This window comes from Monodelphis domestica, chromosome 3 (assembly GCF_027887165.1).
Source record: "Monodelphis domestica isolate mMonDom1 chromosome 3, mMonDom1.pri, whole genome shotgun sequence".
NCBI classification, from domain to species: Eukaryota; Metazoa; Chordata; class Mammalia; order Didelphimorphia; family Didelphidae; genus Monodelphis; species Monodelphis domestica.
In genome coordinates this window covers 476,938,846-477,008,816 of record NC_077229.1, presented here as the reverse complement: position 1 = coordinate 477,008,816, position 69,971 = coordinate 476,938,846, and the positions used below count along the sequence as shown (strand labels likewise).

The following is a 69,971-nucleotide window of genomic DNA, read 5'->3' as shown; positions in this document are numbered from 1 at the left end:
GAGGTGATGGCCCCCTTTTCATCTTTGATGCTGTTAATTTGCTTTTCTTATTTCCTTTTTTAATTAGATTGACCCCATTTTGTTTGTTTTTTCAAAGTACCAGCTTCTAGTCTTATTTATTAGTTTAATAGTTCTATCACTTTTGATTTTATTATTTTTTCCCTTAATTTTTAGGATCTCTAGTTTGGTTTTATTCTGGAGGGTTTTAATTTGTTTGCTTTCAAGTTTTTTGATTTGCATTTCCAATTCATTGATCTCTGCCCTCCCAAGTTTGTTAATATATGCACTCAAGGATATGAGTTTTCTTCTGATTACTGCTTTGACTGCATCCCATAAGGTTTGAAAGGATGTCTCACCATTGCCATTTTCCTCGATGAAATTGTTAATTGTTTCTATGATTTGTTCTCTAACTAACCAATTTTGGAGTATCATATTATTTAATTTCCAATAATTTTTTATTTGGTTCTCCATGTACCCTTACTGATCATTATTTTTATTGTCTTATGATCTGAAATGGCTGCATTTATTATTTCTGTTTTTCTGCATTTGTATGCCATGTTTCTGTGATCTAGTGTATGGTCAATCTTTGTGAATGTGCCATGTGGTGCTGAGAAGAAGGTGTATTCCTTTTTTGTCCCTATTTATTTTTCTCCATATGTCTATTAACTCTAATTTTTCTAAGATTTCATTCACTTCTTTTACCTCTTTCTTATTTATTTTTTGATTTGATTTATCTAAATTTGATAGTGGTTGGTTCAAATCTCCCACTAATATGGTTTTACTGTCTATTTCCTCCTTCAATTCTCCTAGTTTCTCTATTAGAAATTTGGGTGCTATACTATTTGGTGCATACATGTTGATTAGTGATATTTCCTCATTATCTATAAACAAAATATATTTACCTTCCCTATCCCTTTTAATCAGGTCTATTTTTGCTTTGGCTTTGTCAGATATTATGATTGTAACTCCTGCCTTCTTTCTATCAGTTGAGGCCCAGAAGGTCTTACTCCATCCTTTAATTCTGACCTTGTGAGTGTCTACCTGCCTCATGTGTGTTTCTTGAAGACAAAATATGGTAGAGTTTTGGATTCTAATCCATTCTGCTATTCGTCTACTCTTTAGGTGTGAGTTCATCCCATTCATGTTCAATGTTATGATTGTCACTTGTGGACTCCCTGGCATTTTGATATCCTCCCCTAATTCTGACCTTTCTTCTTTAGCTATAACCTTTTAAGCCAGTGATTTACTTTAAACCAATCCCTCTAGTCCCCTCCCTTGATATGTTTTCCTTTCTAGCCCCTCCCTTTTTGTTCCCTTCCCCTCCCCCCTCTCCTTCCCTCTCTTTTTGTGTTCCCTTTACCTACCCCCCTTGGTTTTCCCTTCTCCCTTACCCTGATGGATAAGATAAAATTCAAGATCCTAATGGATCTGGATGCTCTTCCCTCTCAGAGTTGATTTCACTGAGAGTAAGGTTTAAGTAAAAACTCTCTTCCTTTCCTTCTTATAGGAGAATTCTTTCCCCTCCCATTCCCATGTGTATCTTTGGGTGAGAAAGATTATTCTATGTAGTTTTTTTTCCTATTTCTTGGAGTATATCTTACTACCATCAATGATTCCCCCCTCCCTTTTTCTTTCTCTCCCCACCTTTCTCTATATCATCTTGATGCCCCAAACTTTCCTTATGTGTGATTCTTCTTACTACTTTAATGATGCATACAATTTTTGAGAGTTACACATTACATTTTCCCCACATATTAATATATATAATTTTATATAAATATAGTCCTTATAGAAGAGAGTCTCAATAAAAGAAAAAGATAACATTTTCCCCCTTTTCCCTTTCCTTCATATTTACCTTTTCATGCTTCTCTTGGTCTTTGTGTTTGGATATCAAACTTTCCATAGAGCTCTGGTCTTTTCTTTACAAACACTTGGAAATCTTGTATTTTGTTGAATGCCCATACTTTCCCCTGGAAGTATATAGTCGGTTTTGATGGATAGCTGGTTCTTGGTTGAAGACCCAACTCTCTTGCTTTTCTGAATATCATGTTCCATGCCTTACGGTCATTCAGAGTGGAAATTGCTAGGTCCTGTGTGATCCTGATTGGTGTTCCTTTACATCTAAATTGTCTTTTTCTGGCTTCTTGTAAGATTTTTTTCTTTTCTTAGAAGCTTTGGAATTTGGCAATTACATTCCTGGGAGTTGTCTTTTGGGGATTTAGTGTAGAGGGTGTTCTGTGGACTCTTTCAATGCATATTTTGTCCCATTGTTCTAGAATCTCTGGGCAGTTTTCTTTGATGATATCATGTATTATGATATCAAGATTACTGTTTATTTCTGGCTTTTCTGGTAGACCAATGATTCTCAGATTGTCTCTCCTTCCTCTGTTTTCCAGGTCTGTCACATTGTCAGTGAGATATTTTATGTTATCTTCTAATTCTTTAGTCCTCTGACTTTACTTTATTAATTCTTGCTCTTTTGTAAGATCATTGTCTTCCAGTTGCCTGATTCTGACCTTTAAAGACTCGTTTTCCTTTTCAGTTTGGTCTGACCTTTTTTTTGAGGCTTTGAGTTGTTTCTGCATTTGCATATTTTGGTCTCTCAGATTGCTGAATTCCTTTTGCATTGTTTCTCATTTTTCCTGCCAGAAGGCTTCCATCTTTTTGATAATTTCTGACTTGAATTCTTCAAGAGTTTGTGGAGAATTTCCATTTCCTTTGGAAGGCTTTGGAGCATTTGTTTGTGTTTCCTCTTCTATCTCCTCTGTATTTTGAATTTTTGCTCCATAAAATGTGTCTAAAGTCACCCCCTTTTTCTTGCTTTTCTTGGTGTTTGGAGGCTTTTGCACTTCTGTACCATTTGCCATCTCTATGGTTTTTCCTCCCCTTTCCAGTCAGAAATCTGAGTGAAGGGGACTGGCTCTTAGTGTATCTGTCTGATGGTCCGAGGCTTTAGCCCCAGGCAAATTGTCTGTTCTCCTCAGCTGCGCTGTCTTCCCAGGGAAGCCCAGGGTCTGCCCTCCCCTGCCTGCTGGCGTTTTGGGTGTTACTGCTCTCAGTTCCCTCCAGTTGCTTCTCCACTGCCTTACTTCCATGCTCTGAGCCTGGCACAGCACTGTCCACAAGGTTCCTCAATGGCTTTGCTGGCCCTGAGGTTCCTGTCCTTTCAGAGGGCCCTGCACTGTAAGGGGGGAGGGGTCTTGGCCTCCCTGAGCTCTGAGGACTCCTCATGGGATTCGGTTCAGCTGGGTTGGTCTGGATGTACCCCGAGGCATACTCCGGTGAGACTCTGATGGAAGGACCCAGCCAGGGGGCTACAGGCTCCCTCCCCCCCCCCCCCGTCTCTCTCAGGATGCCATCTGTATTGGATGCCCTGAGACTGACCCAGGTTGCTTTCAAGATAAGCCCTTCAAAACAATACCTTTGCAGGCCCTGAAGTTCCCACTACTGCTGTGGGCTCAGTGCTCTGGGTTGGGTGGGAGGGGTCCTGGGACCTTCCTTCTGCCTTCCCTTTACACTCGAGTGTTCTAGGATTCTGGCTTTTGTGGGGGCATACCTTTTGATTTGAGTCCAGAAGGAGGGTTCCCCAGCTCTGTCCTGTTGTTAAGTTTGAATTTTTCAGTCCCCTAGAAGCATTCAGTTTGTGTTCGGTAAGGAAGGGTTTTCAGAGGTCTGAACTTTTGCTGCTTCTAATCTGCCATCTTGACAGGAAGTCAATGTTTGTTTGTTTTTTAATAAATATTTATTTAAATTTAAATATTTACTTAAATATTTAAACTTAAATAAATATTTAGATAAAATAAGTATTAGACCAAAAAATATATTATCTTCTCTACCCCTCCAATCCATATCTCTTCCAAACTTCCCTAGTACTATCTATAGCACCACCATTTTTTCCAGGTTCACAAATCTGATACCAACTTTGTTGCCATCTTCTTCTCCCCACTCCCCTTCACCCTGTGTATATAGTAAGTATAATAATAATAATAATAATAAACATATTATATAATATGATAAAAATGTTTTTTTTTCTGTCTCCACAACATCTTTCCTATTCATCTCTATCTCACTATTCACATAGCCACCATGCTAATTCAAGCTCTCATCACCTTGGCTACTGCATCAATCTTCTAATTAGTTTCCTTTGATTCTTTCCCTCCTTACTTCCTTTTCTCTATGGTAGAAATGATACATGCACAGAGTACATCAATATGCGTGGCAGATATAAATTCTCCATGTGATAGAGGCTGAGGAACCTGCTTTGGTAAGGCTATTGAAAACTATAATGGGAATGTCCTAGAGAAACAGCATGACATACATAGACATTCAGGTTATAGTTAGCCAACCAAGTTGTGAATAGGAAGATCTTTGATTGGCTTCAAAGTCATTTGAGAAAGGTCCGAGTAAGGCTCACTAATTCTCTTTGGCTGCTTTACTCTTGGTTTAATTCCTTCCCTGACAGCATAAAAGACAACTTTATAAAGGAAAAGTTCTGTGTCCCCTCCATTGAGGCTGACCTATGACCCATCAATATAGACTTGATTCTTTGCCTCCATTTTAGATCAAACGATGAGACATCACAACATTGTAAGTTTCTTAAGGTCATGAGGCATCTGATGCTCCAGAGTTCAGATTTTACAGCCAAATCAGCATCCATGCCCTGAGAATCAAAGAGCAAACTTTGGAATTGATTTTCAGGATCCAACCCAGTGGTAACTAAGACAAAGACGCATCTGGCAGTCATGATACATTGGGATGGGAACTAGATGAAACCAAGGCTATGGAGAAGTTGAGCTAAGTCTGAGTTCATTCTCTCCACAGAGGTGGAATGAAGTGTGACTCCAAGGTTTGGGGGGGGGGAATATTCATACCTTTGTTACTGATATATACCGATATATCTTCACAGTGAATATACCTTTGGAAAAGGCTTATTGATTTTAAGCAATTAAATGGAACTGAGGTATGACTTAATGACATACAGTAAGAATATAACCAGTGGGGACTTGAGTCAATATCTTCAAAGAAGAGGTAAAATCTTCTAGAGTAGAGGTATGAGGAAGATACTCCATGGGCCACATGTTGCCAACAATACTCCTGAGTGCACTCCAAACTGGAATAAAATGTAGTTCCTCTCTTATACATATTAATGTATTAATAAAAGAACTACATAAACCTATGGTCTTCTAAGTCAATACATGGCAAGCAGGGGTATTTAAGTATGATATAGTGACTCCCTCTGCCCCCAGTTCTATTCAAGCTTGACATTGTTCCTCTAGAATATTCCTCAAAGGAAAAATAGGTCCTTGGCTCTTGAATGAGAGCCAGATCCCACTTGAGATACTTTTCTTTTTTTTCCCTTTTCTCCTTGCATTGGCAAATTCTAATAGATAAGAGAAGTAACTATCTTTTGCCTTGATGAAAACTTCCTTCTTTTGAAACAAACTGAGGACTGACACATTATAAAGAATGTGTTTTTTGCTAGTGATTTTCCTAAAAGAAAACCCGAGTTCATCTAAATTAAAATTAGCATCACTACTGCCCAAAGGGATACTCAGTCAGTCCCAAAGGTAACAGGGTCTCTATTGCCACCAAGACTATCTTTAGCAGACAATAGGCAAGGAAGAGAAATAGAGTATGTACAGAAGTTCTCCATTACAGATAATGTCAGGACTCTCTATGCAGCTTTCTGCCTCAAAAGGGAAGCAGGACAGCCATAGAAGGCTGACCACATCCAGTCAAGCATCAAACAAGCATCAAACATTCTGGCAAAAGGCTTCTCTCTGGGAAAGTTATAGATGGAGCCCTGCTTAGGTCTCCCTATCAACTTCCCTTCCTGCTTATCACTTACATCCTTCAGAAAATTCAATGCTAATGTTTAAAAATTAGCTGTAAAGACTAATGAAATTTCTCTGAAAGCAAGAACCACATCACTTTCTGTCTGGTGCATGGGGCTCTGCACACAGTAGGCATTTAACAAGCTCTACTTATTAAAATGTCAACACTTGCCTATATGTCATTCGTAAATATCTGTCAGGCTGAGGACCTGCAGAGCTTACATATCTGTTTTCCTCAGAGATAGAAATAGGGACTAAATTAATCTTTGCTAAGACAAAGAAAGCTTTATAGGTGGTTAAGTGGGATGGTGAATGAAATGCTTGGCCTAGAGTCAGAAAGACTGGAGTTCAAATCTAGCCTCTGAAACTTACTAGTATGCATGACCCTGAGCATGTCATTGAACCTCTGTTTGCTTCACTTTCTTCATCTATAAAATAGGAAGAATAATAATACCTACTTCCCAGGGTTCTTGTAAGGATCAAATGAGATAATATTTGCAAAGTGCTTAGAATAATACCTGGCACATTAATAGAAACATTATTACCATTATTGGCACAGTCATTGTGACAAAGGCACCAAGACATTACTACAGCTGTTTTAACCAAGGCATGATGGTGACCTTTCTACTAATTTTGAGGAAAGGCCCATCTATTCCTATACTTTCTAGTGTTTTCAATAGGAATGAGTGTTGTATTTTGTCAAAGGCTTTTTCTGCGTCTATTGAGATAATCATGTGATTTTTGTCAGTTTGCTTGTTAATATGGTCAATGATATGGATGGTTTTCCTAATATTGAACCATCCTTGCATTCCTGGTATGAATCCTACCTGGTTATAGTGGATAACTCTCCTGATCACTTGCTGGAGTCTTTTTGCTAGTATTCTATTTAAGATTTTTGCATCTACATTCATTAGGGAGACTGGTCTGTAGTTTTCTTTCTCTGTTTTTGACCTGCCTGGCTTTAGGATCAGTACCATGTTTTTGTCATAAAAGGAATTTGGAAGAACTCCCTCTTTGCTTATTATGTCAAATAGTTTGTGTAGTATTGGGATTAGCTGTTCTTTGAATGTTTGATAGAATTCACTTGTGAATCCATCAAGCCCAGGGGATTTTTTTCTTAGGGATTTCTTTGGTGGCCTGTTGGATTTCATTTTCTGATATGGGATTATTTAAGAATTCTATTTCCTCTTTTGCTAAGCAATTGATATTTTTGTAAATATTCATCCATTTCACCTAGATTATCATATTTTTGTTATATAATTAGGTGAAATAGTTCCTAATGATAATAATCTTTCTAAAGGGCAAAACTCATTTGGAAACATATAATAATAGTAATACCCAGCATTTATAGAGCACTCTAAAGGTTTGCAAAGTTCTTTACAAATATTATCTCATTATGTCCTCTCAACAGACGTGGTGCTATCATTATCTCAGTTTTATAGATGTGGACACACAGGCAAACAGAAGTTAAGTGACTTGTCTAGGATGACACAGTCTGAGACAGAATTTGAACTTGGGTCTTCTTGACTCTAGATCCAATGCTCAATCCACTATGACACCTAGCTGATTTCTAATGTCTGGCATGTATATATGTGTGTGTTCATATTTATTTTTATTATTTAATTTATTGGTGATATGTCTTATATTTATTTATTATATTTATGATAATATTTATATTTATACAGGCTACATTGATATAACTATATATATGTCTGATGGATCAGAATCCATGTTCTAATGATAGGTAATATTTGTAGATAGCAGTTTAAGGTTCGATAAGTTCAATTTTTATCTTCACAGTAGAGGCAGAGCAAAGTGAAGTGACTTGCCCAGGATCTCCTCACCAGTAAGAATCTTAAGTCAGAGCTGAACTTGTCTTCCTAATTCCAGATCCAGCATGGGCTCTGTCCAACTGCCCTGCTGATAATAGGGAGAAGCTAGGTGGTGCCATAGTTCATAGAGTGTCAGATCTGAAGTCAGGAAGATTCATTGCCCATGACTACAAATCTAGCCTCTCATAGTAGCTGTATGATCCTGGACCAGACATTTAACTTTATTTGGCTCAGTTTTCTCATCTGTAAAATGAACTAGAGAAGGAAATATAGTATATTTGCCAAGAAAACCCCAAATGGAATCACAAGACACAGATACATCTTAAAAGTGACTCAATGACAATATTGACAAAATAGAACTAAAAGGGGACAAAAAGATCATCTAATTTAATGCTTTTATTTTTCAGGTGGCTCAGAAAGCTCACAGGATCCTATCTTATTAAAAAATAAAACAAAAAATCCTCTAACTTCCTAGGTGTTAAAAAAAAGTCTACCTACTTTGCTTTCCTTGGCAATGTACTCAGCTAGCATGGCATGACTTCAATGGCTCTTGGAAACAGGGTGGGTGAGGTGGCATGATAAAGGCAACTCCCAAACTTGTCTTCAGTCAAAACAACCAGTTGATGGAAAGGGGGGCATCCCATGGGACCAAGGAAACAGCTTTCCTTAGTAAACAGGCTAGGTCTTCCTTATGTCCTGAACTGACCTGCCCCTTAAATAGGGGATTTCCCTATCAAATTAAAATGACAAAAACTACAGTTTTGATGGAAACCATTAGAGGGAGCTAGAGGATAAACTATAAGAATGCTAGCACTTCTAGTGCATAGAGTCAGATAAAGCTGTCCAACTTTATCTCTTTTTCTATGTCTTGGTTTCTGACTGTCTCTCTTGAAACTTCTTGGCTTCATGTCAAGGCACATTCAGCCAGGACTAAGAAAGGTATTGACTTGTAATCTAATTCCACCCTCTATACAAGAATTCTGGTGTGTTTGTCTTTAGGATTGCCAGTAAGAATGATATCCTCAGGTTAAAAGAGCAAAAGAATATGGGGAAATGGGACAGAGTGGATGTGAAAATGTCAGCCAGGAGTCTACTATAATAGCTTTGGGAAGAGAATATAAAAACATGAGTTGGTAGGCTAAAAGAAGGAACATAAAGGAGAAATTTTGTAATTCAAAATATGGTGCTAATGTTATTTATTCTCGGAAATTTGAACTAAAAATCTGTTCCAATACCTCATATTGATACTGGGAAGAAAGTGCTTCATAAATGAACAAGAGGTATACTATTTAAAATGTACAGAACAATATGAAAAAAAAATTTTTTAAGGAAATATCCTAAAAAAATTATATCTTTGACTTTTAGAAGTGATTTTTTTATGGGCTTGCTTATCTGTACTAGTTAGAAATTTCCCCGAAAATCTAGACATATACAGTAAGTCCTTAGGAAACATTTCCTTTTTTCTTAAAAAAAAAGATATTTCTTACACAGAAGAAAAACAACTGCTTGATCACATGGGTTGATGAGGATATGATTGGGGATGTAGACTCTAAATGATCACCCTAGTACAAATATCAACAATATAGAAATAGGTCTTGATCAATGACATGTGTAAAACCCGATGAAACTGCGTGTAGGCTATAGGGGTTGGGGGGGGGGGGAGAGAGGAAAAGAACATGAATCTTGTAACCATGGAAAAATATTCTAAATTAATTAAATAAAAATTTCCAAAACTTAAAAAAAATTCTTGCCTCAGTTTCCCTGTCTGTGACATGATGAGTGTGGATTAGATGCTCCTCTAAAACTAAAGATCCTTTCAAATAGCAAGATTTACTGAAAAAGGAGTTTGAAATGGAAATAGGACATTGTTTCAACTCTTGTCCAGATCCCTTGCTACTTATGTGGCCTTGGATGAGCCTCCTAGCCTTTCTGAGCTTCAGGCTCCTCAATGTAAAATACAGAGGCTGGAGCTCTATGTTCTTTTCCTGTTCTGAACCTATACATCTCTTTTATATGACAAGATCCAAGTTTCTTCTTAATTTTTTAAAAATTATACTATAAAAAAGCAATTTCTCTTAATAGCATGGAATATCATTTACTTAGCCATTTTCCAAAGATCCCAAAACATGTTGCCTGGAAAGGGAAATCCACTAGACACCAAAATCTTTCCTGGTACCATGTTCCTAACAAGGATCAGAAATGGAACCCTTATTGTTTCATCCCTGTCTCTTTTATCTTGAATATTTACTGTAAAATGTGTCCCCTCTCCTAAATGGTTCTCCATCTCTGTGGAGTGGGATCCCAGAATACCCATTCTATCTGATTCCTCAGCTCACCTCCCAACTTCCCACAGGTAGTAGGCAGGACCCCTCTCTACATGCTTGCAGAGAGGACATGGCTGCTCACATAACTTGGATCATCAATCTGGGAGTTACCAACTATAATTCTTCTGATAAAGTGGAGGATCACAATGCTTGGTCATCTGTTCTGTCTCTGCATCCTGGGGTATATCTAGACTGACACTATGCAGTCTAGGTCTCCAGGAACTGTCATGGCATCTGCCAATGAATCCTAAAAATATCTGACCCCTACCAGCTACCCTGATAATGTACACATAGGCCTTCCAGGTCTTTATAGGCATCCTGTAGCTCAACTCTCTTATATGTGTTTTCTCCCCCAGTTAGAGCTCTTTAAAAACGGTCAATCAGGCAACTAGGATTTATTAAGCCCTGCTATGTGCCAGGCATTGTCCTAGGCACTGAGGCTAGAGAGAATCTCCTCTCCCCCTTCCCAAACAAAAACTTTTCTCAAGGTGCTCACCGTCTAATAGGGCAAGGTCTTCTCACCTTATCCACTCTTTCACCCTTCCCAACCCGGCACAATGCTCGATGCATAGTATGAAAACTAATGGTTCCCAGATAACACTGAAACACTAAAATACTTTTGAGCTTTTTTTAAGACATCAGGAAAAAAGAATTATATTATGTTCAATACATTTTATGGTAACATGTTTTGGTAAACTCATAATTCTCATAACTTTATATTTATAGTCTAACGAAACATTTTTGGGGGTCACTCTAGAATCTAGAGTGTCCCTCTAGACCATTGGAGGTCCAGACTATAAAAACTAACCCTAACCCTAACTGGACAGCAGTACACACAGTATGAAATCCCTTCCCCCAGATCCCTGCTCACCATGCTGACGTCTTCCATTGTGCAGCCACATAATCCTTTGTGTGGTGCCCCTTTCTAAGGCACCAAGCAAAGGATTATGTCACCGGAAGTAGTACTGTATGTGAGTGCTTTGCAGTGCTGCCACATACAGTGCTCCTCTCACTGACCACCAATGAAAGACGTGTCCCTTCTGCAAGTGAGGTGGGGGCTGGATACATGGCCTCAGGGGGGCTGCATGTGGCCCAAGGGCTGTAGTTTGGGGACCCCTGCTCTAGATAAATGAGAGCTCATCAGGTAGCAGCAATGGATAGAATGCTAGACCTGGAGTCAGGAAGGCCTGAATTCAAAGCCTTTTCAGACATTATGTGACTCTAGACAAGTTGCTTAACTTCTTTTGTCTCTGTTTCCTCATCTGTAAAATGGAGATAATAATACCACTTACCTACCAATGTTTTGTGAGGATCATATGAACTAATATTTGTAAAGTGCTTAGCACAATGCTTGGCATATAGTAGGTACGATGTAAATGCTAACTATTACAATCCTTTTATTATTATTATCATTACTTCAGCCTCAACAACCTCCAAAAAACAGGCATGTGCTGTGTCTTTTGCCACTGTGTTGTTTTGACATAGTACAGCCACAAAGCTGAAGTACAGTATCTGTGGAATTGCGCCATGTAGAAGTGGCAATGGACCTTGGCAATTACCTACCTCCACCCACTTATTTTACACATGAGCTTTACCTGAGGTTTTGGAAGATTTATTGTGAAAGATAGATATCCAAAGTTTTCCAGTCTTGCTTAATTGAGTTAAGAAGGCTTCTTTGTCATTTATGGGTTAACATTAGGTCCTCCATGGCTGGGGAGAAAGGTTGCTTCCTCAGAGCCAGCTAGTTGGGAACCATATCCCCATCCCTCTTAACCCATCAGATCCCTAACAGCTGGGCTAGTACATGGGACCAAATGTGGGCATGGTGCCCCATCTCCCTTGTGCCCACATGGAAAAAAAATGGTCCCATTTTATGCCCTCTAACCTCACTGCTACTTTACTTACCATTTAATTTTGAACCCTTTGAAAGGAGAGAAGTGAAAAGAAAATCTATAAATTTATATTTTAAAATATTTTTTAAAAGGCAGAATGGTATAGGGTAGGGGTGGGGGGAACATAGGTCCTGCATTAGGAGGGGTGAGTCTTCAGCTGCAAAATGAGGATTTAGACTATGATTTTCTAATCCCAGGACAGCACCTCAGATACTTACTAGCTGTGTGACTTTGGGCACGTCGTTTTTTTCACTGTTGACCTCAGTTTCATCATCTGTAAAATGGTATGATAATAACATTTAATGTTGCAGGATTGTTGTGAAGATTGAATCAGATAATATTTGTAAAGTGCTTAGCACAGTATCTGGTATATAGTATGTTCTCAACAGATGCTTGTTTCCGCCCTCTCTTCCTGTCGTCATTGTTCTGATATTACATGTGTAACCATGGGCAAGTCACTTAACCTCCAAAAGCTTCAGTTTATTCATCTATAAAAATGGAGATAATATTTATCTCCCTCACAAAATTGTTATAATGAAGGTGCTTCGTAAACATTAAAACATTATATAAATGTGAGTTGTTATTATAATGATAGTCTAATGTTGAGATTCCTATAAAGCAATTGCATCCCATAATGCCTCCTAGAGTCGATTTCACTACATTTAGTCCCCTTGTCAAACGTTATTAGAAACATAAACAGAGTAATTAGTCTCTCCCCCTTTTCAAGGTCTCCTCTGCTCTATTCCACCTACCCTTTTTATTTTTTATTTTTTAAAAAACTCTTCCCTTCCATCTTAGAATCAATACTGTGTATTAGTTCTAAGGCAGAAGAGTAGGAATGGCTAGGCAATGGGGGTTAAGTGACTTGCCCAGGGTCACACAGTTAGGAAGTGTTTGAGTCCAGATTTGACCACCTATTCCTTTTAATGAGGACATCTACCATGTACACACTTAGATATCCTGAATTCCTCTTGTATTCTTGTTCTCCATAAGGACATATGTTCTGTAGTCAACCCTATTCTAATGAGAATGAGAAGTATATGTCTTTGCTTACTTTACATCCTAGGAGTTCCTACTTAGGTTCCCTAAATAGAACCTTTCCCAGCCCTATGCTGTCAATGTTGCCTCAAATTGAGAGGCATCCCCTAACTCCGTTCCTTTTTCCTCGCTCTCCTTCCTTACCTCTGCCTTCTGGCTTCCTAGTCTTTCCTCACTTACATCTCCTTCTATTCATTCATGTGGCCACCCACCTAGATCAGACCTTCACTGGAACCTGGAGAGATTTCTCAGTAGTCTCCTGTTTGGTCTCCCTGCCTTCAGTCTTCTCTCTTCTCTTATCCATTGTCCATTCAGCTACCAAAGGGATATTCGTCTGTGGGAGTAGAAATCCCAAAGAAAACATATGATTTATCACTTGTTTATATGCATATGCATGTGTGATTTGGGGTTTGGGTTTTTAAATTTTTTACAAAAATGAATAATATGGAAATGGGTTCAAGCCATAATAAGGTATAACCCAGTGGAATTGGGGAGGGTTAAGGGGAGGAGGAAAATATGAATCATTTAACTATGGAAAATTTTTTTTAAAATAAATAAATATTTTCATTTAAAAAGTGATATTCCTAAAGCAAAGGTGTCAAACAATTAACAAGCATATGAAATAATGTTTCAGAGCAGCAATGCTGAGGGAAATACAAATGAAAACAGTTCTGAGGTTTCACTGCATGTCTGTCATGCTGACAAAGTTGGGAAAAGGTTAGAATAGTCTCTTTTGGAGGGACTGTGGCAAGTCAGGCATATCAAAGCATCTTTGGTAGATTTGTAAGTTGGTCTAACCATTGTAGAAAACAATTTGAAGTTATGAAAAGAAAGTGACAAAAACATTCATAATCTTTGACCTCTGCCAGATATATATCCCACAACAGTATATTTGTAGTAGCCCTTCTTGAACTGGAAATAATCAATTAAGGAATGTCTACACAAATTTTAGCACATGAACATAATGGAATATTACTATGTTATAATCAATTACAAATATGAATTCAAAGAAGCATGGAAAGATGTATTTGAACTGAGTCAAGGAGTAGTAAGCAGAACCAGGAAAACGACATATAGATAACGTGAAAAAGCAGACCGAAAAAAGAATGTCAAGTCATCCATCCACATTAACCTTTTGTAAGTGCATTCAGGTCCATGCCACCTTTTCCTCAGTCATTGAGTTTTTCTGTCTCTGTAGCTAATGATAAGGCTTTTCCTCAACATATAATTCTAACCTTGAGTCAAAATGACTTTCCAAGTTCCACATGTTGGACTGGGACATATCTGTACATACTCTTCATAACTCACTCCATAATTTCATAACTCACCAGCAAAGACAATCCAAGTATTTTCCAAGGGCCTGGATCTCATTAGCCAGTCATTCTATTACATTTCCCATGACTTCCTCCTCACCTCACTCCTAACAAAAAATTGTTTTCTGCAAAATGAGAAAGGAACATTTTGAATTCATTGTTCATATCCTCAATTCAGAAAAAAAGTTCTCTGAGATCCAGAGGAGGCTCAAGTATTGTCTTTAAAAAAAAAAAAAACCTTCTGAATGCATACCCTTTGATCAGTAATACCACTAGTAGATCTATATCCTAAAGAGATTTTTTTTTTTAATGGGAAAGGACCTGCTTCTACAGAAATATTTATAGCTTCTTTCTTTATGGTAGCAAAGAATTGGAAACTAAAGGGATGTTCCTCAATTGGAGAATGGCTGAACAAATTGTGATATATGACCATAGTGGAATACTATTGTGCTATAAGGAATGATGTATAGGATGATTTCAGAAAGAGCCTGAAAGACATACATGAACTGATGCAGAATGAATAGCAGAACCAGAAAAACACTGTATACAGTAGCATCAATATTGTAGAGTGATTAATTATGATAGACTTTGCTACTGATAGCAGTAAAATGATCCAGGACAATTCTGAAGGACTCATGAAAAAGAATGCTATACTCAGCTAGAGAAAGAACTATGAGAGTAGAAATGCAGATGAAAGCATATGATTTATCACTTGTTTATTTGAGTATACATTTTAGGGTTTTGGCTTTATAAGATTATTCACCTAAAATGACTAATATGGAAACATGTTTTATGTGAAAATACATGTATAATCCAGTTTGAATTGGGAACTGTCTGGGAAATGACTGAGTCCAGATTTGAACCTAATTTCTCCCCTTTCTAGACCTGGCTCTTAATCCACTGAGTTACCCAGCTGCCCCACTTTCCATGCCATTTAAAAATAAACCTCCTTTGCTTAATTGCTGGTGTCTCAATCCTGACTCTGTAACCACTGGGTTGGTCTAGTAAGTCGATAGTTTGAAGACACTCCTTCTCCCTGCCTTTTCTGTCCTGGACATCTATCCTTCTCCAGTGCTATGGAACCATTTTTCTCTTTCACAATCTTTCATAGATAAATAGCATTTGAATATTAAGTAATCACATTCACCAGTTCCTTTAGATGTATTTATCTGGGTCTGATGAACTAAAATCATCAAGAACAACTAAGCACTTTTATTACCACCTCATGATATTCCCTCTGAACTAGTCCTTCCTAATATGAAGCTCCTTGGCAAGGGAGTAATTAATAAAAAAGTAATAAAACAATTCTCTTTATGGTCTCTGGCTGGGGAGATACCATAAACATGTTCCTCCCTCTCCTCTCTCTTTCTCTTTGGAATAGATCTGAACTACTCTAGGCAAATATTTATTTACCTACCCTTGGAGAGCTCAACATTCCTTTATTTCAAATGAGTTCAAGCATCTTGAGATTAGATTAAGAAGTCCAAATTCCATTCTTCTCTCCTCCATCAATTTAACTGGCTGGCTACTTCTAGAACCTGATTTTCCTCTCTTCTAAAGTCCTTGCTTTTTCTTGGCAACATTGATGAAAATGTCACCTTTTCCCCCAAGTCTTCCATTTCTTGCTCAGAATTTCATAATCCTTAGCAATGTCTTTCTGGATGCCTTCTGGTAATTTTCCCCCTATGTGAATCACCATAAGTATTTAGTAGCCATTAAGTATAATAAGTCTTTGGAGGTTTTCTACCACCTGCCAGACACCTGCAGAAAGAAGGAAAACAGATCTTGTTATTGCTTACTTAATAACCTTCTTGAGGGAGTCAGCTGAGTATAGAATAATGACATCAAACTCAAATAGAAATAGGGGCCACTAACATACATAACCATACATGAGGATCATGTAGGCCATATATTGGCTTGGAAAACCACATATTGATGACATCTACATTATATTCTAGGGACAGCTAGGTGGCACAGATATTCTGGAATCAGGAAGACCTGAGTTCAAATGTGATCACAGTCACTTACTAGCTGTGTGACCCTGGGCAAGTCACTTAACTCTGTTCACTTCAGTGTCCTCATCTGTAAAATGAGCTGAAAAAGGAAATGGCAAACCATTCCAGAATCTATGCCAAGAAAATTCCAAATGGAATCACAAAGAGTCAGACACAACTGACACATTTATTTTGTTAAATTTTTCTAATTACATTTCAGTCTGATTCTGGCCATACTGGAGAATGTTACTGACCTCAAGCCACCAAAATTCAATATTTGACTCCTCTTTATGTGTGTAAAAAAATGAATCTGCTTATCATTTCTTGTGATTCAGTATATTCCATAAAAACCATATACTACGATTTGTTTAATCATTCCCCAATTGATGGACATCATCTCAATTTCCAATTACTTTCCACCACAAAGAGAACTGCTATACATATTTTGGAACAAATAAGTTATTTTCCTTTTTCCCTGAGCACCTTAAGAAAAAGATCTAGTAATGATCCAGCAATAGCTGGGTCTAAGGATATACACAATTTTTTAGCTCTCTATGTGTAATTCCTAATTATTTTCCCAAGTGGTTGGATAAGTTCATAGTTCCACCAACAATGTTTTAGTGTCCCCATTTTCCCACATCATCATCATCATCTCTTAAAGGGCAAGCAAATGCTTTCACCTCAGAGGGTTTAATTCTATCTTCTAGAACAAGAGTCTTATCTTTACTATTTGGCTCCTCATATTAGTGGCCCTTCCCCCCCTCCACCCACACCAACTCCTGTATCATATTCTTCTACTCTTCAACTTTCTGTCATGGGTCAGGATTATCTTCTATCTTAACATATCCTTTTTCTTTTTGTTTTTCCCTGAGTGCTGGGCCTGAAGTTAGGAAGATTTTAATTCAAATCCAACCTCAGACACTAACTAGCTATGTAACTCTGGGCAAATTGCTTAACCTTTCAATGCTCTGGTTTCTTCACCTATGAAGTGAAGACAATAATAGCACCCATCTCAGGCTTATTGTGAGGATTAAATGAGATAAAGTTTATAAATTACTTAGCACAGTGCCTGGCACATAGTATTTTAAAATGAATATTTTCTTCCTTCTAGTAAATTTAAAAAAAATTTTTTAACTCTTACTTTTTGTCTTGGAACTGATACCGAGTATCAGTTTCAATACAGAAAAGTGGTAAGGGTGAAGCAATTGGGGTTGAGTGACCTGTCCACAGTCACACAACTAGAAAGTATTTAACACAAAATTTGACAAAAGACCTCCCATCTCCAACCCTGACTCTCTATCCACAGAACCACCTACCTGCCCCTTCCTAGGAAGTTTCCTTTTAAGGAAACACTTTCTTTACTCTGACAGACTAGAGTTTCAAGAATTATTTCTCTATTCCCTTTATTTTCCTTTTTAGGAGGGAGACCGATGGTATAATAGACAGAGCACTAGATTTGTAGTCAGGAAAGCCAAAGTTCCAAGCATCTCAGACACTTCCTATTTAAGTGTCAGTGGGCAAATCAATCAACTTCTCTAAGCTTCAGTTTCTTCATGTGTAAAATGAGATGGTTAGACTTAATGGGCCATAAGGTCTCTTCCAGCTCTAAATCTATAATCCTACTTTGATTATATGACAGCAGTTACTTGATCAGTTAAGCAATCAATCAAAAAGCATTTATTAAGTGTGCACTATATGCCAAGCATTATGATAAATTCTAGGGATACAAAGAAAAGCAAATAAATGACTCCTGAACTTGATCAATGCAAAATGGCCAGCATGATATATTCTGTTTTCTCTTCTTGCCAGGAGTACATTTGGAGTCCTCTATTGTTCTTCCAATTGTAGCTCTTATGGCCAGTTCCCATGGTAAAATGCTATGGTGAACCAAAGAGGACAAGTAAAAATATAGTGGGATTTGGAAGTATGGAGTTAGAGTTGAATGAGGTTGGAATTAATGATCTCAGCTTTCTCAGCAAAGTAGGAAGTAAAGTTATCTTGAATAAAAGGGGTTATAGATGTCATGGGAGCTCAAAGAAAGAGGATAGGGTTTAGAACAATCACTATATATTAGGTGATCAGATGAAAGAGTTGCCTTGGAGCAGTGAGAACACAACAAAAACCAGAGTTCATTTCTAATGGTCCAGATCTCTTCTAACTGGTCCTCTTCATTTGACATTGATTCTTCCTAAATGTTCATGATGCCCTGATGCCAATGACTTCCTAAAAGATCTGTAAAGCTGTGAACAGTTCCCTCCAAAAAACCAAGTATGTGTATGTGGCCAACTGGTCCTATCACTAACCAGGAAACTCTCTGTTCATTAAAGGTGAAGATTCAGGTTGTATAGCTCAGTTGTGTGAACTAGCCACAATCTATCTTCAATTAATCATCCCACAACATATAATTAATGGAGCAATATAGGACAAGGCAAGGAAATCATACATCATCAAGAAGACATCCTCAATGTCCTCATCAAAGTTCTCACCAGCAAGGAAAACGAAATCAATTATATTCTAAATAGGGAGATTTCATCAGTCAGAAGAAAGGCCTCCTCTATATAACAAGAATCCCTGGACATTCCTTACACCCACATAATCCTATAATAAGGAAATAGACCTGTCACTTCATTGGTATCCTGAAAAATAATTTAACAATTAGATTATGTTCTATACCAAGCTAAAGTACAGAATGTTGAACACCTGACTAAAGTTCACTTTAATCCAAAACACAAGGAAATTCTTCCTTTGTCCCATCCTTCAACAGGTGATTAACCCCATTTTCTAGATGAATTATGAAAAATGCAATTAAACAACGGGAAATACATTCACACAATGTGTATTTTAGGGTGTGTTTCCATGCTGTTTATTTTGAAATCAGTGATTGACTCAACTGATACCACAGAGGGCATTTTAATTTTTAAAAAGTCTTTATTGAGCAAGAGTTGTTTCAAAACATATGGCAGACAGTCAACAAATACTAGACTGAATGCTTCAAATATGGGTATAACGTCAACAATAAATGAAAAATGTGTAATTAGAATTTTGTACCCTTGAACTTCATTTTCCAGCATCCCACTTTCATCCTCGCTTTTTGTCCTTATGTTTTGAAGATAAGTTTGTTAGCTCCACCTTCGATCTCTTTACCAGCTTTCGTGGTCCAGGAAACTGCTCTTTACTGACAGTTTTTGTTTTCCTCTGCTTCAAGTGATTATTAATAAAACTTATAAAATATAATACTTGGAGTTATTGTATATTAATTTTAACCTTACAAGAACATTCTATTCCATTGAGGGAAATAATATGGAATGATGTCAATATATACCAAATAAATATATAATGAATAAGTATAACATAATTTTGGGGGAGAGATATTCATAGCTGGATGAATCTAGGTTTTCTTTTGAATTCTGAAGGAAATTAAGGATTCTAAAAGATGAAAGGGAGGAGTGAGTTCATTCCAGACCTGTGGGATAGTCTGTGAGAGGCACAGAGATGGAATGTTGCATGTGAGAAAAAGCAAAAAAGTATAATTTGGCTGGATGAAAGAGTAGGCAAAAGGGAAGATATATAATAAGCTTGGAATATTAGGTTGGAGTCAGTTCATAAAAGGCTTTAAATGCCAAACAGAAGAGCTCCCCAGGATGTATTGATCATTTTCTTTTTGGACCTTATCATACTGAGTGACTTTTGTCCATATCCTTTTATGATTTCTTCACAGGAGACCCATCCATTGTGCTAGGATTTTAAAAGTTTGGGGTATTTCAGAAGAATGTCTCTGCTTTGGCTTAACTGCACCTAATATTTCTGTTAATTAGCTGTGTCTGCTCTAGAGGTAGACTCCTCTCTAGTACCCAGCCTCCATCCTCATCCCCTAGAATCGTCCATATCTGGAATCATCCTTGATAGAGTCTATTCCAAAGCCAATCTCAGCATCTATCCCCCTGCCAGTGTTTGATTAATAGAAAACTCATCAGCAAAACCACCCTTCCCTATCAATTATGTGATCCAAGTTTTTGTCCCTGCAACTTGAGCTGCTCTAAGTATGGGGATCATCTCAGCATGTGTGTGGAACCTACCCGCCTCACTGTTTCTTGCCGCCTTAGCTTTTGAAATGTAGACTTCTGATATATACTGATGGAGTTGCATGGTACCTTAGCAGAAAAGACAAGGACTGCTCCTCCCTCCACCCCCTCCACTCCTACAACCCCGCCCCCCCACATCTTCCACAATACTAGAGAATCACACAAGAGAATTGGATACAGATATACCTTATCAAAGAAAAATTTCCATGCAGATCAGTTTGGTGATCACTTTGTAACTTTTCCTGACTGCCCCTGACTTTTCCACACCATTCCCATCTCTTTAAGCCTTCCATTGTGTGAGTTAACATGTGCCAAATAAAGAATTCTTCCTTTTAGTATCACTGAGCTACTGTTTATTAATTAGGCATAGTGTATGCTTCAGTAGTGTCCATATCCTATGCTCATAAATTCATTTTTTCCTATAGTATTATCTCTACTATGAATAAAATTCCTTGGAGACCATATCTTAATTTATCATTATTTATTAAATAATAAAAAGTGGACCACAGAAAGAAAAAAAAACATTAGTCACACATGACCAGTCACTATTTTAGTGGCCTACTAGCCCAACCCCAAGGAAGACCATATGCCTCCTCCATCAGGGATTCCAAGGAAAAAGACTTATTTTCTCCACTTCAATTTATGCTTTGGGACATTAAACCTCTGACAGAAGTACTCTGACCTCAGTCTGGAAAAGAGGTAGGTCTTCTGGACACCAGGAGTCACTGGACATTTAGAGTGGCAACAGAAGGAGCATGCTCCTTTAGCTTTCTTTTTTTTTCTTTTTTTTAAATTTTATTTAGTAAATTTAGAACATTATTCTTTGATTACAAGAAACATATCCTTTTCCTTCCTCCCCTCCCCCAACCTTCCTGTAGCCACTGGGTATTACATGTATCTTTGATCAGAACCTATTCCCATGTTGTTGGTGTTTGCAATAGGATATTCATTTAGAATCTATATCTCCAATCATATCCCCCTCGACCCATGTGACCAAGCAGTTGTTTTTCTTCTGTGTTTCTACTCCCACAAGTTTTTCTCTGAATGTGGATAGTGTTCTTTCTCATAGATCCCTCTGAGTTGTTCAGGATCACAGCATTTCCACTAATGGAGAAGTCCATTACATTGGATTGTACTACAGTGTATCAGTCTCTGTGTACAATGTTTTCCTGGTTCTGCTCCTTTCACTCTGCATCATTTCCTGGAGGTCATTTCAATTCACATGGAATTCCTCCACTTTATTATTCCTTTGAGCACAATAGTATTCCATAACCAACATATACCACAATTTGTTCAGCCATTCCCCAATTGAAGGGCATCCCCTCATTTTCCAATTTTTTGCCACCACAAAGAGCGCAGCTATGAATATTCTTCTACATATATTTTTCCTTATTATCTCTTTGGGGTACAAACCCAGCAGTGCTATGACTGGATCAAGGGACAGGCAGTCTTTTATTGCCCTTTGGGCATAGTTCCAAATCGTCCTCCAGAATAGTTGAATCAGTTCACAACTCCACCAGCAGTGTATTAATGTCCCCACTTTGCCACATCCCCTCCAACATTCATTACTTTCCTTTGCTGTCATGTTAGCCAATCTGCTAGGTGTGAGGTGATACCTCAGAGTTGTTTTGAGTTGCATCTCTCTGATTATAAGAGATTTAGAACACTTTTTCATATGTTTATTAATAGTTTTAATTGCTTTAATGGAAAAATGCCTATTTGTGTGCCTTGTCCATTTATCAATTGGAGAATGGCTTGATTTTTGGTACAATTGATTTAGCTCTTTATAAATTTGAGTAATTAGACCTTTGTCACAGGTTTTTGTTTTGAAGATTGTTTCCCAATTTTTTGCTTCCCTTCTAATTTTGGTTGCATTGGTTTTGTTTGTACAAAAACTTTTTAATTTGATGTATTCAAAATTATATATTTTACATTTTGTGATTTTTTTCTAACTCTTGTTTGGTTTTAAAATCTTTCATTTCCCAAAGATCTGACATGTATACTATTCTGTGTTCACCGAAATTACTTATAGTTTCCTTCTTTATATTCAAGTCATTTACCCATTCTGAGTTTAGCTTGGTGTAGGGTGTGAGGTGTTGATCTAAGCCTAATCTTTCCCACACTGTCCTCCAATTTTCCCAACAGTTTTTATCAAATAGTGGATTTTGGTCCCAAAGGCTGGAATCTTTGGGTTTATCATAGACTGTCTTAACTGATGTCATTTACCACAGGTCTATTCCACTGATCCTCCTTTCTGTCTCTTAGCCAGTACCATATTGTTTTGATGACCACTACTTTATAGTATCATTGGAGATCTGGTACTGCAAGACCACCTTCCTTCGCATTTTTTTTCATGATTTTCCTGGATATCCTTGATCTTTTGTTCTTCCAAATGAACTTTGTTATGTTTTTTTCTAATTCAGTAAAAAAAATTTTTGGTAGTTCAATGGATAAGGCACTAAATAAGTAAATTAATTTGGGTAGAATTGTCATTTTTATTATGTTAGCTTGTCCTACTCATGAGCAATCAATTTTTTTCCAGTTGTTTAGATCTGGTTTTAATTGTGTGGAGAGTGTTTTGTAGATGTGTTCATATAGTTCCTGTGTTTGTCTCAGCAGAAAGATTCCTAAGTATTTTATATTGTCTATGGTGATTTTAAATAGAATTTCTCATATAATTCTTGCTGCTGAGATGTGTTGGAAATATATAGAAATGCTGATGACTTATGTGGGTTTATTTTGTATCCTGCAACTTTGCTAAAGTTGTTGATTATTTTGACTAGTTTTTTAGTTGATTCTCTAGGATTCTTTAAGTAGACCGTCATATCATCTGCAAAGAGTGACAGCTTGGTCTCCTCATTGCCTATTTTAATACCTTCAATTTCTTTTTATTCTCTAATTGCTATTGCTAGTGTTTCTAGTACAATGTTAAATAATAGAGGTGATAATGGATATCCTTGTTTCACTCCTGATCTTATTGGGAAGGCTTCTAGATGATGTTTGCTGATGGTTTTAGATATATACTCTTTATTATTTTTAGGAAAGGCCCTTCTATTCCTATGCTTTCTAGTGTTTTCAATAGGAATAAGTGTTGTATTTTGTCAAAGGCTTTTTCTGCATCTATTGAGATAATCATGTGATTTTTGTCAGTTTGCTTGTTAATATGGTCAATGATGTGGATGGTTTTCCTAATATTGAACCATCCTTGCATTCCTGGTATGAATCCTACCTGGTTATAGTGGATAACCCTCCTGATCACTTGCTGAAGCCTTTTTGCTAGTATCCTAATTAAGATTTTTGCATCTATATTCATTAAGGAGATTGGTCTGTAGTTCTCTTTCTCTGTTTTTGACCTGCCTGGTTTTGAAATCAGCACTGTATTTGTGTTGTAAAGGAATTTGGTAGAAATCCTTCTTGGCTTATTCTGTCAAATAGTTTGTGTAATATTGGGATTAGTTCTTCTTTGAATGTTTGATAGAATTCATTTGTGAATCCATCTGGTCCTGGGGATATTTTTTTAGGGAGTTCTTTGATGGCTTGTTCAATTTCTTTTTCTGATATGGGATTGTTTAGGTATTCTATTTCTTCCTCTGTTAGTCTAGGCAATTTATATTTTTGTAAATATTCATCCATATCACCTAGATTGCCATATTTATTGCCATGTAATTGGGCATAATAATTTTTAATGATTGCCTTCATTTCCTCTTCATTAGAGATGAGGTCTCCCTTTTCATCTTGGATACTGTCAATTTGGTTTTTTTTTTCTTTCCTTTTTGTAATTAGATTGACCAGTACTTTTTTTTTCAAAGTACCAGCTTCTAGTCTTATTTATTAAATCAATAGTTCTTTGACTTTCATTTTATTAATTTCTCCTTTGATTTTTAGGATCTCTAATTTAGTCTTCATCTGAAGATTTTTAATTTGTTCACTTTCTAATTTTTTTAATTTGCATGCCCAATTCATTGACCTCTACCCTCCCTAATTTGTTAATATGTGAACTCAAGGATATAAATTTCCCCTTGAGTACTGCTTTGGCTGCATCACATAGATTTTGAAAGGATGTCTTATCATTGTCATTTTCTTCAATGAAAGTTTTAATTGTTTCTATGATTTGTTCTTTAACCAATTGTGGAGAATTGTATTGTTTAATTTCCTATTAATTTTTGATTTGCCTCTCCATGTTCCCTTACTAATTATTATTTGCATTGCATTGTGGTCTCGAAAGGTTGCCTTTATTATTTCTGCTCTTTTGCACTTGTTTGCCATGTTTTTATGCCTAGTACATGCTCATTCTTTGTGAATGTACCATGCCCTGCTGAAAAGATATATTTCTTTTTGTCCCTATTTACTTTTCTCCACATATCTACTAACTCTAATTTTTCTAAGATTTTATTCACTTCTCTTACCTCTTTCTTATTTATTTTTTTGGTTTGATTTATCTAGTTCTGATAGAGGAAGGTTCCAAATAAGGTCATTAAGATACAGACACGACTGAACAACAAAAAGCTATATATAAGATGGATGGGAAATTGTCTACATTTATGACTGAATTATGATTTAATGTAGATTTACAAATTATGATAGAAAATGGGGTTTGAATGCTTTTATTTATGCTGAAATATCTTGGAAGATTATTGTGTTTTTAGCACAACTCCATGTTTGTTTGTTTTTTAGTTTAGAGACTTTGTAGAATTTACATAATAAACCCAACCCAGATCCTTCTCTTACTCTCTCCTTTCTCTGAAAAGTGGAAGATTTAATTGCTAGGGGAAGAGGGGAATTTTATCTACCAAAGAATGCTTAGTCCTAAGCAGAACTGGTCAGTGTTAAAGTGTTTTCTCCTGTGACTCCAAAAGCTAGAAAGAAGTGGAGGAAAAAGCCAAGGTTTTATAGTTTGAAACCTTATCAGATACTTAAGAACCATCTAATGCAGCTTCTCTTAATACTCTTTATTCATTTCTCCAGTTTGAAAAGAAAGGAGTCTTTTAAATAAGTCATAATAATAATTTGATAACTTTTTCATCTTAAGAATTCAGGTTTCCTAATCCCAATGGGCTTCTCTGAATGACTAGGTCTAAAGGAATTAGAAGTTGTCACTTAAAAATAATTAAAATAGGCCATATATTTGCAAGTTCTTAAGTAAGAAACCAAATTGGAAATGTTTTACCTAGCAAAGTGAGACAATGCTTGAATCTTTGGGGTTTTAACCCTGATAACAAGAGAAATGCAAGAAAATAATGCTTATTTGTAAAAGACATTCAATAGAGAAAAAGGAAACTAAATTAAAAAACATTTTGAAACATAAATTAAAAACATAGAAATAAGAAGTTAAATTAACAGTATTATATATATTTATAATAGGTTTTGTTTTGTTTACTTTCTCATCTGGGTATGGGAAAGGAGAGAATGTATATCTGAAAACAAAATAAAATATAATCTAAAAACAAAAAAATAAAGAAATTAATAGTATTAGAAAGAAAATGAAATACTGAATCAATACAAGGAGAAATTCAGTTCTGGGATTTTCAAGGCAAAGTCTGGGTTAATCTGAGTTAAAAAAGAGAGCTATCCCCAAACTCAAGTTCACTGTTTCCATGACATTATCTATTGATCTCATCCTCTGAGGTCTCCTTCTCTCTCTCTTTTTTTTAACCCCTTACCTTCAGGCAGAAGAGCGGTAAGGGCTAGGCAATGGGTGTCAAGTGGCTTGCTCGGGGTCACACATCTGGGAAGTGTCTGAGGTCAAATTTGAACCTAGGACCTCTAGACTCTAGGTTTGGCTCTCAATCCACTGAGCTACCCAGCTGCCCTCAGTCCCCTTCTCTTTTTGTCTTCAGTCTTTCCCAACATCAGAATCTTTTCCATTGAGTCCTGTCTTCTTTTTATGTAGCTGAAATATTTGTTTCAGTTTCTGTATTTGTTCATTCAATGAATAACCAGAGTTAATTTCTTTAAGTATTGACTAATTTGATCTCCTTGTTGTCCAGGCAACTTTAAAAAGTCTAGAGATTCATGATGAAAAATGCTATATGGCTTCAGAGAAAGAACTGATGATGTCTGAGTGCAGACCAAGGCATACTATATTTCATTTATTTTATTCTTCATCTTTTTTTTTAATTTGAGACCTCTACTATTAAATGACTAATGTAGAAACATGTTTCATATGATTGATTGCATGTATAAAATCTACATTTGATTGCTTCATCTCTCAGAGAGGAGAAATGGATGGGAAGGAGGGGGTGAATTTGGAATTCAAAGAAACTTTTAAATGAATGTTAAAAATATTTTTTATATACAAATGGAGGAAAAGAAAATATTCTAATTAATTAATTAACTAAAAACAGAACACCTGGGAATATACCTGCCAAAACAAAATCAGGAACTACACAAACATAATTATAAAATACTTTTTTACACAAATTAAGTCAAATTTAATTTTTTTTTTAAGTCTACTCCAGCACCACAATTTGAAAGCATCAAATCTGTGGCAGTCAGCTTTCTTTATAGTCCAGCTCTCATGGCCATATATTACTGTAATCAAGCCAGTCTTTTGTCAGTGACATAATGTTTCTGCTTTTCAATACTCTCTTGAATTTGCCTTAAGTATATGATTTGGTTTTTTTGTTAGTGTTAAGCTTCTTGAATTGTAATGTTTGGAAAATAATTGTATAAAAGTGCTGTTCATTTGTAGGATACTGGTTGTTTCAGCCAATCAGCTCCTCTTTGGAGTTGAATGATGTGATTTTATAACTTTGAGATATTGTTTGGATAATATTTGTAAAAGCACTCAGCGCAATGCCTAGCACCTAGTAGCTACTATATAAATATTTATTGCCTTCCCTTTCTCCTTCTTATTAAAAGGAGATAAGCATTCATTTAAAACCTAGTAAATGTCAGACATGCTACTAAATGCTTTTACAAATATTATCTAAGTAATAGCTACAAGTTATAAAAATATTAGGACACTTTAGTAGTTTACTGATGGCTGTGAGCATGAGGAAACTAAAGCAGGAAAATACTTCATGTGCTTTCAATTACAGGCAAAATTCCTACTAACCTATAATTTGATTTTATTTCTAGATTCAGTCCAAGTTCTTCCTTAGATTTGAAGGGTCTGTCTACACTTGTTTACCTAGCTGAATAAAAGCAGAAATATTTAACGTATAGCACAGCATTCATTTGCCATAATTTGTTCAACCATTCTTCAATTGTTGGGCATTTCCCTTAGTTTCCAGCTCTTTGCAACCACACACACACAGAACATAGACATTTTTGTACACAGAAGTCTTTTTCCTTTCTTCGATTTCCTTGAAATATAGGCCTGGTAAGAGTTCTTGTTGTTCATCCTTCTTTTCCAAGAGGACCGATGACATCACAGGGTGATGCCATGAGTCACATATGAATTGGATATAAATGAGGCAGAGTTTCACAAAGTCATCAATCTCACTCCCTCTTCCAGAATCATTGATGTTCAGTGGCAAAACAAGTCAGAACAACTGGTGATGGCCCAAGATGAAGTGAATGACTTGCCAGCTTTGATGTCTAACCAAATTCTAAGTACCCCACAGCATCTGCTTTAGTTGCCTAGGTGTCTGTTGGAACAAATTGTTCTCATCTACCCTTTTTGAGAGAAATCTTCGCATCCTTGGTGTAGACATCCTCCTAACTCATCAGTGGGTTTGAGACCTGTCAGTTGGGAGTCACTGCTCATACTACTGCTTTTTGGAGCCAAAAGTGAGATTTGGATGAAAGAGGGATGAGTAGCTCTGAAAAAGGCTGGTCAGCCCTTATACCAGAGTTGGTAGTCTTCCCTGTTCACCACACCTGTAGAGTACCCTGTATCACATATGTCTGTGTGTATGTTTGTGTATATATGTGATCTGCCTTGTTTAGATGTGGCTATCTTTATAGATATTTCTCTCTATATATAAACACATTATATATGCATATAATATGTTATACACATACACACATATGGTTTTAAGCTTTAAAAGCTTGTAGGGAATCTCCCTATACAAAGAAGATGAAAAGCATACTCAGACAGAAGGCACCACCAATGGGAGAGGTTGGGAAAGGTTTTCTTCAGACAGTTGTGTTTAAGCTAAATCTTGAAGGAAGCTAGGGAAGCCAGCATGGGAAGGTATAACCATCCATGTGTCTGAGGTAGAGTAAGAGAATAGTTCGTGAGATTTGAAAAAAACTGAGGAACTGGGTGGTTAGGGTATTTGAGGGTATAAGAATTAAAAATTAAGAACTGGAGGAATTCCATGTGAACTAGAAAGACCTAAGGAATTGATGCAGATTGAAAGGAGCAGAGCCAGGAGAACATATGGCACAATCAAATGTGATAGACTTTTCTACTAACAACAATGCAATGATCCAGGACAATCCAGAGAAACTTAGGAGAAAAAGCACTATCCACATCTAGAGAAAGAAATGTTGAGTTGAAACACAGAAGAAAAACATAGGATCGATCATGTAGTTCGATATGGATATAATTAGGGTTTTGATGTTAAAGGATCACTCTATTGCAAATATGAATAACATGGAAATAGATTTTGAACAATAATACATGTATAACCCAGTGGAATTGCTTGTCAGTTCTAAGAGGGTAGAGAAGGAAGGGAAATTATGAATCATGTAACCATGAAAAAATATTCTAAATTTTTAAAAAAGGGAAACGAAGGAAAAAGAATGAAAAATTAAGAGACTAACTGTAAATTAGTAATTTTATCAAAACAAAAGTAGTAGAAGGAAGAAGAGGGAAAAAATAGGAGAGAGGTAGAGAGGTACTTAACTTTTCTACTCTGTGGCCACCATTTGGGCCCCTATCACACTGACACTGGTGAGAGCAGTCAGTAGTCAAACACAGAAGTCCAGACCCCCTCAGATCCTGAGTGCCTCAATTTATTCAGCTTAATCTTCACCAAGGAGACAATCGTGATTTTCTGATTTGCCTGGGCCACTCATGGGGACAGTCCAGGGGGCAATCTATGGGGTGTTACAGGGAAGAGCATCTTGCCCTCCTGGTCTCTTGATAATCTTGACTCCATTGTTCCCTTTTCCAGTTGCTGGTATACAAGAGTGACACAGGAGAGAGAAATTTACTTTAGTCAAGGGAGTCTCAACTTATATGTTGAAATCTCTACCATAAGATCAGAACTTAAAGAGAAAAGCAAGACAGTGAGGTAGGTATGAAATTTTTTGAGAAAAGAGTGAGGATGTCCCAAGGACTACTAGCAACAAAACCCCATGATCCAGATTAAGTGATGAATTTTTAATAGATTGTACTTCACAGGAGGAGAGGCTGTTAAATAAGGGGAAGGAAAGGGAAAGTCTGTAGGGACTCATAGGGGAAAATAGTATTTTAACTGCCCTTCTAGATTCAGTGAAAAGTAGGATATAAGGAATGGCATCCCCAGCACTGGAGAAGATAGCTAGGGAGGTGAGATAATTTGGAGGGAACCACTACTTTGAATTCTAGAAGATAGAGATTGCTTGAGAAGAGGGAATCCATAGTGAAAGGAGCCATGCTAGTAATGCTAGAGGGATTCCAAAGGGCTCACTGGGAATAGGTTGTCTAGATAGAGTGGGCAGGGTTAAGGAGAATGGAAATGAGGGAGAGAGAGAAGGTAACTGGACAGAGAACAGCAATAGTTTGTTGTCTGGCAGCCAGCAATGAAGTATCACAGGGATTGAGAGAGTAACTGTAGCTCTTTTGAGAAGTTTCTTAATGGCTATATGTTACAAACTGATCAGAGCCACTGTGTATGTCTCCATTACTCTGTGTGATACTTAATTTTAATTTTTTGGTGTGGATTTGCAGCCTTACACTAATTTAAGGGATATTGGCATTCAAAAGATAGGGCTTTTAGCTCAGAGAGAGCTTGAGGGTCACTGGAAAAACTCTAATTTCCTGAAAGAAGCGCAGCCTGCTTTCCTCTTCTAATTTAATTCTGCACAATTTACATCCTTCAGCCTCTTGGTTTGTTTGTTTGTTTTTTTACCCTGTGGGTATAGTAAGGTTATAGATCTCTTTCAGAAGGCTTGGTTATGTTCAATATAATGTCATTTGCAAACAGGGACTCTGGCTTTTCCCCTATTACTCTCTCTTAGGATATGCTCTATCTCAACACTGGCCAGCTGTCCTGCATGAATGAAACTCTCCTTCCTCACCTCTGTTTCCTGACTTTTCTGGTTTTCCTTCGTTTCAGCTAAAGTCCCACTTTCTAGAAGAAGTCTTACCTAGCCCTCCATAATCTTAGTACTTTCTTTCTGAGATTTATCCTAATTAACCTGTATATAGTTTGTACTTTTTTGTTACTTGCTGTCTCCCTAATTAGACTTCCAGCTCCTTTCTTTGTATCCCCAGTGTTTACTTAGCACATTGCTCTGCACATAATAGACCCTTTATAAATGATAGTTAATTCAATTTTGGGGGAGCTAGGTGGCTCAATGGATAGAGTACTGGGTCTGGCTGGACTCAGGAAGGCTCATCTTCCTGAGTTTAAACTTCTTCAGACACTCACTACTTGTGAGATCCTGGACAAGTCACTTAACTCTGCCTCAGTTTTCTCGTCTGTCAAATGAGCTGGACTAAAATGGCTGAACAACAACAAAAACTCAACTTGATTAGAGAAACTTCTGCTCTCTCAGCATCACTATAGAATATGAAAAATAAATTGTAGACTACAGGAAGAGCCATAGAGACCGTTTAGTCTGATCCCTTCATTTTACAGGTATGAAAAGTAGACAGTGAAATGATATGCCCACATGGATAGTTTGTGCCAAAGCCTTGGTTATAACACAGCTTTTGTGATTCCCCAGAGCATAGTCTGGTGGGTCATCCCAGTGGCTAGAGAGAGTCAAACCTGGATGGTTTGTCCTGGAATGGAAAGTCCTGGGATCAAACCTGCTTTCCCTAGCTATGTGACCCTGAGCAAGTCATTTAACCACAGTTGGCTAACCCTTTCCTCTCCTCTGCCTTAGAACCAGTTCTTAATATTAATTCCAAGATAGAAGAAAAGAGTTTTAATAAATAAATAAGTGCATGGTTTATTGATTTCATTGACTTCTGTGCAGTTTTGACTGTGTTTCAGGATGTCAATGGACTTCTTAACAGTGACCCAACTAGTTAAAATTTTGTCTTGCAGAACAAAATATGACACATGAACATGTTTGCAAAGAAACTTAGACATTCATAGGAAAAGATAGATCTACAAAACTGTACATACCCTGTGATATACCAATGCTAGAAATACTGACATGGGGTATAGGCTTCTCCTAGACACTCCCACATCCCTGAAAGTATCCCAGGTCAGAGAATATATAAATAACTCATTTTTCCTTCCATTCCTGTAGTGCTGAGGGAAGGTGACTTTGAGCTGAGAGGAATGACCCCTCTGGCTTCTCCTCTCCCTTTTTTTTAATCCCTTGCCTTCCCTCTTAGAATCAATACTGTGCATTGGTTCCAAGACAGAAGAGTGGTGAGGGCTAAGCAATGAGGGTCAAGTGATCTGCATAGGGTCACACAACTAGGAAGTGTTTGAAGTTGGATTTGAACCCAGGACCTCCCATCTCTGGGCCTGGCTCGAAATCCACTGAGCCATCTAGCTGTCCCCTCCCCTCATTATTGATGAGCACAGATAGGCGTCTTCCAGATGGCTGCTTCTTATAAGCATTTATTTTATATCTCTAATATCTGATTATCCTCTAAACTGAACATCCCCTTTCAAATGTGAGGCATAGGAAATAACCACATGATGCATCTTGGGTTCCAGAGACCCAGTATCACACAATCATCATCCCATCTCTAGTCACAAAGACCCTGTTATCTGTCAGGAGGCTATAAGTATCCCAAATTCCCTCTTCTCTAGGAGGCAGTGCTCCACCTGCACACACTGTCTCCCTTGGCCATTTGCCTTACATTCAAATTAATAAATCTCTTCTATTTTAAAGCTAGCTATTGGAGTCTGTCATTCCTGCCAAGGGTACCTGTCCAGATCCAGGGTTTTACTTCAAAGCTCTCCCACATCAATACTGCCACTAAGTCTATATCCCAAAGAGATTAAATGTAAATGAAAAATTAAAATAAAAAGGAAGAAAAAGATCTGCTGAACTAGATAGTGTGTGTGTGTGTGCATGTGTGTGCATGTGCATGTGTTCATATGTGTGTACTAATTCCTAAGCAAATGAAAACATTCTCTCTGGATGGAAAAGGAGAGCTAAGGGATGAAATTCAGGGCTAGGACTGGAACTAAGGATAGGGTGGCAGGTCCTGAAACCCGAGGCCCCCCTTAGGGCCTCTCTTCACTTCTAGAATCCCTGAAGCCTATGCTGATTCTAGGAAAGGTATCCACCTACAAGACAGGCCTGCAATTCCTCAACATTGAAATGAAGATTGGGATTGATGAACTCTGCTTCCAGAGCTAGAATGTTAGGCAATGCCTCCATCCTAAAATAACTTCACTTAGGTCTGTCTGAATACCTGCCATTAAAGTCACTCCTTAGAGGCTTTCTGCATTGTAACTAGATAAAGGTATTGTGTCACTTGGGAGGGGTAATAGCAAGTAATTAAAATATATTCCTTTCCTGGATTAGCCTAATAATCTTCCCCTGTCCTTGCCCAGATAGATCCTAAGGGAATGGAACACAGAAAAGACAAATGTTAATAGATGAGAAAAGTATGATCCATCAGTGGTAACCCTTTGTGGGGACTCATGTGGGTGTAAAGGAAGGAGCTTGAGAAAAGGAAGGGGAAAGAACTACTATAAAACTAATATGGGAATAGGAAAGAGCAAAGATAAACTTTGCTGACTTCACAATCTTGTCTAGGTAATCCCTGCTCCAAGTAAATCTTAAATTTATGGGAACTGTGAGCTGATTATGGAAAGTGGAGTCTAATTTCTCTGTTCTGGCACTCCCCTTCCCTTAATAGAATCTCAAACAGGATCAACATGATCACAGAGATCCTGGAGTGAACTAGCATCCTGAAACTGGGTTCTCATATTGTGAGGTGAGTTTTAATTTAGGGATTTTAATGGTAAAAGAAATCACAATTTAAAAAAAAAAAAGTATAGTAGGGGCAGCTAGGTAGCTCAGAGGATAGAGAGCCAGGCCTGGAGACTGGTAGACCTGGCTTCACATCTGCCTCCCAGACATTTCCTAGATGTGTTCCTCTGGGCAAGTCACTTAAGCCCCATTGCCTAGCCCTTACTGCTTTTTTGCCTTAGGTAAGGGATTGGGTTTTTCTAAGGCATGGTGGGTTTTGTTTTTACTTTATTTTATTTTTTAAGAAACCATAACAAAAAGTGACTTCCTGGAATTAATTTTCTTACCTACCATTAAAATGCCCTCGAGGTAGCTACTCTGTCTTGCTTGGGATTTTCTAGACTCTGAAACTTTAGAAAATTCTTTTTCAACACAAAATTCCCCAGTGAAAAGTTTACCTTGAAAAGATTTTCTTTTATTGATTGTATTGCTTAAATTAAAGAGTTTTTATGGATTTTTAAAATTCCTTTCTCCTCTCCCTCCCTGAGAGCCATCTCATACAACAAACAGTAATTTTAAAAAACAAATAGAGGTGGGTGCAGCTGGGTATCTCAGTGGACTGAGAGTCAGACCTAGATATGGGAGGTCCTAGGTTCTAATCTGGCCTCAGACACTTCCCAGCTGTGTGATCCTGGACAAGTCACTTAACCCCCATTGCCTAGCCCTTACCACTCTTCTGCCTTGGAAACAATACATACAGTATTGTTTCCAAGATGGAAGGTAAGGGTTTAAAAGAAAAATAGAGGGGAGAAATGAATATAACTGAACTGATTGCATTGCTTATTTAATAAATTTATAGCCTATTAGAGGTATAAACAATCTCTGTGACTGCCCACTACCAAAACTTCCACTTGAAGCCTCTAGTGATAAAATAAGGTATTTATCACTTACCAGTCAAAGGAACCCACTACACTTTGGGGGCAGTTTTGATTATCCTGGAGTTTTTCTTTACTATTCAATTGCATCCTATTGGAAGGAGTAGATAAAGCAACAGGTGAGGAACTCAAAACAAAGACTTCAATCAAACATCTATAATATCTACTATGTGTTCTCCAGATTGTTTGGGATGGTAGGGTTTAGACAAGAAGCAGAAGGGCATCTAGAAGGCACAGTGGGTAGAGCACTGGGCCTGGAGTCCAGAAGACCTGAGTTTGCTTGTTGTGTGACCCTGGGCAAGTCCCTTAACTAGCTCAGTTTCCCCTTCTATCAAATTGTTGTGGGGGGCTTGAGGTGAACCCCCTGGGTTCAGGAAGAGTACCCTTTGCAAGAAAGCAAGACTCAGAAACTTATCTTAAAAATAAAAAAAGAAATTTATTAATTTGGAAGGTAATGTTGAATCTGGCCAGGAGGAAAGCATAGGTAGAAAGCTATCTCCTAGAGGATATCAACTCTGGGGTCTTTATACCCTTCCAAACAGTGAAGACATGATTCTTAGAGTGGTATGCACTGAGGCATTTGGGGGGAGGGGTGATATCTGACCGGGTCTGCCTGAAGACATAAGGGGTGACCCTCATAGTTTAGGGGACAGATAGATGTCTGAGATAGAACCCGATGGTTTGAAGGCATAGCCTGAAAGTGTATCTCTCTGTCCATTTCAAACCTAAAGGACAACCCAAGGAGAATATTTCTCTTAGGGCCTTATCAGGAGTCACAAAAATGTAAGGGAGCAAAGGAATTTCCTGCTTATAGTTTGCCTGAAATATTTCTATAATTTGGAGGTACACTGGCCCATGCCAACATGAGCTGGTGATGGAAATGGCAGACCACATCTGTATCCTTGCTAACAATACCCCAAATGGAGTCACAAAGAGTCAAACAGGTTTGGAAAATGCCTAAACAACATAAGACTTGGGGACATCTTGGAGGCAGAGCTATAGCCAAGCACATCTCCCAATCTTAAGTATTATCCAAATGAACCTAATTCAATCCTTTACTCAAATATGAGTCACTGCATTTCAAGTCTTTTTTGGCATGATTCCCCACAGCATTTCACATACTTTCTTTAAAGAGTCACCCCTGAATTGATTCCTGAGACTTTATCTTTGCTGGAATAATGATGACACTAATAGGGGAGCAGGACTGAACCATCCGTGATTTCATTGGCTTGGGGCATTCCCAGATGAAGAAATTTCCCTCTACCAACAAAGGTTAACATGGAGATGCTTAGAACAGTTAAGGGACATTTGTAGGAGGATGCAATTGAACGAACAGCATCCAGAGCAGCTCACTGTTCTCTGCACCATTCTGTCTCTTTTACATGTCACTGAAGGACACTAAAAGAGACGCATTCAAACAATCGAGGAGCCAACAAGGGCCACCTGGGATCTCCGATGCTAGTGTGATGTGTGGTTCCTGCCCACTCATCCCTTTCTTTTCCTGGAAGGTGATTTAATCATGACACTCCTAGCATCAGTCCTAGGAAAGGCGCTGCTGACACATGACAAAATCGTGCAAAATATCACAATTATGTTCTCGTTTCCATCTGCAAATAGTGAGTCACACAAGGATGTATGTGAGATGGGAGTCCCATCTTGGGACACTGTCTCTTTAAAAAAAAAAACAAAGGCAAGACTGGTCAATGCAAACTCCTCCTCCTGGGGTGGTTCCTTTTAAGAGCTGCTGGACAGTTAAATAAAGCCCCAAGCTTTGGCCCTGCTCTGAAATTTCCTCGGAGGAGTTTTCCAAGTCTGTAGAGATGGCTCAGCAATTTGTGAATTGCAAGATCCGGGCTGACAAGGTGGTGGTCTTCATCAAGCCCACCTGCCCTTACTGCCGAAAAACTGTCGAGCTTCTCAAGCAGCTGCCCATCAAACCAGAGTCCTTGGAATTTGTCGACATAACTGCCCAGAGCGATACAAACGCGATCCAAGATTATTTGCAGCAGCTTACGGGGGCAAGAACCGTGAGTGTCTGTATTTGCCGACTGTTGTGGGGAGGTTGGTTTTGTGGGTGACTTGGGCTCCCCCCCCCTTCTTTCACCATCAGGGGCTTTTCCCTCCTTGTCTGTATTCGAGAAGAACATGGACAGCAAAAAAACTACTTTAAGCACCATTTAAATCTGTCAGATAAGCTCCAAGGACATCTTGACTCGAGGCTGTCTGCTAGAAAGGAAGGAGGGGAGCTAGTCAGTGTTACTGTCATACTTGAATGGCTGACTTGGAATCCAGCCACCAAACCTCTCAAATCAGAGAGAAAAAAGAGGAGATAGGTGAAATGCCTTGCAGACCTTATCAGCTTCTCACGGACTTGCGTGTTCCCGTTGACTCCAGAGGTTTCTGGGAGAGTAATTCAGAGGTTATCCTGAGTCTTTTTGGTAAACAGGGCTAGTAAATGATTGCTTTCAATTGATAGTGCTTCTGGGTAGGGGTGGCGAGGGATGGCGGGAAGGGTAGGAAGGAAGGGAATTTGAAAGTGATCTTTCACTGTGATTTGTCATCATATTTCCTCTGTTCTCACTTATACTTAAGGGGCTTAACGGAACTTCAGTTGTTGTTTCATTATAGTTTCTAGTCACCACTTCCTCTCCACCACCAAGTTGAGGACACAATACTGAAAGATGAGACAAGAGGGTAGCTAGCTGACTCAGTGGATGGAAAGTCTGGTGTGGAGACAGGAGGTCCTGGGTTCTGCTTTCCCTTTAGACACTTCTAGCTGTGTGACCCTGGGCAAATCTTTTAATCCCCATTGCCTTGCCCTAACCATTCTTCTACCTTGGATCCAATACACAGTATTGATTCTAAAAGAGAAGTTAAGGGTTTCAAAAAAAGATAAAGAAAAGAAAGGATGAGGCAGAGAGGTCTGCTGTATGTTTGTATCTGATCATCACAAGAAAGACTTCTGAGGACTGGCAGGAGCATGTAGGAAATGCTCAAAAAGAGATATGGTAAGGTCAGCTAGTTGGCTCAGAGGATAAAAAGCTAGGCCTGGAGATTGGGAGGTCCTGGGTTCAAGACCTGTCATAGTCACATATAGCTGTGTGACCCTGGGAAAGTCTCTTAACCTCAACAAAATACTATGACACAAGTACAAGGATGGTCTGGATTCAAATCTTTCACTTACATTTTTGTGTGTTTGTATGTGGGGGGTGTTATAATGCAACCATAACTTATGGGGTGAAAAAAGGGGGAAGTGCATCCAGGAGCGAATTTCAATATTCTAACCAGGAAGTGTATTGGTAAATTCCTGCTGTGTAAGACTGTGAGCTCTCTGTCACTGGTAATATTAAAACAGAAACTTGGGTTCAAACTCAGGCCTTCTGACTCCAGAGCCCTTTCTTCAAGACTGGATGAGAAGCCACCAGTAATCTGGCTGCTTGGCATAGATTACAGGTTAAAGGTGAAGATTGTGGGTTAAAGCCCTCTTTCAGTTTCCAGGATGGAATAAATAACAGCTCTGGGATACTAGCCTACACAAGCCCACTTCAATAACGTGAGCCAACTCTTTCCTGGAAACTACTTGGTTTGGGGTTCTTAGTTTTTTGTTTTGTTTTGCTTTTTAATGTCTGGAGGAAGTTTCTGTTGACTGCAGCTGAAACTCACGATTGGCTTCCAAAGACTGAATTATAAAAAGATGTGCGACCACTCAAGATAAAGAAAATTGTTCTCTCATGGGCTGCCTTACCAGATGTTTACTTAAATCCCTGGCAGCTGGCTCCTGATCTGCATATGCAGTGAGTGACAAATGCTCTAAAAATTCAATTATCTTAGTCAAAGGCAAGAATATGGCAAGCCTTTTTAGCAGTGCTACTCTTTGATGGTGAGAGGCAGATGGAAAGTTGGCTTAAAGCCAGGAAATCCATCATGCCTGTGGCATACTGGCCATGTCACCCTCAGCAACTCCCTATAAATTTCAGAGAAGCTGCCCCAGCAATCTTGGTAGAAGGAGCTTCTTTCCTCATCTGGAAGTTTAAAATATCCAAAATGAAATTCTGATTCCAGATCATTATCTGAAGACATGAATGCTATAGAATCAATGAAATTCTACCCTTTGCTTAGAAATCAGCAGGTGTCATTGAATCATACAATGACAATAAAAAATCACATTGCAAAGTTTGGGGTTCTCTACTCACTGCTCAAACTAATAAGAACCATTTTTTTTTAAGTGATGGCTAGGTGAGAGCAACTTTTTAGAAAGATATTCAACTCAGCAAGCATTTATTAGGAATAGGTTTGGGAGTCATATAAATCAATAATCATTGAACTCAGAGGTGCTAATGCTATCAACAAGAGAGAGAAGAGAGGTCAGGACAGAAGCTAAATGATGCCAAAGGGAACCGAGTTGCATCTCAGAGGTAGGAGTAGAACCAAGAAAGAATAATGTCACAGAAGCCAAGAGAAGAAGACCAGACTTTGGAAGCTGATCATGGCACTGGGTGGGTTAGTCTTCTGTGTTAAAAGCTGAAAAGAAGTCTGAGAGAATTGTATACCAGGAGATGTGATAGCTCTAGAAGTCACTTGTTTGTAAGGGAAGGGCATCAAGCTGAATAGTCAACAGCAGTTGGAGTCTTATCTGGCTCATCAATCTGCTTAAAAAGTGACTGATCTGCCTGGGATGAATTTGGTATTGTACTGGGACAGGTAAATTTACTCCCTTCCCCCATCAGCTTCCTTCCCTTCTGCCTCACCACTTCTGGGTTTACTGGAATTGATTACCCTTAAATCTTATTTTATCTGCTTTCTGTATTTTTTCATGGTTTTTGTTTCCAGATAAAGAAAAGCTGATTTGTATTGCATTTTGTGTGTGTTGATTATAAGTTAATGAACCACACTATGGGGAAGGACCAAAGGAAATCTCTGGGTATATTGCCTTACAGACTTAATATATTGAAGATATTTCTGTCTCTTGTCTGCTGCTCTGCGTTTGTCTCTCTCCATCTAACACAGTGTATAAGCTCTGAAATTTTAGCCCCATTATCCTCTCTCTTTGCCTCCCTCCCCTATTTTCTCAATTGTTTTTCTTACTCTCAGAAAACTTAAAGAAATAGCAAATCAGAATCAACAGGGATTTCATAAGCCCCTGCTATGGGCTAGGCACTGTGTTCAGGCTCTGAGGATACAGAGGACAAAAAACAAATAAAAGACAATCAAATTGCAAGGAGTTTATATTGTCTTGGGGGTAAGGGAGAAGCAAAAAATACAAAAAAAAAGTAATTCAAATTTCTGGGGAAAGGACTAATCATTTGGGAAGTAAGGAAAAGCCTCCTATCTGAGGGGGCATCTGAGCTAGCTGAAGGAAAGACTATATCTCAGGCACTGGGGAGAAACCTGCAGAGGTGGAAGATGAAATGTTGTCCATGGAGAACCAAGAATAATGTGACTGGAATATAGAGGCAAAGGGGGTGGAGAAAGTAACTTGAGGTCCTTCCAGAGTCAGATTGAGAAGGACCAAATGCCTAACAGAGAAGTTTGTGACTGAACTGCCTGGATTGGTGAGCTGGAGAATGACTGGGTAAGACTGATGTTTTTAGGAATATTACTTTGGCAGCTTTGTGGAAGATGGATCTGAGAAGGGACAGGCCAGAGGCAGGGAGAACATTTAGAGAGTTATGACAATAGCGTAGGGAAAGGTTATGAGGGTTCCAACTAAGGAGGCTGTAATAAGAGTGAAGGTGACATGGAACCTAGAGTTTCCTCTGGACACCCCAAATTCCAGAAGTGTTCTGGGTCAAAAGGGATGCAGGAAAATTCCTTTCCTTCCTTGCATTCTTATAATGTTGAGGAAAAGGTGACCCTGAGCATCAGAGACCCACAATGAGAAAAGACCCCTAAGAGAAATATTCTCTTTGGATTCTCCCCTAGATTTTTAGATGGACACAGATATACATCTCCTAGTTATATTCTGATAGCATTGGACTGTATCTAGGACATCTACTTGTCCTCTGAAATATTCCAGGTGCCCTCTTGTGTCTTCAGGACACAAAACATCATTCCATCCCTAATCAGGTGACAAATGTCCCTCACTTCTGCCCATGACCCATCTCCTCATCTCTGGTCACATAGCTCCTGTTGTCTAAAAAGTATAAGAAGCCCAGGACCCATCTCCTTTAGGATGTATTGTCCACTCTTGCACTTGTCTCCAGACCATCCAACATAGCTTCCAAATTAATAAATTTCCATTTTTGTTTTTAAGTTAGCTATAGTCTGTCATTCTTAACAAGGGCAGCCTGTCCAGACTCAAGGTTTTACCTTAAAGCTCTCCCACAACAGAGGGAAGGAGCTAGAACAGACTGAGAGCTCCACAAGGAAGGAATAACAAATAAACCACTTTCTTTTTCTCTCAGCCCTTTTTTGGTGAACCAGCCTTTTATTTTTAATGTTGTCTTTTGTCCCATTTGTCTTCCTTCCTCTCTTTTCCTCTCCTCCTATCACAACCACAGTTGTAATGAAAAAATGGACCTTTAAGGCTCAATTTGTTAAAAACTCTGTGAAGTCACTCTCAAATCCTTGTTTTATCCTGCTCTCTCTTGAATTACTAAGTTTCCAGAAGAATAATTTTCTAACTCTTCATTTTTGTTTTTCTCTCTTCTCAGTAGAAAGAACAGAATATTAGAATATATATTTTTAAAACCCTTATGTTCCATCAATATTGTGTATTGGTTCCAAGATAGAAGAGTGGTAAGGGCTAGGCAATGGGAGTTAAGTGACTTGCCCAGGGTCACACAGTTGGGAAGTATCTGAGGTCAGATTTGAACCTAGGACCTCCCATCTCTAGACCTGACTCTCAATCCACTAAGCTACCCAATTGTCCCCATATTAGAATATTTTTAAAGGAGTAAGCTTAAAAGGATTAAATTGACAGTGCATTTTCACAAAGATGAAACTTTTTATTTCAAAGTAAAATTACTATATCTACTTGTAATGATTTGTATTTGTATTACACAAAGAGGAGAATTTATAGTAAAATTAATTTTAAAAATTATAAGAGGGGGCAACTAAATAGCTCAATGGATTGAGAGCCAGGCCTGGAGGCCAGAGGTCCTGGGTTCAAATCTAACCTCAGAGACTTCCTGGATGTACCATTCTTCTGCTTTGGAATCAATACATAGTATTCATTCTAAGAAAGAAGGTAAGGGCTTTAAGAAATTATAAGAAATCATGTCAATTATCACAAGTATTAAGGTGATTTCTTGAGAAATACTCTCAATGATTATGACAATGTAAATGAAAACAGCCCTAAAAGGCAGCTAATGCACTACAGATAATTGTAGTGAACAATGTTGACAGAGGAAAACACATTTTTCCTCTTTTCAGTAGAGCTAGGGGGAGATGGGGTTGGTTACACCATCCCTTTCCTGGTTTGGTTTTGATCAACTTGTTTCTTTTGTTACAATGCAGGATTCAGTGGGGGACTATATTGGGAAATGGTCATAGTATTTTTAAAAAGAATTATCTTTTAAAAAAGGGAACTTTGGACTCTTTCAATTGTCAAATTATGTGATCTAGTCTCCAGTGTAGGAGTTCTTCTCTTCTGACATTTATCACATTACCCATATTGCGTTTGTCTTTTCTCCTTAACGAACTCCTTTGGGTTACACTGTCTTAGCAGGAACTTAACCATTACCTCTTCCTGTCAGGAAGCTCCCATGTTCTTTCATTGTTTGAAATGCCCTCACTACTTAAAATGAAGGTTCTGATTGTTGCTTAGCTCAGAGGCAATGTCATAAAACCATGGATGTTCCCATTCATTGTAGTTTTAGTGTATTACAAGTATTTAGCTAAGGTGGAAGAATGACCTTTATTTCTATTGTGCCTGTTTTGCTTTAATTGATCTTATAGTCTGTAGACTTTGTTCTGTGACTGTGCCAAAGGCATGATTCTTTGTCAATGAACTTAGTTCAGAAATTCAGCCTATAATGAGTTAAGTTTAGAAATCCATTTCTCCTGCTAATTGCAGTTTTATTCCTTTTTAATCCTCATTTTTATGTCTCAGAATCAAAAGCGTATATTGGTTCCAAGGCAGAAGAGTTGTAAAGGCTAGGCAAATGGTGGTTAAGTGACTTGTCCAGGGTCACACAGCTAGCAATGTTTTAATTCTTGCCTCAAGGAAATCTGTAATCCATAAGGGATGCAGATGGACAACAAAGAGTCTAGTTTAATATTTTTACACTACCAAGCTATCCCTTCAAGGATGTCTGGTTTAATATCCAAAGAGGTCTTGTCCACTATCTCTAACCTTGCCAGTGGACTTAAACAACAAACAATTGTTAGCCAAAGGAGGGAAAGAGGAGGTTGTGCCAGCCCTCATTCCCAATTTCCATCCACTTATATTGTCCTCCATGCCTCAGCTTTGTAACCAATCATATTGATTTTGCCATTCCTGATGTCAAATTCTTTTGGGGTGGGGGTGTTATACAAGTATCATTATTCAAAACCTGTTTCCATGTTATTCATATTTGCAGTAGAGTGATCTTTTAACATCAAAACCCCAATCAGATCCCCATCAAACCACATGATCCATCATATGCTTTTCTTCTGCATTTCTGTTCCCACAGTTCTTTCTCTGGATGTGGATAGCTTTCTTTCTCATAAATTCCTCTGGATTGTCTTGGGTCATTGCATTGCTGCTAGTAGAAAACAGTCAATTGTGTTACATTCAATTGTGTCATAATGTATACTGTGTATACTGTTCTCCTGCTTCTGCTCCTTTCACTCTGCATCAATTCCTGGAGGTCTTTCCAGTTCGCATGGAATTTCTCCATTTCATTATTCCTTTGAACATAATAGTATTCCATCACCATCAGATACCACAAATAGTTCAGCCATTCCCCAATTTTTTTTTTTGCCACCACTAAAAGCACAGCTATAAATATTTTTGTACAAGTCTTTTTCCTTAGTATCTCTTTAAAGCCCTTTGGGCATAATTCTAAATTGCCCTCCAGCAATGTATTAGTGTTTCAATTTTGCCACATCCCCTCCAACATTTATCACTTTTCTTTGCTGCCATATTGACCAGTCTGCTAGGTATGAGGTGGTACCTCAGAGTTATTTTAATTTGCATTTCTCTAATCAGGAGGGATTTAAAACACTTTTTGATATACTTATTGATAGTTTTGATTTCTTCATGTGAAAACTGCCTATTCATGTCCCTTGACCATTTTTCCACTGGGGAATGGCTTGATTTTTTGTAAATTGATGTCAAATTCTTTTTACCAATTATAATTTGTTTCCTACCTATCAAGCCCTATTCTTTGTTCTATATGCCCAAAAACTATAAAAGAGAGGTATCCCCTTCATTTGAGGTCTTAGCTTAGATGGGAAATCTGAGATCTGATTTATTAGTAAATTTGTACTTTACTAATAAATTGTCAAAACTTTGTGCCTCAGTCTATCTTAGTTTTAACTGTCTATTTTAGCCTTTATCATATAACATCCACTAAGTTTAAATATGACACTATAAGGCATCTCTCTGGTAGAAAAAGTTTTGGATTGATTTTGAGTAGTTTTATAGGTATAGATGTGTCTCTATCTAGACAAACCACACTGGTAAGGTGCTAGAATAAAGTGATAAAGACATCTGTGCAGATCTTGTCTCTGACATGTACATATATGTATATGCATATACATATATATATATATATATGATTACTTAAGAATATCTCTTAATCTTTCAGTTGGCTGCAGCAACTCCTTAGAATTTATCTGCTGAGACATAGCTGTGTGCATCTGCGTTGGAAAAGGGAATTTTCATAATAGAAATTCCCAAGGGGGCACAACTAGGTGATTCAATGGAAAAACAAAAAGCCTGGAAAAGAAAGCCAAGCCTAGAGATGGGAGGTCCTGAGTTCTAATTTGACCTGAGACTTCTCATCTGTGTGTGACTTTGAGCAAGTCACTTAATTAAATCAAAATTGCATAGCCTTTATTGCTCTTCTACCTTGGAACCATTTTTTCATATTGGTTCTAAAACAGAAGGGTAAGGGATTTAAAAGGAAAAGTTCCCTAGGCTGGTAGAATCACAAAGATATAGATATACAGTCACTTTTCTCACAATAGCCCTTTCAAACAAGTGTTCTTTTTGTTGTTCAGTCATTTCAGTTGTGTCAAATTCTTGGTGACCCCATATGGAGTTTTCTAGGATTGTACAATTAATAAGTGTCTGAGGCTGTATTTAAACTCATGAAGATGAACTTTCCTGACTCCAGACCTGGTATGCTATCCACTGTACCATCTAGCTGATATAAGTAGTGTGTTACTATTTATTATTAACCCTGTTTTACTCATAAAGAAAGTTTCAAATAGCTTTAAATACAAAATAGGAACTTTTTTGGGATCATCTACTTACTTTGGGAGTGTGTGTGTGTAAGGGGAAGGTCCAAAAGGGAGTGACTCGTTCTCTCACAGCTAGCAGGGGATTTGACTCCCAGCTCTTCCCACTATAAATCTAGCACATCCTCCCAACATTAGAGAGAAGATTCCAAATTAATCCTGTTTTGTTCAGACATCTAAGAATGAGAGATTATTAGAATGAAATTACTTCTTAATGTCCCTTGAGTGTGAAGTTTCTATGGGTTTTTTTTTCCCCATTAGTGGCTAAGCAGCAATAACAGGAAACTAGGATCCATACTCCATTTGTCATGATAAATAAAAACTCTCATTGATACTTCTTTACATTCAGTACAATTTCATTATCATTTGACTACACTTTTTCCTTCTCCAGTTTATTTTAAGGATGAGGAAACAAAGGCAAACAGAATTAAGTGACTTGCTCAGTGTCACACTGGTAGTATCTGAGGCCAGATTTTAACTCAAGAAGATGAGTTTTCCTGACACTATCTCCTGCACTACCTAACTGTCTATATGTGTGGGTCTGAGTATATATTATATATGTAGGTATTTATATGTGTATATGTAATATATGTATATCTGTAGTGTAAACCTCAAAATTCCTTAGACTTATAGTAGGTATAAATATTTACATATGTACACTATATATGTTTGCTATAGTATGAAGAATTCTTCAGTCATAGAGAAATATTAAGATTGAATACAAAAATTCCTTTCTTTTAATTGACTCATAATTTAAGTCCTTCACATCTGGTTTTTGTGGTTGTTTTTTCCCTTTAGGTTCCTCGGGTATTTATTGGTAAAGACTGTATTGGTGGATGCTCAGATCTTCAGGCCATGGAACAGAATGGGCAGCTGCTACAAAAACTTCAACAAATTGGAGCATTACAATAACTTCAGTGAGTATCATAAAAGTGATAAGGTGCTTGGGAAGTTTAAGAGAATAGGAATTCCTTGTTTTCTTTATTGTCTTGTGTAATCCTTCTGGCTAAGAAGGAAAGAAGGCTAAATGGCTTTGAATAGTTTGGACGTCTAGGTATGAAATATATCTAGTGACATTAGTCATCTGGAACATGTTCATTTTACAGAGATAATGAGTCACACTGGGACTAAATCCTTTTGCCTTACTCTTGTCCATTTAGTAATTGTGGTTATATTTTGTCATCCATTTTTTTTGTTGTTGATGTTCACTCATTTCAGTTGTGTTCAACTCTTCATGACCCCATTTGAGGTTTTCCTGGCTGGAATGATTTGCCATCCAGCTACCCTATCACCCATTTAGTTGACTCCAATGCCAGTGGTTTTTTAAGACTTGAGGTGAACTATAAAAAAGAGAACTATCCAAAAGGATCCTTAGGACTTACTTGTGTGCCAGGAACTCATAACCATACAGTTCCTGCCCTCAAAGAGTCTACATTCCATTTAGAAGAGACTAGACATACCTCCTTTGGGAAGTTAAAAGAATGGTGAGTGTAGCCTCTTGTTGATTAGCAAAACCTTTCAAATAGCAATAGCAATTTAAATTATGAATCTAGACTGGAAAGACACACAAAGGATACACAGGTGGTAGCTAGGGGCAAAATGTCTAGGACCTGGGCACAATGACTATTTCTGGTCAAAGGCAACTGGAAGAAGATGACCTAGATATAAAGTGAAGCATAATGGGAGCCTGTTTGAATACCTCAGAAAGGAAATTTTAATCATATCTCCTACTGCATAGTCCTGGGCTCTTCTGTTGTTCTTATGCAAATAAAACTATTCAGAACCTCCCATGTAAAAAAACTATAAATGTCCAAAGTATAAAAAGCTATTTAGCTTTCTCTCTCTCCCTCTCTCCTTCTCTCCCTCTCTCCCTAACTAGTTTTATGGTTCTGATATTATACTAGTTATTGGTGAATATGTGATCATTGTGCTTAGGCTATATGGAAGGAGTGTAATCTGTGAAGAGAACTTTTTATCTTTTTAAAAAGAAGTGACACATTCAGAGGAAGAACTGTAGTAGAAACACAAAAGAAAAACTGCTTGATCACATGGGTTGATGGGGATATGATTGGGGATGTAGACTCTAAATGATCACCCTAGTGTAAATATCAATAATATGGAAATAGTTCTTGATCAATGACATGTAAAACCCAGTGGAATTGCGTGTCAGCTATGGGAGGGGTTGGATGGAAGAGAGGGAAAGAACATGAATATTGTAACCATGGAAAAATATTCTAAATTAATTGAATAAAATTTTCCCAAGGAAAAAATAAATCAATAAAAGAAATGACCAATTAAATCACTGTAGATTAAAAGAGAGAAACAAAGGCAAGGGTGATGCCATGGAGGATTGCAGAAAACCTTTTTTTATAATATTGCTGTGAATATTTAAATATTTAAAAATTTAAAAAAATATTTAAAATATTGCTGTGAATCAAAACAATAATAATATAGTAATTTATTTACTTAGCCTATGTTAAGAGCACTAAATTTGAGGCCAGAGTCTTGGGAACTTATCTCACCTCTGCTACTTATTTACTCATGCGAGCTTGAATAAATCATCTAATCTCACTGTGCCTAAGTTTCCTCATCTGTAAAATGGGGGAGGCATTAGAATAGAGGACATCTAAATTCCCCCAGAACTCTTGATCTAGGATCCTAAGTACTTTCCTCACAATTACACTTAGAAATAAAATTAGAAGGAACTTATAGCTGAAGAAATCACAGACAAGGGACAGAGTTCAGTTATGGTTATGATTTAAATTATCTTGATAGATTGGTTTTTCAGTAAGAATATAAGTTTTTTTTTGTTTGTTTTTGGTTTTTTATTATATCAGGTTTATTGGTTAGACCAGCATCAGAATGGGTACAATGATATATGTGTCCATGGCTCTCTCAAGACCAGGGTTGACCTGAGCTGGGTTAGGCAGCATAATAAATACATTTTGGGGGCTCATTATTCTGGCCCTCCCTTTACCTTCTTACGATATCTTTAATTGGTGATAGATAATTAAGAGGTGGTCCATTAATCTATCCATCCCTTCCCATTCCCACAGGTAAACAAGTCATAAAAGCAGGAAAAGAGCCCTTATTCCCTTCATTTATTAACCAAATTGTATTAAAATGGAAGATAGTCCTTTCAACTTCCACAGACAATGAAAATGAAAAAAGGAGCAGACTGGATGTTTTTGATCCAGGCCCTACAATACACAGTAATTCTCCCTATTATATAGGAATTAACAGTTTTATGAAAAATAAATTGTCACATTTCCCTAGTTTTCACAGGAATTAGCATTAGAGGTGGAATGTGAATCCAGGCCCCCTGACTTCAAAGTCACTGTTCTTCCTGCTGTGCCACAAAACCTCACTCTCTAGAGCAACCTTTGTTGTATCACACACCCCTTTGACAGTCTGGTGAAGCTGGTGGACCCCTTCTCTAATGTTTCTAGATTAAAAAAATAATAATAATACTTCAGAGACCAGTTATATGGGAATACATTATCCAAAGTTTTGTTTTAGGGTTGATGGCCCCCAAAATAAGGACACAAGCTGGAGCTATAAAGGTCACATGAACAGAGCTATGTCTCTGTTTTAATCTTTCTGATTATTCAAATCCATATTATTTGGTTTTTCTTTTTACTCTTGCTGCTGATCTATCTTCCTGGGAAAATATGAGGTTCTATTATTTCTATGTTAGGAACAGCAATCAAGCACCCAAACTGATTTGTCTCTCTCTATCTCTGTCTCTCCCTTTCTCTTTATAGTTTTTTTTTTAAACATTATCTTATTTGGTCATTTTCATACATTGTTCATTGGAAACAGATCATTATCTTTTCCTCCCCCCCAACCCCCCCCTTCCCTAGCCGACACGCGATTCGTCTGGTTATCACATGTGTCCTTGCTCTGAACCCATTTCCTTGTTGTTGGTATTTGCATTAGGGTGCTCATTTAGCGTCTCTCCTCGATCATGTCCCCTCAACCTCTGTAGTCAAGCAGTTGCTTTTCCTTGGTGTTTTTACTCCCTCAGTTTGTCCTCTGCTTGAGGATAGTTTTTGGTTTTTTTTTTTCCTCGTAGATTGCTGCAGGTTGTTCAGGGACATTGTAAAGCCATTACTGGAGAAGTCCATTACGTTCTCTTGTACCCCAGTGTATCTGTCTCTGCATATAGTGTTCTCCTGGTTCTGCTCCTCTCACTCTGCATCACTTCCTGGAGGTTGTTCCCGTTTCCATGGAATTCCTCCACTTTATTATTCCTTTTAGCACAATAGTATTCCATCACCAACATATACCACAATTTGTTCAGCCATTCCCCAATTGAAGGGCATCCCCTCATTTTCCAATTTTTGGCCACCACAAAGAGTGCAGCTATGAATATTCTTGCACAAGTCTTTTTCCTTATTATCTCTTTGGGGTACAAACCCAGCAGTGCTATGGCTGGATCAAAGGGCAGAGACAGTCTTTTATCGCCCTTTGGGCATAGTTCCAAATTGCCCTCCAGAATGGTTGGATCAATTCACAACTCCCCCAGAAATGAATTAATGTCCCCACTTTGCCACATCCCCTCCAGCATTCATTACTTTCCATAGCTGTCATGTTAGCCAATCTGCTAGGTGTGAGGTTGTTTTGATTTGCATCTCTCTGATTATAAGAGATGTAGAACACTTTTTCATGTGCTTATTAATAGTCTTGATTTCTTTAACTGAAAATTGCCTATTCATGTCCCTTGCCCATTTTTCAATTGGAGTCTCTTTATAGTTTTTCATCTACCGACCCACCCACCTATCCACCTACCTATACATTCATCCGTCCATCCATCTGTCCATCTGTCTTTCTGTCTGAGAAATAATTTGATCCCTGCCCTATTTTAGTAGACCCCTGCCCATCTTAAATCCATCATTTTATCCCTATGATTAGTTTTAATCAGTATTATTTAGCTTAATGTGATTCCATAGGGATAGTGATAAATTACTTATTAACAAAAAATAATCAGAAGTCCCTAGTCATAGTTCCAGTTATAGTTCATGATTTAATGATTATTAGAAACTCGAGTCTTTTTTCTCACAAGTTCTATATCAAAGTTTAACTGAGTCAACATGAATTAAAGGGAATCAACATGACTAGAAAGGGGGCCTCCATCTAGCTGTCATAAGCCTCAGTGGACAATCCCGTGATATATTAAATAATAAAAAAAGCACTCCCACCTAGTATTGCTTCCCTTGTGACCCCCCCTTTTTAAAAAATCCCTTATCTTCTGTCTTAGAATCAATACTGTATATTGGTTCCAAGGTAGAAAAACAGTAAGGACTAGACAATGGGGGTTAAGTGACTTGTCCAGGGTCACACAGTTGGGAAATGTCTGAGGCCAGATTTGAGCCTAGGACCTCCTATCTCTAGGCCTGGCTCTCAATCCATTGACCTACCCAACTGTCCCCCTTTGTGACCCTTATTAAGCAAGCTAGGACAACTAAATAAGAAATTAAGTGGGCCTGTTGATGAGGCAGACCTGATGATAAAATGAGTGGCATAAAGTGGTGTGGATGAGTTGATTGCTACATGTCCACCTACTATCAGGTAGCAATGTGATATTGATGGGGCACATACCAAGAGTTTAGAGACCACCAATGAGATCACTCCCTGATACCTAAGGATAGGACTCGCCACTGAAAGGAATAAAAGCTATACTCTGGAGAAGGTAGTAATCTCAGACCAGGAAGAAAGTCTGGGATCCTTTTTGTTGGAGGGCACCAGGTCTCTCTACTAAATAGTTATTGCCTCAATTGTTTTATTGTGGATTAGACAAATCTCTGATGTTATGTATCTATCTACACACACATGCAGATAATATGTATTGTTTATATGTAGAATTACATATGCATACATGTGTGCTTTGTATAGAATTACATTATATTATAGGACACACATTATTATATATATACACACACAGATATATGTATATATATATATATATATATATTCTCTCCTCTATCTATAGACACATGTATATGTCTGTGTAGATCTAGATGGATAGATTCACATAGTTATGTTATGCAGATATGAATTAAGAGAAAACTCTAGCTTCCCCATTCAGCTTTCTATCCTTTTCTAGGCTATATGATATTCTGGCTGGGAGGGACCTCAGAGATCATCTAGCTTGCTCTCTTTGCAAATGAGGAAAGGGGACGAAAGAGTGGAAATTACTTCTTCAGTTTCACACAGCCAGTGTTTTGATGGCATATGATTCAATTACCTCCTGTAATAGCTCACTTTTGAAACACTAGTTAATATTGTTGGAGAGAAGGGGAAAAAAGACAGAGGACAAAAGTTGCCTTTTGAAAAATAATGTTATTTCTTTTTTCCATTGCAGGGCACTTGGAAAATGGAATCACATGATGCTGTGCTGGAATACATGCCAATCTTGCCTTTCCTTCAACACCTCCTGTCCTGCAAGAACATTTTATTTTAATTCCTAACATGTTAAACCAGGAAAAGGTGTTTTTTTTTCCCCTCCTGGAGCTATTTCTTCTCCTACTGTCTTTCACATTTCCAAATGGCCTGGGATCTCTCGTAGCTTAGCCAGCTCAATATTTAAAGGTCATCTAGCTCACCCAAAATCCTATGGGAGAACTTCAGAATTCTTTACTCCAACCCAATATTTTCTTCGGTCTTCATCTTGTGAAGATGATGTGTGGTTTTATTCTGGTTCAGTCATCTAGCTTCCAGAAGCTTTTACCAGGTTCTGACTTGGAATTGAATGAATTTAATATCAAAAACTTATAGTTTGGAAACTAGAAGGGGCCTCAGGAGATTTAACTAGAAGGGGCCTCAGGAGATTTAAATGAGAGGCCAAAGGGTGTTCTTCAAAGTGATTTCTCCTGTGTGTTCCTCACATTTTCTTTCTTTCCGCTAGGGTTCTCAAGCTCTCTTTCCATAGGATCATATATTTAGGGTTGAGAAAAAGGGACCCAAGAGACCATCTGCTCCACTTCATCTCTTCACAGATGAACTGAGTATTGGGAGCAGATTGGTCTTGCAAATGACTTAACATTATGAAAATCTTAGTAATCATGGCCTTTTGAAAATTGAGAATCTTTCAACATAAAATTTAGCTTTTTGGGGGAGGGGGTGTCAACAAGTACTGATACTAGTCACAAGTCTTATAAAAGTGGCTTCATTTCCTAGAACATCTTATAGAGTTGATCAATTGTTGGGTCAGTTTCCTATCAGCTTCCTAAACTAAAGGTCATAATCTGCAATATAGAAGAGTGAGGGGGCAGCTGGGTAGCTCAGTGTGTTGAGAGCCAGGCTTAGAGACGGGAGGTCCTAGGTTCAAATCTGACCTCAGACACTTCCCAGTTGTGTGACCCTGGGCAAGTCACTTGACCCCCATTGCCTAGCCCTTACCACTCTTCTGCCTTGGAGCCAATACACAGTATTGACTCCAAGATGGAAGGTAAGGGTTTAAGAAAAAAAAAAAGAAGAGTGAATCAAATATATGATTTAAAATTATAAAAAATAAAATTCACATCGAATTTCAGTAGCTATAATTCAGTAAAATAATAATTTTAGGTTTGAATCCATCTTTAATAATCATCAAATAGAAGGTATTGAGTACATTTTCTTGGTAACATCCCACTGAATAATACCTCTTAGATCTAGTATAATGTAGAAAACAAAAAGGAACTGTGAACCAGAAAGAATTTAGGAAACTCATCCAATAGTGGAATAAGAGTAAAAAGAAAGTAATAAAGAATTAAGAGAGTAGCTAGATGACACAGCGGATAAAGCAATGGGCTTGGAATCAGGAAGACTTCCTGAGTTAGAATCCAGGCTCAGAAATTTACTACTATATGACCCTGGTCAATAACGTAACCCTGTTTGTAAAATGAACTAAAGAAGAAAATGGCAAACCACTCCAGTCTCTTTGCCAAGAAACCCCTAAATGAGATCATGAAGTCATACATGACTGAAAAATGACTCAAAAACAACAAAAAAGAATTAATAACCAAATCCCCAGTGAGCTCAAAGTCTTAAGATATTTAAAGCTAGGGATGCAAATAGCCTTTTCTCATTCCTTTTGGTTAGTCTTTGCTAGCCATTTACCTCCCTCATAAACCGTGACCATTACAGCTTTTCATAAAAACACAAGGTTGTCTTTAAGGAATATGTAAATGCTAACAGTAGCTCCCTTGTGATTAAGTGGCTTGCACCCCATTTGTGTACATAGCCAGAAATCTTAGACCCCTAACATTTGCTTTGAGATCTGAGAAGATAGTCTGAGCCTGGAACTTTCTGAAGAAATTTCTAGCACTTATAATAGTTAATAGTAGACTTTGTGATATTTTTTGACCAGTTTATTTGGGCATTTTCAAAGGCAATAAGCTACACAATTCTGAAGCAAGTGTCTTTTCACAGTCAACTTACCCTGAGAAAAAATGTTATATTAGCCAAATCCCAGACTAGTAACTAGTAAACTTTTTTAAAAAAGTAAAATAAAATCTTGGCCAGGTAACAGCAGCTCCCTTTTAAAACTTTGATATTTCCTGGCTCTTGGTAACTCCTTGGTGCTCTGGGCAGACAGAGCTGAAGGGGTGGGGAGCAAAGGCAGTAGCAGCAAGACCAATGAAAATGCTAGTTTTATATAGTCACAGCTCACTCTGACATTTCTTGCCAAGTGTTTCTTTGCATTTGGAAACTCTGGAATGGAAAAGACTCTTCCCCCACCCCCCCACCCCCCATTAGCTTTACATTCTTCTGGTATTTTTACAGCTTGGCTGGTCTTTTCCCTTGCCTAGTAATGGTGTTTGGAATCCTTTGCATACAGGATACCCCCCATCCCCAGTTTGTTTAATTTGGGGGTACTGTTTTTATTTACCTTTATCAAGTGGACATAGGTTGCTTGCTACAGAGGAACACAAGGAAGGCCATGGCTGCCCCTTTCTTTCCCTAGTATCTGATGTATGTTTGGTGTCATATTCCATGGATATTAGAAATCAATCTATGCAAATGATGTATAATGGAATACTGATAATAAATTTTAACTCGTGGAACAGCACCGTCTGACTCTCCCTATGTCTTCACCTTTTTCTGTGACATGGCCCTTTTTAGCACTGAGGTTATGGGAGAAATCTCTCACTGAGTTCACATGGTAGGTTCCTGCTGTGGAATAAACTTCTCACAATGCAGAAATCACAAAGGGAAAAACTTAGGTTTTATTAAGACTAAGCACAGGTTCAGGAAATAGAAAAGATGACCTCAAACAGGGATTAGGATTCTGTTGAATTTTATAGAAAAAAATGACAACTGACAGGGAAAGAATTTTTGCCATACAACAAGCTCACATACCCTCTTTGGGCATAAAAGTTGAACAAACAGAATCAGAATCTCATGCATGTCCCAAGGAAACAACCTAGTTCAACGGACTCTATAGGGAAATTACATCTGGTTACAATTTAAGCTGTATTTAGAGGGTTCACAATGGACTGATTGAGAAGGAAGATTTATATGCTTCAAAGATAACTGCAGTGCCAGCCAATTAGAATCCTTCCTCAAATAAGGTGACTCGAATTACTTCAGGAAGCCTTGGTTCATTTCTATTTAAGGAATGTTTGAGGCCTTAAGTAAATTTTCATGTCCTGTGAGACAGGTTTTGGCCAGCTCAAGAATGGCCCAAGTAGAAGAAACAGTCCTGACCTAATATAAATTGATAAAATGAAATAAAGAATTCCTCATAATTATGAAATACCAAAACATTCAAATGCATAAAACAAAATACACAGGCTTACATAGGAAATGTGTCAGAGAGATATAGTTGTCAAAATAGTTCTCAAAAACAAGGTAGTCAACTCCAGGTTAGGAACCCCTCAATCAGATTTTACCTTTGAAATTCTCTCTTTGCCTCTCTATGTGTCTGCCTGTCTGTCTCTCTGTCTCTCCCTCTCTCTCCCTCAGTCTATCAGTCTGTCTCTTCTCTTCCACTCCCAATCCACATCTCTACCTTCCCTTATCTTCTCTAACTGAAATAATAAGAGGGTTTAAAATATGGTTATTAAAGCAATGAATGGGGAGCTAACAACGACATCCATTAAAGCTGGGACTAGTTTATATTTTGTTGACTTTCCCCTCCCTCACTCCATGTGGGGCTCAGGGGGAAAAAAAGAACTGATTAAGTAGACAGGATCTTTATACTACACTTGAATTCAGTTCAGCGAGCGTGTAGTAAGCATTTATGTGAAAGATGCCATGGGGGTAAGCTGCTCGTAATTCTAGAAAGAAGAATACCATAGACCTTTACCTCAGGGTGTTTATAGATACATATAAATATGATTCAAAGCAGCCTGTAATAATGATGAAAGAGAGCTCTTAAATCATGCTCTAATAAAATGTGAGGAGCACAGAGCACAGTCAGCTCGGGAAGAGGGTGATTCAGAGAAAGCTTCTTGGAGTTGGGGACAGCTACAGTGAGCCTTGAAGATAAAGGACTTTAATAGGCAGATGGGAGAGTGAGATGCCCAAGTGAGGGCAATGGCCTGGACAAATTCTAGAAGGTGGGAGAGGACAGGATAAGATCTAGGAAATAGCAGTAGCCCAGGAGGTGACCTTCCTTTTATATGCTGTCTTCCCCCTTTAGGGTGGAAGACTTACTCTTTTTGCCCTTGTATATCCAGCACTCAGAACAATGCTTGGTTGGTAGTAAGGCCTTTTCAAATGTTTTTTATTCATTTATTTATTAAGAATACCAAAAAAAAAATTTTTTTTTTTTACATTTCAGTTCTTGGCCACAAGACCTTCCATTCTAAATGTAATATTGGAAACAAATTGGATTTTGTAAAATTTATCACTTTTAATGAGACAATATACTAACCCTTGAGATGCAGCAAAAACAGTTCTCAGGAAAATTTTGTATCTTTAAATATATTCAATAAAAAAGAAGGAAAAGCTCAAAAAATCTAACTTTAAAAATTTGAAACAACAAAGTAAAAAAAACCTGAAGGAGGGGCAGTTAGGTGGCTCAGTAGATATAGATCCAGGCCTAGAGATGAGAAGTTCTAAATTCAGATCTGGCCTCAGACAATGTGTAGGCCTAGCAAGTCACTTAACTCCAATTGCCTGTCTTAGAACTCATAGTATTGGCTCTAAGACAGAAGTTCAAGGTTGTTTTGGTGTTTTCTTAAACAGAAAGACAAAAAATAAAAACAAAAACTGAAAGACAAACATTAGAAGATAATTGTTTGAAAGAAAACGAGGAGAAAAAATGTAATAAAAGAAACCATTAGCTAATTGGATTTAAAAGGGGTGGAGGAGATTGTAAAATACCTTCAATGACTTTTCCAAGGAGTTTGCATTTTCTCTTAAAAGCAATAGATGACTGGAATTTTCTGAACAGAGAAATGACAGTCATATGTGCTTTAGGAAGTTTAATTTGGCAAGCATGTGAAGAAGGATAGATTGGAGAAAGAAGAGACTAAAAATAGGAGAACTGGGTAGGAAGTGAACAAAATAATCCAGCTGAGAAATAATGAGAGCCTAAAATAGGAAAGCAGGAAGCAAAAGGGTGGGACAGTTATGGAGGTACAACAAGACTTGGTGATTGAATGTAGCTAATGAGGAAGAGGGAAATGTCAAAGGTACCACACAGATCTCAAGCTTGAATCACAGGAAGGATTTGAGCCAACCACAAAAACTGGGAATTTATCGAGGAGGGACAGGTTTTGTGGGTAATATAAATAATTCAGCATTGTATATACTGAGTTTGAGATGTCAGTGTGACACGTAGTTGGAGATTTCCAGTGGGCAATTAGAAACAAAGAATCAGAGCTCTCAGGAGAAGTTGGGGCCTAGTCATAAATAATTCAAAGTTATCTGAATTCTGAGGAGTCAGCAAGACCACTAAAGAGGAGTGGGCAGCTAGGTGGTACAGTGGATAGAAGTGCTGGACCTGGCATCAGGAATTAAAATCTATCCTCTGACATTTACTATTTGTGTGACCCTGAGCAAGTCACTTAACCCTGTGTCTCCCTCAGCTTCTTTATTTGCAAAATGAACTGAAGAAGGAAATAGTAGACCTCTCCAGTATCTGGAAAACCCCAAATGGGGTTACAAAGAGTCAAACATGACTAAAAAATGATGGAACAACAGCAAACATTTTTGCAGCCAGGCAGCACAGTGACATCTAATGAGTGCCTGGCATAGAGTCAGGAAGGCTCATCTTTCTGAGTTTAAATCTAGCCTTAGATAATTACTAGCTGTGTGACTTTGGGCAAATCACTTAACTCAATTTGCCTCAGTTTCCTCATCTATAAAGTGAACTGGAGAAGGAAATAGCAAACCACTCCAAGTATCTTTGCCAAGAAAACCCCAAATGGGGTCATGACAAATCAGACACAAATGAAAAATGACACAGCAAAAAATAAGAGAAGTAAGAGAGACAAAAATGAAATTTAGACAGTTATAGGTCAATAGCTTAAGAGGGTGGTAGGAAAAAGGCAGGTCGGGTTTTTGTTTTTATTAAAAATAGAGGAGATCTGAAAGCATTTGTAGGCAGAGAGGAAAGAGCCATTAGAGAGAAAGAGATTAAAATTAAGATAGAATAATTGAGGAGATAAGAGGAAATAAGAAGGGATTTTGGGTCAAGGGTACAAGTGGATTGATTAACCCTTGTAAGGAGACCCACTTTATCCTCTGTGTTTGAAAGGAAAAAGGAGAGGCTATAGAAAAGTTTTAAGATGTGGAAGAAGTTCCAATGATATGGCCTTAATCTTCTAAAGCAAAGTCCTCTGCAGAAAGAGAGGAGATAGTATGGAGTTGGGGCCTAAGAAGAAAGAGAATGCTTGGAACAGCTATAGTGGAAAGTGTGAAAAGCAGCCAAGCAGAGATGAATAAAGGACTTGCTGGGTCATTCTGAGGCCCACTTTTAAGCTAAGTGGCATGATTTTGTCATGGGTCCAATAATCTAGGCCAGCCCAGTCCAAGAACTCAGAATTTGGGAATGAAACAAAATAAAGCACTCATGAACAAAAGTAAATAAAAATAAAGTTAATTGCACAGAGATTCAAAAGAATATAATTACCCTCTACCTTACATTCACCAGGGCAACAGCTCTGGGTCCAAAGGATATTCCACAAGGCACTGGAACTCCTTTTAATCCTCTGGCTTGCCAGCCCCCAAAGGCTGGGCTTTTTATGTCTCTGACATCAAGAATTGGTCACATTTCTGTCCCTCGTCCCTAAGACCAACCAATTCATCTGGATGGCCTCCTCATCTCTTTAAAGGGAAACCATCTCGGTTTGTAAAAAGCAGATGTTGGCCCTACCTCACTCAGCAGTGTCCTGACTTCCTCTAGCAGAAAATAGGAGCCCTGGAGTCAGTTCAAATCCAGCTTCATACAATTCCTAGCTGTGTAACCTTGGGCAAGTCACTTAAGTTCTGCATGAGAAAAGGACTTACAAGATTCACCTGAGAAGGAAATAGTAAACTACTTCAGTATCTGTCAAGAAAATCCAAGGAAAAAAGCATGGCAGAATCTAGGTATAGAACAATATCTCACATCCTACACCAAGATACGGTCAAAATGTATATATGATTTATATATAATGATACCATAACTAATTAGGGGAAGACAGAATAGTTTACCTGGAAGATCTTGGGAGAAGGGAAGAATTGATGACCAATCAAGAGACAGGAGAATATTATAATATATAAATTGAATAATTTTATTATATTAAATTAAAAGGCTTCTGTACAAACAAAACTAATCTAACCAAGATTAGAAGGGAAACATCAAACTGGGGAAAATATTTTATAACCAATGTCTCTGATAAAGGTCTAATTTCTCAAATATATAAAGAACTAAGTCAAATTTCTAATAATATAAGCAATTCCTCAATTGGCAAGTGGTCAAAGGATATGTACAAGCAATTTTTAGATGAAGAAATCAAAGTCATCAATAATCACATGAAAAAATATTCTTGATTAGAGAAACACAAATTAAAACAATGCTGAAGTAATTCTTCTCACCTATCAGATTGGCCAATATGGCAGTAAAAGAAAGCAGTAAATGCTGGAGGGGATGTGGCAAAATTGGAACACTGATGCATTGTTGGTGGAGTTGAGAACTGATGCAACCATTCTGGAGGGCAATTTGGAACTATACCAAAAGGGCTATAAAACCTTTGATCTGGTAATGCCACTAATAGGACTGTATCCCAAAGAGATAATAAAAAAGGGGAAAGGACCAGCTTGTATAAAAAAATATTTATAGCTGCTCTTTTTGTAGTGGCAAAGAATTGGTAATTGAGGGAATGTCCATCAATTAGGGAATGGCTGAACAAATTGTGGTACATGTTGGCAATGGAATACTATTGTGTTATAAGAAATGATAAACAAGAAAAAAATTTTTAAGTTGGAAAGACCTGCAGGACCTGATGCAGAATGAAATGTAAAACTGGAAGAGCATTTTACACAATAAAAGCAATATTGGACAATAATTATCTGTGAAAACCTCCCTACTCTCAACTATGCAATGGTCTGGAACAATCCTGAGAGACATGACAGGGAACGCTATCCACCTCCAGAGAAAGAATTGTTGGAATCATTCTTTCACATCAGTTTATTTTTTGTTTTATTTTGAGGTTTTGATTGTATATGACTTTGCTCTTACAACAGTGTTAGAAGTGGGGGAAAAGGAAGTCCCAGAATTTCTGAGTTCCTGGTTCATGGACACAAATGAGAAAGTGGTTACTCAGTAACTCCTTAACACATTTGGAAAGAATGCTAAAGGCTTACAAAACTGGTTTAGCCCAACTTTATTCTACAGTCCCTTCAACCTTAAAAGAATATGAAGACCAGGAAGTAGCCATCTATGTAAAGGAATTTGTTGAATCTAACCACTGGATTAAATTCAATGTCCTTCCTGTTTCTTAAAAAGTTGGGCCTTAAAAAAAAGTTGGGGAAAAAAAGAAGCATTAACCTTAGAAGGAGAATTTTATTCTGAAATAGTAACAGACTTCTTTCAAATTTGTTTCAAAACCTGTGAAATACTTTTTAATTTAATGTAATTAAAATGATCTATTTTAACATAAGTAATTTAGGCTCTCAATTTCTTGGTTAGCTGAGAATCTAGTCCCTACCCATAACTGTAAAAGACAATCTCGTTATGTTATGACTTAATATTCAAATAATAGGTCAATTTTGAGCTTGTTGTGCTGTATGTTATAAGTAAGACGCTGGTCTAGAATTATGGTTCTCAAAGTGTGGTCTTTGAACCCTTACAGGTCCTAGAGATCCTTGGTCAAAACTATATTCAGACTGTTGCAAAAATGTTCACGGTCTTTGACTAGCCACTTCATGAATAAGCCAGCACAGAAAAGAGACAGATAAGTTGCCATTTATTTGTCCACTCAAGAGCGTGACATACCCCATCTCCCTCCTCTCTCTCTTTCTCTCTGTCACATTCTGTCTCTCTGTCTGTCTCTCTTTGTCTCTCCTCCTCTCCTTTCCTCTATCACTCCCTCCTTCTCCCTCTCCCCCCTCAGAGTTACATGACCTGGAGAAAGCAAGAGCACTTTACAAAACAGTTTTCTGTAAGATGGGGCAAGAAAAGATAACTATTGTTACAAGGGTCTTTAGCATAGCTATTTACACACCAGACCAAGAAAAAGATCAGAATCTTCTATGTCAATCAGATTTAGCATTCCTTAAACTCCTACTATGCCCTTTATTGGAGAAGATAAAGAGAAGTCAGTGAGTTTTTAGGAATAGTCAAAGTCCTGTGATTTTTCTTTCATAATCATAAAGTAATTTAAAAAAGAATGAGACATTTAGTAACTGTCAAAGAGGTATCACATAGAAAGGGCAAGAAATATAACAATAGCAAATCTAGGACAAAATAGACAACTATGTTCTCCCGTAAAGTCATTTTAAACAATGCCATTATTTGGGGAGCTAGTGGGTAAAGTAGAAACAATGCTGGGAGGGACAGTTAGGTGGCTCAGTGGATTCAGAGCCAGGCCTGGAGATGGGAGGTCTTGAGTTCAAATATGACCTCAGAGGGTTCCTAGCTGTGTGACCCTGGGCAAGTCACTTAACCCCCATTGCTTAGCCCTCACAATACATACTATTGATTTCAAGACAGAAGGTAAAGGTTAAAGGAAAGGAAAGGAAAGGAAAGGAAAGAAAAGAAAAGAAACAGCCCTGGGCTAGAAGTCTTCTTCAAAAAAAGTCCTCCATAAATTTTAAAAATATAAAGTTTGGTCTTTAAATCAAAACATTTGAGAACTTTTGGTCCAGAAGATAAATGTCAAATTCTTGTTTGTTTATATGTTGATTTACTGGGCTAGTCTGTGAGCTTCCTGAGAGCAGGAGCTAGATTATTTATCCTGTTGTGTTTTGTTTTTTTTAATCTCTAGTATTTAGAGAGCCTGGTACAGAATAAATGCTTAATAAGTTGTTGTTTGTTACTTTGGTTTTGCTTGTGCAAAGCCCTTTTAATGTAATATAATCAAAATTATCCATTTTATATCCTATAATACTCTCTCTCTCTCTATTATGATCTATCTCTTGTTTGGTCCTAAATTCTTCCCTTATGCATAGATTTAACAGGTAAGCTATTCTATGCTCCTAATTTGCTTATGGTAGCATCCTTTGTGTCTAAATCATGCATTCATTTTGACATTATTTTGGTATATGGAATGAGGTGTTGGTCTATACCCAGTCTCTGCCATACTTTTTCCAGTTTTCCCAGCAGTTTTTGTCAAATAGAAATTTCTTGTCCCAAAGCTTGGATCTTCGGGTTTATCAAATACTAATTAACTATACTCATTTGCTCCTGTGAGTTGTGTAGTTAATCTAATCTTTTGCTCCACCACTCTGTTTCTTAGCCGGTACCAGATGGTTTTGATGATTACAACTTCATTTTAGGATGAATAATAAGCCCTACAATTTTTTTTACTTTTTTTTTTAATTTTATTTAGTCAATTTGGAACATTATTCCTTGGTTATAAGAATCATAATCTTTCCCTCCCTCCCCTCCCCCACCTCTTCCTGTAGCCAAAGTGCAATTCTGCTGGGTTTTACATGTGTCATTGATCAAAACCTATTTCCATATTGTTGATGTTCCCCAATCATATCCCTTCGACCCACATATTCAAGCAGTTGTTTTTCTTCTGTGTTTTTACTCCCACAGTTTTTCCTCTGAATGTGGATAGTGGTTTTTCTCCTATAATCCTCCGGGTTGTTCAGGGTCACTGCATTGCCACTAATGAAGAAGTCCATTACATTCGATTGTACCACAGTGTATCAGTCTCTGTGTACAATGTTTTCCTGGTTCTGCTCCTCTCACTCTGCATCAGTTCCTGGAGGTTGTTCCAGTTCCCATGGAATTCCTCTACTTTATTATTCCTTTGAGCACAAGAGTATTCCATCACCAACATATACCACAATTTGTTTAGCCATTCTCCAATAGATGGACACCCACTCATTTTCTAATTTTTTGCCACCACAAAGAGCGCAGCTATGAATATTCTTGCACAAGTCTTTTTCCTTATTATCTCTTCAGAGTATGGCTATGGCTGGATCAAAGGGAAGACAGTCATTTAGCACCCTAAGAGCATAGTTCCAAATTGCCCTTCAGAATGCCAACCAAATTTTAAGGGAAGAAACATTCAAAGGAGAAAGAGATCCAATCATGTTCCGGTTAATGGAATATTTGATGTTTCCCTGACTGAATTTCATCACTATCTCTTACCACATACCTCTATATAGGTTGTACCCTTTACCTGGAATTCACTACCTCTTCACCTCTGCCTTTTATCTTTCTTCAAGGCTTATCTCAAGTATCATCTCCTATGGTATTGTTTTTTTCCTCCTCCTCAAATCACACATACACACACTCACACAGACACCTGTTTATCTTTTGTTTTCTTGTCTTAGCTTTTTTGAAGGCTTATCCCAGGTATTATCTCCTATGGTATTGTTTTGTCCTCCTCCTCAAATCTCTCTCTCTCTCTCTCTCTCTCTCTCTCTCTCTTTCTCTCTCTCTCTCTCTTTCTTTCTCTCTCTCTCTCTCTCTCTCACACACACACACACACACACACACACACACACACTGTAATGGGGAAATTTAGGCCTGTTATTGCCTGTATTCCTCTCAACTTCTTAGTTCTTTCCCAAGGCTTATCTCAGGTACCATCTTCTATGGTATTTTGTCCTTCTCAAATCACACACACATACACACATGTACACGTGTTATATTCTTGTATACTTGTCATCCTCCCCAGTAGTGGAATATAAGTAGCTTAAGGTCAGGATTTGTTGATAATTTTGTCTTTGAATCCCAGTGCCTAGTACAGTTATAAGCATTTTGTTGTTGTTGTTCAGTCTTTTCCATCATGTCCAATTCTTCATGATCCCATTTGGCATTTAATAGGTGCTTATTGTATTGTATTATATTGTATTGAACTGGGAAAAGAAATGGCCAAACCAAAAAAAATGTACCAATATGGGGCAGCTGGGTGACTCAGTGGGTTGAGAGCCAGGCCTAGAGACGGGAGGTTCTAGGTTCTAATCTAGCCTCAGACACTTTGTAGCTGTGTGATCCTGGGCAAGTCACTTAACCCCCATTGCCTAACCCTTACTGCTCTTCTGCCTTGGAACCAATATGTAGTATTGACTCCAAGATGGAAGGTAAGGGTTGAAAAAAAAAAGTACCAAAAAGGCTATGTTACTCAAAGTATTTTCTTATTAGGAGAAGCAGCAATCAAATCTCTTCATTTTCATGTGAACTACAATTGATCAGCAATAAAGTCTATTGCTGCCAAAGCAGAAACATAATAATAAACTTGATAATATTCAAAATTTTAAGGTGTAATGGGGGACTGACCAATGAGCCCAGTCTTTATGAGCATTTGAAGCAAGAACAAGTGATATCATCCCCATATGGAAGTAGCATTTTGAACAAGACATGACAACATGGAATCAAGGTTTCTATTCTTCAATTTACATGTGCTGTAAATGATTGATTCCCTTCTGCTCACCATGCATCAAAGCGATAGATTTTCTGTGTAGCCAGAACTGGGTATATTCAAAAGTCACTTAGTAGGCAAAGTAAAAGTAGTTGTTTCTATGTGCTCTCATGAAAAGGCAAAAAAGGGCTGAAAGAGTAGAAAGAAACATCTCAGAACTATAACTCCTCAAAAGGACCATTGCAGTATGGTTTGTGAGTGCATGACCCTATGGTTGCTTCTATTTCTATTATGTATATTCTATTCTATTCTATTCCTTTTTTCCTTTTTTTTTAACCCTGACCTTCTGTCTTAGAAACAGAACTAGGCAGAAGTGTGGTAAGGGCTAGGCAACTGGGGTTAAGTGATTTTCCCAGGGTCCCACAGCTAGGAAATGTCTGAGGCCAAGACCTCCTATCTATGTCCATGTTGTATCTGTTCATTTCTGGTTTTAGATGAAGGAGATTGTAGATGATTATGACCTTGTAATCTTTTAATGGGTAGGAGAGAGAAAACCATCAGAATTCCAGAATCAAGAGCTTATGCCAAGACTTCTTAGAAGCCAAAAGGTGACAAAGTCCTGAACATTCTGTTTGAACTAGCTTAGCAGTAGAAGAGATCCAAAGACATCCATCCATCAGCCATGCTGTTTTTAGAGGTGAAGTTGGTGGGGTCAGTGCATTAGAATGCACTAGAAACTGCATTACGACCTATTCTTCCCTAGGAGTTGTAAATGAGAAAATGTGGTTTGCCAAGACTGTGAATTGCCAAAACTGTAAAGGTTTCAGCCAAAACTGTAAAGATAATTTTTAGTGTCTTGATTTAAATAAAAAATAAGTGGTTGCCATGGGAAAATTCCCAAATATGAAAATACCCAAGTCAGGTAGGTTTTATAGAGATTTTAATTAATACAAATGAAGGAATTAAGGGAAGCAAGAAAGAAAGAGAGAGAGAAAGAGCCTTAAGGGAGAGCGAGTCAATTTTTATCACTCACCACAAGATTGTCTCAAGCAAGCTCCAGGCCTTCACTGAAATCCTCAACTCCTGAACTGAGTTCAGAGAGCTCCTTTTAAAGAGAATTTTCTCTTATATCATCTCCCCTAAATTTTTACATCTACCAATCATAGTAGACACTTTTTCCCAGGACTGCCCATTCTTAATTCTCATCACTCTTTAGTTCTCACCTTCTCTGGGTATATTATATCTTCTGAGTATTTCACATCTCTTTTGCTAAGCTTACCTTTTGTAAGTTGCTTGACCTTTTAGTGATTAATTGAACCTTTATAAGTACTTAGCACCTTTTTGTATTAGATCTAAAAATAGACCACCTAGCTTAGGGTTTTTGCTCCACTATGAGTTGGGAACTTTTCATTGTTCAATCAGGAGTTTGCAACTTTATCTTCCCTTAAGGCACTGTCTGAGTAGGGTGGAGTAATTTTAAAAGTTCTTAATACATTCCTGATCGAGTACCTCCATTGTTAAAAATGGGGAATAGCTTAATTAAATCTTCTGAAGTAGAGTCTGAGCAGTTTTAAGATTCACAGAGTGAGATGGTATAGGAGAGAGTGTGCCTCTAGGTGTTGGGAGGTAGGGAAAATGTTTATACTTTATGATATATTTTCTCAGTAAAAGCCAATTGATGCTTATTTTAAAAATGGAACTGGAGCACTAATCCTTGATTAGTAGGAGGAATATAACAGAATTGGAGCTTAAGCCAATAGCAATACAGAAGAATTATCTTTACCCATTTATACACACACACACACACACACACACACACACACACACACACACACACACACACACACCCTCAAGGCTACCCTTGGAGTAAATCAGAGTATCATTACATTTGCCAGTCATAAACTAGTCATAGTCCTGACCTCTGCAGTCCCAATAAATATACTGGCCCTTAGAAGCAGCTGCAATAGAAACACAGCTGAATTTGAAACCCTTTACAAAAGTAGAGACAAGTACTTAATTCTTTTCTAAATCTTTTTCCTTTGATGCATACAGGTATCATCTCATCCAAGCCTTCACATTGTTTCAAATCAGATTTCTAAGCACACTCTTATTACCACATGGGATAACTCCCTTGCTTATTCTTGCACTTTGAACCTTAATAAGTCTATATTAGTTCATTCTGCCCCCTCTCTTTTTCTCTTAGAGGAGCATCATCTATATTTTATCTTGTTTTCCCTCAAGAGGCATAATGTCATTCTGTGTAGAGAACTAGCTTTGGAGCCAACAAGAATAGGATTCAGAACCTGCTTCTGATATATACTAGCTGTGTGATCTTGGGTAAGTCATTTAACCTCTATTTGTCTCCATTTCCTCAAGTGTAAAATGAGTGTAATAACTGCTCTTCCTCTCAAGGTTACTGTGAAAACCAAATGAAATAATAGTTATAAAAAGTACATAGTGGCTGTAAAGTAGACCTTTAATAAATGCTTATTCTTTATCCCTATTATTTTGTCTCCTCCCAACACCAGATCAGATTTCCTATTTCCCCTAGTATCCCCTCTCTTCTTCCTCCATTCATTGGGTAGAGGGTTTTTTGTAGTCTTCTGCAAATTCTAGTTTAAATTCAACAGAATTTCCAGAATCTCTATAAAACTTCATATATATATATGTATACATATATATATATATATGTATACATATATATATATTTAAACCCTTATCTTCTGTCTTAGAAGCAATACTAAGTATTGGTTCCAAGTCAGAAAAGCAGTAAGGGCTTGGCATTTGGGGTTAAGTGACTTGCTCAGGGTCACACAAGTAGGAAGTATCTGAGGCTAGATATGAACCCAGGACCTCCCATCTCCAGGCCTGGCTATCTATCTACTGAACCATCTAACTACCTCTGCTTCCCTTTTTTTAAAAAACCTGTCTGACCTCCCTATGACTTTCAATAGCGAGGTACCTTTTTCTGCTCTCACCATAGGGAAAATTCAGGGAATGAAGGTCTGGGTCTAGTGAATTTTCAAGTTGTCCATTATTGTATAGTCAGGAGACATACCTTCTCATGTGTTTTCTGCTCTGGATGGTTTGGTAGTAGTTTTGACAGTGTAAACAGAGAAATCAACTAAGCTCTGAATTGTGACCTCCTTGTTTATTTATTTGCCTTAACACTGTGTTGACAGTTTTCTGTTTTTCTTAGATATGAACATGGGAAACAGGTTAGTACATACTATACTCAGAGGTCATCACTTATTTATCTTACTCTTAGAATGTTTTGTCCTGGCGATAAGGAGACTCTCCTAGTACACAAACATCTGGCAGATTTCCTAAAGCTTAATGTTCAGTTTAGGACACTTGGTCTAGGTGAGTATTTATTTTTCATATATATTTTTTCATATATTTCATATATTCATATATTATAGAAGATACAATGCATATTAGGGAAAATTACTGAGTATTCCTGCGTCTGGGATCTGGGCCAGAGATACCATCTAGGCTGCTGGATTTTGTGTTTTCTTTTCCTTGGGAATCCCAAGGAATATCTTTTTTTCCCCACATAATTTAATTAGTAAGTGAAAAGACAAGGGTTCTTTACCTGTTATTGATCTGGCCCCCTGTGGGGCTAAAGAGAGATGGATAGGTTGATGGACCACCTCTTAATTAGCTATCACCAATTAAAGACGTCTTGTATTGTTCAAGGGAGCTCCTAAGATGCCTGACCCAGCTTGGGTTGTCCCTGGCACAAGAGAGTCATGGAAACCTTTCTCACTTTATCAGTTATGATGCTGGCCTAACTGATTAAATCTGATTTAATCAATGAACACATATTTTTACCCCAAAATCAATATTTCAAGATATTTTGATTGTAACAATTTCAAGTCAATAATTCAACTAAATTCAATAAGTATTTATTAAATTATGGCACTGTGTGTGTGCTCTCATCTTGCAGAATCCTTAGAAGTATAGGTGAGGAGGGAGAATATTTCAGGCTGATGTCAAATGGATGAGAGTTAAAGATACAGAGAGATGAGGGAGCTCTTCTGAATGCATGGATTATTTTTTTTAGTGAAGAATATTTGTCAAGAGAGTTAGGGAGGGATGCCATGTGAGGTCTATGAAGAGAGAGGTTTGGCATAGCCAGTGGGATAAATGGAATAGAGAATCAATAAGAGTGCTGTTATGAAGTCTCAGTTGAGATTAGTAGAGAATTTAATAGTAGATACAATCAGCATGGTTTCATAACTGGTTTGCTAAGTATGAATGTTAAAAACTGTAAATGCCAAACACTGTAAAGGTTTTGGACAAATTGTAAATATAATTTTAGGTTTTGACTTAAAATCTAAATAAGTGGTCGCCATAGGAAATTCCCAATATGAAAAGTACCCAAGTCAGCTGGGATTTGTGGAGATTTTAATTAATATAAATGAAGGAATTAAGGGAAGGAGTGTGAGAATTAATTGCTCTGGCTCAGGCTTAACTAAGCCTAGGCCACAATGGCCTAAGCCTGAGCTTAAGGGAGAGTGAGTCAGTCTTTATCACTCACCACAAGATCATCTCCAAGCTGAGTTCTTTCACTCTGAACTGAAATCCTCTCCAAACTGAATTCAATTGCGAACTCCATTCAAATGCCTCTCACTTCAACTCCGAACTTCAACTCTTCCTCAATTACCTTTTTACCCCTTTCTTTTAAAGAAATTTTCCCTTATGTCACCTCCCCTAAATTTTCATGTCTACCAATCATAGTAGACACTTTTTTTCCAGGACTGCCCATTCTTAGTTCTCATCTTCTTGTGTTCTCACCTTCTCTGGTTAGATAAAATCCTCTGAGTACTTTATACCTCTTTTGTTAAGCTTGCCTTTTGTAAGTTGCTTGACCTTTTAGGAACTAATTTAACCTTTATAGGTACTTAGCACTTTTTTGTATTAGATATAAAAATAGACCTAGCTTAAGGTTCTACTTTACTATAAGTATGAGTTAGGGACTTTTCATTGTTCAATCAGGAGTTTGCAACTTTATCTTCCCTTAAGGCACTGTCTGAGTAGGGTGGAGTAATTTTAAAAGTTCTCAATACATTACTGATCAAGTACCTCCATTGTTACAATAGGGGAAAAACTTAACCAAATCCTCTAAGGGTCTGAGCAGTTTTAAGATTCACATAAGGAATTGAGCAGGGGCAGAGAAGACAGTATAACTAGACTGGTGATGGCCTAGAAAAAGACTGAGGGGAAGAGGAATTGGTATCTTTAGGGAGAGTACAGAACAGAATTGTGGGTAAGAAAAATGGAATAAAAAAATTACAATTAGCTAAAGGAATTGATGGCCTCAATAAACAAGGAACACTTATGGGCAAGAGCAAGATTAAATTTATGAATATCTCTGTGTATGGTTGAGGTAAACTGGAGGAGCAGGTCAAGGAATTAGAACCCTTAAGGGAACATAATATATCCTAATATGAGAGTAGCAGTTGGGGTGAACTCACTGATAAAGAATGGAAGGAAAGTTCCTCAAGATGGCTTAATGAGAAGAGGGCCTAGCTCTCTAATAACAACTCCAGCAAAGTTTAAAAAGAGCACCAGACTAAGAAATGATCAAGAAATCTAAGCTGAAAATACAGTAAGTATTTTGCCGGTCCAAATGGAGGTGGGGAGGGGGGTGGGGAAATATGGACCATTGTCTTCAGGAACTACAAAAAGGGATCTAGCCAGCAAAATAGTCTCTTAACTCAAGGGGGGGTAATTTAAGGAAACCTGGAATCTTCAGCCTTGTATTTAGGGCAGTATCTGATCAGGAATTTCTGGGTCCTAAAACTGTGTCATTCTGACCTCTAATTGGGACTGAGAAGTTACTAAGAAGAGGGAGACACTGAAAGAAGTGGGGAGCAAGGAGTATACAGGCTCCCCAGTGAGTAGAAGGATAAGAAAGTATATACAGCATTGGGAAGGACTGAGAGGGAAGTGGTGTCATCAGGAAGGAGTCAGGTCTCATTGAGTGACAAATATGGAAGGTGTGAGAAAAGAGGGTTTAAGATGAAAGGAAGTGTTTTAACTACACAGTAAGCTTTACAGATGGCACAATTTGAAGGGCCAGGCAGAGATGGGATGATAATAGAGTCATCAAAGGAAGAAAGAATGTGGGAATCAAAAGAACAAGAAGAGATATTGGTTTTTAGTTTGGAGAAGGGCCACCTTGTCATTAAATCTTGGAAGAAAGGAGGTGCTAAGATCATGTGAGGTTATTTGTCATAAAGTCTTATGTTAAAACAAAAAACATTGTAAATAAAAAAACAGGCAGCTTTTCTTAGCAAGTTCTAGAAAGTAAACTAAATTTCTAAACTTTCTCTGAGATCATTAAGATCATTAAGAACTCCAAACCATCTCCTCCCTCCCCATCC

At 37.8% G+C, this 69,971-nt stretch overlaps 1 protein-coding gene across 1 annotated transcript; it reads left to right on the top strand.

Moving 5' to 3' along the window:
• Positions 1 to 35,937: 35,937 nt before the first annotated feature.
• On the top strand, positions 35,938 to 53,675 carry GLRX (glutaredoxin). Its single transcript, XM_001362080.3, has 3 exons — positions 35,938 to 36,261; positions 45,422 to 45,540; positions 50,988 to 53,675. The coding sequence occupies exons 1-2, from the start codon at positions 36,055 to 36,057 to the stop codon at positions 45,533 to 45,535; spliced, it is 321 nt and encodes a 106-aa protein (XP_001362117.1). The 5' UTR covers positions 35,938 to 36,054; the 3' UTR covers positions 45,536 to 45,540; positions 50,988 to 53,675.
• The last annotated feature ends 16,296 nt before the right edge of the window (positions 53,676 to 69,971 follow it).

Coding starts and splice junctions, on each gene's coding strand:
- GLRX (XM_001362080.3), top strand. CDS start 36,055: ATGGCTCAGCAATTTGTGAATTGCAAGATCCGGGCTGACAAGGTGGTG. Junction 36,262..45,421: donor AGCTTACGGGGGCAAGAACC/GTGAGTGTCTGT, acceptor TTTTCCCTTTAG/GTTCCTCGGGTATTTATTGG.